The sequence below is a fragment of the Hippopotamus amphibius genome, chromosome 6 (assembly GCF_030028045.1).
Source record: "Hippopotamus amphibius kiboko isolate mHipAmp2 chromosome 6, mHipAmp2.hap2, whole genome shotgun sequence".
Classification (NCBI taxonomy): Eukaryota; Metazoa; Chordata; class Mammalia; order Artiodactyla; family Hippopotamidae; genus Hippopotamus; species Hippopotamus amphibius.
This window is the reverse complement of record NC_080191.1, coordinates 62218382-62270463: the sequence shown is the minus strand read 5'-3', so window position 1 is coordinate 62270463 and position 52082 is coordinate 62218382. Positions and strand designations below refer to the sequence as shown.

The 52082-nt window shown below is 45.3% G+C and overlaps 1 protein-coding gene across 1 annotated transcript; it reads right to left on the bottom strand.

The window, feature by feature from the left end:
• Nucleotides 1-18657: 18657 nt before the first annotated feature.
• On the bottom strand, nt 18658-51440 carry SLC22A1 (solute carrier family 22 member 1). The gene is made up of 11 exons (XM_057739128.1): nt 50925-51440; nt 45633-45736; nt 37134-37288; nt 34131-34299; nt 32847-32961; nt 32483-32589; nt 29693-29907; nt 25414-25522; nt 22378-22490; nt 21156-21255; nt 18658-18855 (listed from the first exon to the last, which is right to left on the bottom strand). The coding sequence occupies exons 1-11, from the start codon at nt 51333-51335 to the stop codon at nt 18747-18749; spliced, it is 1707 nt and encodes a 568-aa protein (XP_057595111.1). The 5' UTR covers nt 51336-51440; the 3' UTR covers nt 18658-18746.
• Between the last annotated feature and the right edge of the window lie 642 nt (nt 51441-52082).

The window sequence follows — 52082 nt, the reverse complement described above, 5'->3', positions numbered from 1 at the left end:
TGTGCCTCACGGCCCAAAAACCAAAACATAAAATGGAAGCAATATTGTAACAAATTCAATAAACACTTTAAAAATGGTCCACATCAAAAAAAAATCTTAAAAGAAAATTTAAAAAAAGACGAGTATAGCAATGATACATATCCAGTAACTATCTAAGAAAACAAACACACTAGAAATTAACACCACATGCTTGGCAGCCCAGGGACACTTTACAAAGGGGCAAACGTCCAGGAGCAGGTCTAGAGGTCCTGAGGCTGGCAGTACCTTGGAGCACCACACAGTAATTTTTGCCCATGAAACAACCAGAAATCATAAAAACAGGTTCAAGTATTTCAAGTACTCTTTCAGAAAGCAAGAAAAAATAGAAGGCATTTTAGAAACACTTTCATCCAAAATGCTTAGAAGAAAAATAGTTAAGTTTGCAGGTAGGGGTAATTTTTAATTTTCTTCTTCATAATTTTGGCATTTGCTCGATTTTCTGTAATGCATATATTTTAGAAAACATATTTGTTAGGCAGTATTTGGTGCCTACAAAAGTACTTATGTGATAGATGGGTCACCAATAAAGGTTTCCTTCCCGAACCCATTCCTGCTCAAGCCCCCATCACACCAAAGGTAACAACTATTCCAGATTTTGTCTCTCTCATTTCCTTGCTTTTAATGTTTATCATACACACACACACACACTCTCTCTCTCTCTCTCTCTCTCTCTCTCTCTCTCTCTCGCATGCGCACACACATATGCATCCTGTTTAAAAAAAAAAACAAAATTCCACCGAGTAACTTTTAAAGATCTAATTGGCTTTATTGAACAGTTCTTGCCTCGGGCAGAATCCCATGTATCATGTGGAGCGGGAGCTCCAAAGGCAGACAGAAAGGGAAGGTTTCTAAATGCAGGACGAGGAAGTCAGAAACAGGAAACAGGATTATTTCAGATCAGATCATCTTCCTTTGGGGAAAAAGGGGTCTTCTTAGGTGGGCCACCTCACCTTCCTTTGGGGGATGGAGGGGGCCATGTGACCAGAAAATTCCTGACTGACAGGTTAAGGCTGTATTTCTGGGGGAGTTTGAAGCTTCAGTTAAGTTAGGTATTAAGCCCTGGTTTGGTGGCCTGACCTAGCAAAAGTGACTCCATTTTGAGCCTGTCATCTTCTTTTAACAATCTCGACTTTCCTTCTTTTTTTTTTTAATATATATTTTTTAAGTTGTATTGAAGTATAGTTGATTTCAGTCTCTACTTTCTTTTCATCTTTGTTTTACATTTCATTACTTTCTGCTTTTATCTTTTTCTTCATTTTTCTTACTTTGGGATTATTCTGTGGTTCTTTTTCTAATTCCCTATTCCAAATAACCATTTAGATTCTGAGCCTCAACCCTCATAAATGACTAGGATGTTGGCTGATTCTTGTCTGGGAGGCTGCTCCCACCTGGAAAGCATTCCCCACATCCCTATGTCCTGTGCCCCCCGTGTCCCATGACCCCTGGCTGGGACCCTCCTACTCAGCACGTAACCAGGAGACAGTCCCAAAGTTCCACCCTCTCTCACAGGCTCTGTTTAGGCCCCTTATCAGCATGGGTTGGTACAAAATGCACAAAAATGTTTTCCCACAGCCGACAATGTGGGTTGCTTTTTTCTCTGAGCCATGCTAAATTGGGAGGCCAGGAAAACATCCATTCCTGGGTTTTCAAAAGAGAGCAGCTACGGGTGCTTTTAGGAAACTCCTCCAAAACCAAGCCTGGCTGTCTCCGATTTTCCTAATAGGAAATGACTGCCCAGGGTCAGACACTGTCACATCATTATCTCAGCTCAAACACATTTTAAAATAACGGTTTTCTCTGTTCTAAGGGCAAGAGAATGCTGTTCAATGTGAAGTGTGGCAGGGATAGTAATTAACTTAATGAGAGGACAAAGGGAAACTCTGAAGAGGAGATTCCCCTTCCCTTCTTTTAAGCGGATCCAGAGAACTCAGACCAAGTTCAACCAGCGAGCGATTCTTTCTAAAGCATCTCAGAGAAGAAGGGATTGATCACGGGTCCCTAGTGAAAAGAAGTCCCATTAAACCCATCAAACAGGGGTCTCCAACAGATCAAACTAGCTAAGTTGTTGCACTGGGGTGAATAGACAGTGGAAGGTGAAGAGGGAAGACAGTGTCAGAGAGAAGTGAGGAAGGCCTGAGAGAGAGAGGGAGGGAGAGGCTTCACTTGACTTTACTGCTCTTACTTTTTGTCTGCAAATGCATTCAAGCTGAGGCATAGACAGGAGTAGTTTAAGAGCTAGGAGAGAGAGTTTTCCATTTACTAGCTATGCGATGTGCATTTTTAAAAATTAGGGTACAGTTGCTTTACAAGGTTGTGTTGGTTTCTGCTGTACAATGAAGTGAATCAGCTATATATATACATATATCCCTTCCCTCTTGGGCCTCCCTCCCACCCCAGCCCCCATCGCATCCATCTAGGTCAGCACAGAGCACCAAGCTGAGCTCCCTGCGCTATACAGCAGGTTCCCACTAGGTATCTGCTTTACACATGGCAGTGCACAGACATCAGTCCCAAGCCCCCAAATCCATAGCCCCCTTCCCCTCCGCCCCCACATTCACACATCTCTTCCCTATGTCTGTGCCTCTATTCCCGCCCTGCAAATAGGTTCATCTATACCATTTTTTCTGGATTCCACATACATGGTTAATATACGATATTCATTTAAAGACTTTTGATGCATGTATCAAATTGTCCTTCAGAATGTGTTACAAATTAATTCCACCAACACACCTCGGGAGAGTGTGCTTTTCTACATCCTCATCCTCACACACAGTTTCTCTCTTGCTTAATCACTCTTTCTCTCACTCCCACACACCCACCAACCACTGACACACACAGTTCTGCCAAGTTGATCCGCCAAAGGTCACACCTCGTGGCTGTGAGCAGTGAGGTTGAACATGTTCTCAAGTTTCTTAGCAATTTTCTTTTTACTGTAATGTGACTATTTTTGTCCTGTGCCCATTTTCCTTCTGGGATCTTCCACATTTCCTTTTTCATAGGTAAGAGCCTTTTATATATTAAGAATATTCACCTGTTGATTGGCATGGAATCCTCAATTTGTGTGTTGATCATTGGCCTTTTAGTTTCTTATCCGGGATTTTCCATACATACAAGTTTTTAAAAAATTTCAGTGGACAAATCCATGTGTGTTTTCCTTTATGGTTTCTTGATTGGTATTACATTTAGAAGGTCTTGCCTAAACCAAACTTATATAAATGTTGACCTATATCATCTTCTAGTATTTTAAATGGTTTTACTTTCCACTTTTCGATAATTCAACCAGAATGTATTTTATGTAAATTGGAGGGTATTATTGGAATTCCCCCACCATCCAAGGGTGTTCAGGGCTGTCTCCATGCTTGCGGGGTAACTTTGGTGTGATTAAATTAGAAGGTCTTTTTTCTTGAGCCAGTAATTTTGGATCTCACCATATATCTGCCTTATGGAAGGGGCTCCCTGCCCCCACTTCCTCTTCGCACACTCCTGCTTCCCCCAGATTCCATTCTGGAGCAAAGCACTCCTCTGCTTTCTGTGGAACTCAGATGAAGCCTGAAGCGTAGGGGCAAAGCAAAAGGAAGTTTACTATCGAATACGCTACACATGCATGTTGCATCTGGGCATCTGCTTTCCTTGACTTTTATCTTTCTCTCATGGTGCTCATTGTCGCCGCTTTTCTCCTGGTTCTAGCAGACTTTCTCAAGCTTGTCTCCTAACTCACTAATTCGGTTTTCTGTAGTACTTAATCTGCTCTTTGTTGCCTCTGTTGCTGTTCAGGATTTTTTTCTTCTAAAAGGACTGCAGTAAGTCCCCTACATATGAACGAGTTCCGTGCTGAGAGCACATCTGTAAATTCAATTTTTTCGTTAAGTCCAACAAAGTTAGCCTAGGTACCCAAGTAACACAATCGGCTGGATAGTACGGTACTGTAATAGGTTTATAATACTTTTCACACAAATAATACATAAAAAACAAACATGAAAAATAAACATGTTTAATCTTACAGTATAGTACCTTGAAAAGTACAGTGGTATAGTACAACAGCTGACATACAGGGGCCAGCATGGAGTGAACAGACAAGAACAGTTACTATGGAGAAGGGAGAGAAGGTGGGAGGTGGTAGAGCTGAAGGATGGTCGGCAATGGGAGATGGAGGGCGAGCTGCAATGTCACTCAAGCCTGATGCACGTTAGCATCTTTGAAAGTTTGCAACTTGTAAGGGGTTTACTGTGTATCTTATTAATTTTTTTTCCCCTTTTCATGACTTCATTATCTTCTAGAAACTGGGAGAGGACATGAATTAGAGATTGTCTTGAATTTTCTTCTTTTTAGTGGAGGGAACTCTTTTGAACGCTTAAATCTTTCTAATGTTTGGTTATGTTTTCTCTGCTCATTATTATTTTATCTGAATATAAAATCTGCATTTTTTCCCCCCAGAATTAGTAGCCAAGATAGTTTTGTGGAGTGTGTTTTTTGTTATTAAATGGAAAGTTCACCACCATAGTCACACACACAAAATGTGTGGGTCATTCTTCAAAGTTTGGGGGTACAGACAAGCGGATATTAGAACAGTTTAAATTTGCTGCAAAATGGTTTGCCCCGCATCTCCAGCCAGACTGGGCTTTGATTCTGTTGCTCGCAATAAGATGGAAATGTCCTGGTGTCAAGAGTTTGATGTTGGTTAAAGGATTCCACCCACCCATTTTTTCTGATTAATTGTGACACCTTAGCAGTATCTCAATATTACCTGAGTTGCTTTCAGCCTTATGCATGGGGATTGGAAAATTACAAGAGCAGATGTGAGACCCGAAGCTGTTATTCCCTCTAGAGGCAGACAAATAAAATGTGCCCATGGCCTAGAGTTGAAATTTGGAAATTGTGGGGCCATTCCACTCCAGCAATTGAAAGTTAAGAAGGCAGAAGTTGTAGCTTGATAAAGAAATTCACTCACAGCCTCCCGGAGGTTTAATGTCAACAAATCTTACTGGACAAGAACAGTAAACTAAAACACAATTCTCTGTCTAAATAGATTTGGCCAGAGGTGTTATAACCAGGAGGCAGAAAAGAACATCAAATAAAAGAGTTTACATGTATTTTTAATCCTTCCTCAGTAGAGAGAAGGGATATACACTTTTCAGGAACCAAGGTATAAATGTATACATATTCTCTATTCAAGAAAAAAAGAGGAGGAAAAGATGGCGGCGAAGTAGAGAGACGTGGAGTGCATCCCTCCCCACAGATGCATTGGGAATGCACGGAAGGACGCAGTCATTCTCACAGAGAACCAGCTGAACACCAGCAGACGGCCTCGGACACCGGATGGGACTGCGGGGAGCCCGACATAGCCGGTAGGGAGGCATCTACGAGGGCTCAAAGAGGGTGAAGCGGCGGAGCTGTGGCAGACGGGAGGGAGTGAGAAACATTCGGAGGGTCCGCAGCGCAGCTCAGCGTTCCCGGACCGAGACATCGATCCGCGGCTGAACGGAGGGTCCAGGAGCGGGAGCGTGGGAGCAGGAGAGCTGGTTCAGTGTGGGAAACATTGTTGCCGGTAGGGTGACGGACCGAGAGGACAGGAGGGAGGAGGCCCGCGGAGAGGAGTGCCCGTTCCTGAGAGCTGCCCGGCCATGATGGCGGCTGGAGGCTGCAGGCTCACTGGCGGCTGGGAGGAGCCACGCGCATAGCCTCTCTCTCTCTTTCCGCGCCTCTGCAACAGGCAGTGGAGAGACTCCCTGCGAGCCACCTAAGGCGCTCAGGGATAACAAGTACCCTCAGGCACTCGGGTGGGGCTAGATTAAAACCCCTTGCAACGCCAGCAGCAGGGAGGCTGCCGAGAGAAAAAAAAAAAGAAAAGAAAAGAAAAAAACCCCCGAGAGAGGCCCAACTCTAAGACTTTCTGTTTACGCCTGAGCCACCGGCGCCCTCTGCAACAGGCACCTCCAAGCCTGACTGAGACATCAGTGCGCCACTGCTCACTCCCTCCCAGGAGAAGGAGCCACTGTTGTACCCTCTCCCTCCCCACACACCGACGCTTACAGACGAACAATAAAGGAACCTCTGCTGGTCACAGAATAACGCAAAAAAACCCAAGGACAAGCAACCCCAAAAGTTTGGACAACCATGAGGAAACAAAGAAACACCATGCAGGCAAAGGAGCAAGAAAAAAACCCACAAGACCAAATAAATGAGGAGGAAATAGGAAAAATGCCTGAAAAAGAATTTAGAGTAATGATAGTAAAAATGATACAAAATCTCGATAACAAAATAGAGAAAGTACAAGAAACAGTTCATAAGAACTCAGAAAAACAAACAGCAATGGATAACAAAATAACTGAAATTAAAAATACTCTAGATGCTATAACCAGCAGAATGACTGAGGCAGAAGAACGAATAAGTGAGTTGGAAGATAGAATGGGGGAAATAACTGCCACAGAGCAGGAAAAAGAAAAAATAATAAAAAGATTAGAAGACAGTCTCAGAGACCTCACTGATAACATTAAGCATACCAACATTCGAATTATAGGCATCCCAGAAGAAGAAGAAAACAAGAAAGGGTCTGAGAAAATATTTGAAGAGGTTATAGTGGAAAACTTCCCCAACATGGGAAAGGAAATAATTCACCAAGTCCAAGAAGCACAGAGAGTCCCATACAGAATAAACCCAAGGAGAAATACACCGAGACACATATTAATCAAACTAACGACAACTAAACACAAAGAAAAAATATTAAAAGCAGCAAGAGAAAAGCAACAAACAACATATAAGGGAAAACCCATCAGGATAACAGCTGACCTTTCCACAGAAACTCTGCAGGCCAGAAGGGAATGGCAGGATATCATAAAAGTCCTGAAAGAGAGAAACCTACAGCCAAGAATCCTCTACCCAGCAAGAATCTCATTCAGATTTGAGGGAGAAATCAAAAGCTTTCCAGACAAGCAAAAGTTAAGAGAATTCAGCACCACCAAACCAGCCTTACAACAAGTGCTAAAGGAACTTCTCTAAGTAGGAAACACAAGAAAAGGAAAACACCTACAAATACAAACTCAAAACAATTAAGAAAATGGTCATTGGAACACACATGTCAATAATCACCTTAAATGTAAATGGATTAAATGCTCCAACCAAAAGACACAGACTGGCTGAATGGATACAAAAACAAGACCCTTCTATATGCTGCCTACAAGAAACCCACTTCAGACCAAGGGATACATATAGACTGAAAGTAAAGGGATGGAAAAAGATATTCCATGCAAATGGAAGTCAAAAGAAAGCTGGAGTAGCAATACTCATATCAGACAAATTAGACTTGAAAGTAAAGACTATTAAAAGAGACAAGGAAGGACACTACATAATGATCAAGGGATCCATCCAAGAACATATCACAATGGTAAATATCTATGCCCCCAATATAGGAGCACCTCAATACATAAGGCAAATGCTAACAGCTATAAAAGGGGACATCGACAGGAACACAATAATAGTGGGAGACTTGAACACCCCACTTACATCAATGGACAGATCATCCAAACAGAAAATAAATAAAGACACACAAGCTTTAAATGACACATTAGACCATCTCGACTTAATTGATATTTATAGGACATTCCATCCAAAAACAACAGAATACACGTTCTTCTCAAGTGCACACGGAACATTTTCCAGGATAGATCACATCTTGGGTCACAAATCAAACCTCAGCAAATTCAAGAAAATTGAAATCATATCAAGCATCTTCTCAGACCACAACGCCATGAGACTAGATATCAATTACAGGAAAAAAACTGCAAAAAAGACAAACACATGGAGGCTAAACAATTCACTCTTAAACAACCAAGGAATCACTAAAGAAATCAAAGAGGAAATCAAAAAATATCTAGAAACAAATGACAACGAAAACACAACAACCCAAAACCTATGGGATGCAGCAAAAGCAGTTCTAAGGGGGAAGTTTATAGCAATACAGTCCTACCTTAAGAAACAAGAAAATGATCGAATAAACAACCTAACTTTACACCTAAAACAACTAGAGAAAGAAGAACAAAGAAACCCTAAAGTGAGCAGAAGAAAAGAAATCATAAAGATCAGAGCAGAAATAAATGAAAAAGAAAGGAAAGAAACCATAGCAAAAATAAATAAAATTAAAAGCTGGTTCTTCGAGAAGATTAACAAAATTGATAAACCATTAGCCAGACTCATCAAGAAAAAAAGGGAGAAGATGCAAATCAACAGAATTAGAAATGAAAAAGGAGAAGTAACAACGGACACCTCAGAAATACAAAAGATCATGAGAGACTACTACAAGCAACTATATGCCAATCAATTGGATAACCTGGAAGAAATGGATACATTCTTAGAAAAATACAATCTTCCAAGACTGAACCAGGAAGAAATAGAAACCATGAACAGACCAATCACAAGTACGGAAATTGAGGCAGTGATTAAAAATCTCCCAACACACAAAAGCCCAGGACCAGATGGGTTCACAGGCGAATTCTATCAAACATTTCGAGAAGAGTTAACACCTATCCTTCTCAAACTCTTCCAAAATATTGCAGAAGGCGGAGCACTCCCAAACTCATTCTACGAGGCTACCATCACCCTGATACCAAAACCAGGCAAAGATGTCACAAAAAAAGAAAACTATAGACCAATATCACTGATGAATATAGATGCAAAAATCCTCAACAAAATACTAGCTAACAGACTGCAACAGCACATTAAAAAAATCATACACCATGATCAAGTGGGGTTTATCCCTGGGATGCAAGGATTCTTCAATATATGCAAATCAATCAATGTGATACATCATATCAACAAATTGAAGGATAAAAACCATATGATCATTTCAATAGATGCAGAAAAAGCTTTTGACAAAGTTCAACATCCATTTATGATAAAAGCTCTCCAGAAAATGGGCATAGAAGGAAATTACCTCAACATAATAAAAGCCATATATGAAAAACCAAAAGCCAACATTGTTCTCAATGGAGAAAAACTGGAAGAATTCCCCCTAAAAACAGGAACAAGACAAGGGTGTCCACTCTCACCACTATTATTCAACATAGTTTTGGAAGTTTTAGCCACAGCAATCAGAGAAGAAAAAGAAATAAAAGGAATCCAAATTGGAAAAGAAGAAGTAAAATTGTCACTCTTTGCAGATGACATGATATTATATATAGAAAACCCTAAAGACTCTACCAGAAAACTGCTAGCACTAATTGATGAGTTTAGTAAAGTAGCAGGATACAAAATTAATGCACAGAAATCTCTTGCATTCCTATACACGAACAACGGAAGAGCAGAAAGAGAAATTAAGGAAACTCTCCCATTCACCATTGCAACAAAAAGAATAAAATACCTAGGAATAAACCTGCCTAAGGAGGCAAAAGATCTGTATGCAGAAAACTTTAAGACATTGATGAAAGAAATCAAAGACGACACAAACAGATGGAGAGACATACCATGTTCCTGGATTGGAAGAATCAACATCGTGAAAATGTCTGTACTACACAAAGCAATTTACAGATTCAATGCAATCCCTATCAAATTACCAATGGCATTTTTCACAGAACTAGAGCAAGAAATCTTACGATTTGTATGGAAACGCAAAAGACCCCGAATAGCCAAAGCAATCTTGAGAAGGAAAAATGGAGTTGGTGGAATCAGGCTTCCTGACTTCAAACTATACTACAAGGCCATAGTGATCAAGACAGTATGGTACTGGCACAAAAATAGAAAGGAAGATCAATGGAATAGAATAGAGAACTCAGAAGTAAGCCCAAACACATATGGGCACCTTATCTTTGACAAAGGAGGCAAGAATATACAATGGAAAAAAGACAGCCTCTTCCATAAGTGGTGCTGGGAGAACTGGGCAGCAACATGCAAAAGAATGAAATTAGAACACTTCCTAACACCATACACAAAAGTAAACTCCAAATGGATTAAAGACCTACATGTAAGGCCAGACACTATAAAACTCCTCGAGGAAAACATAGGCAGAACACTCTATGACATCCATCAAAGCGCCATCCTTTTTGACCCTCCTCCTAGAATCATGGAAAGAAAATCAAGAATAAATGAATGGGACCTCATGAAACTTAAAAGCTTTTGCACAGCAAAAGAAACCATAAACAAGACTAAAAGGCAACCCTCAGAGTGGGAAAAAATAATTGCCTATGAAACAACGGACAAAGGATTAACCTCCAAAATATACAAGCAGCTCATGAAGCTTAATACCAAAAAAGCAAATAACCCAATCCACAAATGGGCAGAAGACCTAAATAGACATTTCTCCAAAGAAGACATACAGATGGCCAACACACACATGAAAAGATGCTCAACATCACTCATCATCAGAGAAATGCAAGTCAAAGCCACAATGAGGTATCACCTCACACCAGTCAGAATGGCCATCAGTCACAAAGTCTGGAAACAACAAATGTTGGAGAGGGTGTGGAGAAAAAGGAACTCTCCTGCACTGTTGGTGGGACTGTAAATTGGTACAGCCACTATGGAAAACAATTTGGAGGTTCCTTAAAAAACTACAAATAGAACTACCATATGATCCAGTAATCCCACTACTGGGCATATACCCAAAGAAAACCATAATCCCAAAAGAAACTTGTACCATAATGTTTATTGCAGCACTATTTACAATAGCCAGGACATGGAAGCAACCTAAATGCCCATCAACAAATGAATGGATACAGAAGATGTGGCATATATATACCATGGAATATTACTCAGCTATAAAAAGGGATGAGATGGAGCTATATGTAATGAGGTGGATAGAACTACAGTCTGTCATACAGAGTGAAGTAAGTTAGAAAGAGAAGGACAAATATTGTATGCTAACTCACATATACGGAATCTAAAAATGGTACTGTTGGACTCAGTGACCAGAACAAGGATGCAGATACAGAGAATGGACTGGAGAACTTGAGGTATGGGAGGGGGCGGGGGGTGAAGGGGAAACTGAGACGAAGCGAGAGAGTAACACAGACATATATATACTACCAACTGTAAAATAGTCAGTGGGAAGTTGTTGTATAACAAAGGGAGTCCAACTCGAGGATGGAAGATGCCTTTGAGGACTGGGGCAGGGAGGGTGGGGGGGGCTTGGGGGGGGCGTCAAGGAAGGGAGGGAAGATGGGGATATGTGTATAAAAACGGATGATTGAACCTGGTGTACCCCCCAAATAATAAATAAAGAAAGAAAGAAAGAAAAAAAAATTCAAAAAAAATAAATAAATAAATAAATAAAACTCAATTCCATTAGGGTGAAAAAAAAAAAAAAAAAAAAGAAAGAAAAAAAGAAAACATTTTTACAGAATTACTTAAACTAAACTAGCCCTGGGAGGTGGGGGTGGAAATCCATTCAATTCTTTCTGCATCCAGTTGTTCTGTGTGACTTCACTTCCTTCTGAAATTACTTGGATTGTTGGTTTATTGCTTTTGTCTGTCTCCCCAACTAGAATTTAAGTTCTGTAAGAGCAAGAGATTTTGTCTGCCTTCTTTTCTAACTGGATCCCCAGTACCTAAACTGTCTGGCACATAACAGATGGTTAGTTAATGACTGCTAAGTGAGTTAATGGTGGATGGTTGGACTGATGGACTGATCAATGGATGGAAGAAGCTAAGAGACTTCTTGAGACCTAGTGTCCCTTGATCTTGGGCCTTATTTATCCAAGATGAAATAAAAGTGTGGGGATGTGGGTGAGAGAGATCTGGTTGTGCAGCCCGACAATAATGATTATGGGGTAATGACTCCATTCCTAGGCAAGAGCATTTTTCACTGTTCCCATTGGGAGTTACATGGGTCATTAATTCACTAACTGTATTTCTTTGGTGTTGATTTTTTTGTTATTACCAAGTGCACCATTTTTCTTTAACTTACCATTAATTAGCATCTCTGCATCCTTCTATGCAGTGGTTCTCACACACACATTAACAGAAACTATGCTACTTTGGCTAAATTAACCAGGGTTCTTGCACTAAACATTAGAATTATCCAGCCTTTTCTCACATATAGGGGTGGTCCAATATTGCACAACTGTCCTTTAGAGCAAAGCCAGAACAGAACAAGATTTCAAGCGCCACTGTGTGTCTCCCATGAGCCTTTGGGGTGAGATGGAAATCCATCCTTCTTGTTCGAGAGCAGCCTTTGGTCTGGGACCTGGGACACCAGTGGTCAGATGCAGTGGGTTGTGCCTCCAGCTTTGAACAATCACAACCGTGTCACGAGCAGCTGGTCCACAGGGACTGTACTGGAAAAGGAAAAATCTTCAAGAAACTCCCAATTAAATGACAGTGAGTCATCAGTTTTATTTCCCAAATCCCCAGACAATGTTTCTCCATGCCCTTGAAATGGATCATAGGTTTTTGTTTCATTTGGTTTTATTGGAGTATAGTTGACTTACAATGTTGTGTTAGTTTCAGGTGTACAGCAAAGTGAATCGGTTATATATATACATATATCCACTCTTTTTTAGGTTCTTTTCCGACATAGGCCATTACAGAATGTTGAATAGAGTTCCCTGTGCTATACAGTAGGTCCTTATTCATTATATATTTTAGTCATAGGCTTTTCACCTTATTCTGCCCCCTCCCCTATTAGCCTTTTGGTTAATTGTAATTAGTGGATAATCATCAAGTGATTCCCTCAAATTTTCTAAAAAAAGGAAGAGGAATACATATTGTTCTAAGTGCACGTGTCTGATTGTTATTTTCCGATTCAATCATCAAGGCAACTATTTGGACTTCCTGAAGGTGGGCTTTACCATGTCTCACTGGGCTGTGGCCTCTTCACTGTCTTCGCCCTCCATGACCACGTCCACAGGAGCAGGAGGAAGTGGGGAGAGCCTGTGCCTGCAAAAATTTCAGATGCTGGTCTGGGATTTCAGTGTCACTTGAAGGTTTGACTCTAATTACTGTTAGAGTGTGAAATAAGGTAGGTAGGGATAATCTCATAATTGTATCATTTTGAAATATTATTTTTGGACTACCCTGGTGGTGCAGTGATTGAGAATCTGCCTGTCAAGCCAAGGGACATGGGTTCGATCCCTGGTCCAGGATGATCCCACATGCCGCAGAGCAGCTAAGCCCATGGGCCACAACCACTGAGCCTGTGCTCTAGAGCCCATGAGCCACAACTATTGAGCCCACGTGCCACAACTACTGAAGCCCACGTGCCTAGAGCCCGTGCTCCACAGCAAGAGAAGCCACCACAATGAGAAGCTCGTGCACCACAATGAAGAGTAGCCCCGCGCACTGCAAATAGCGAAATCCCGTGTGCAGCAACGAAGCCCCAATGCAGCCAAGAAAGAAAGAAAGAAAGAAAGAAAGAAGAAAGAAAGAGAAAAAAAAAAGAAAGAAAGAAAGAAAGAAAGAAAGAAAGAAAGAAAGAAAGAAAGAAAGAGAAAGAAAAAAGATTATTCTTATTTTTTTCGTCTTTGAAGGTGATAACTCCATGACTGTTTCTGCCCAACATACAACTTCATGGCTTGCTGGGCAGCTGGGCCCATGGCAGCAGCTACCAGTTGGCATCGTGAGTTGTGGCTGGGGCGATGCCCGTGGGCCTCTGTGGCCCCTCTCCATCTGCCAGCCCTCTGTCCCCGCTCAGGTCATCTCTTCCTATGTGGACCAAGCAGGTCTACATTCTCTTCTCTGCTCCTAACCTACTGCCTTCAACTTGGATTGAGTCCCTGAAAGATCTGACCTTGGTTTCCAGGTCAGTTTAATCCTGGATGGCCCACATATTTTAATTTAAGATGGTCAAACTGTAGACATTATATATTTTAAGCATGCTTTTTCCTTCTACATCTGTTTCTTATTCATGATTGTTAACCTTGGAGTTAATCTAACCTTGAATAGCAATTTCATATTAGTTGTGTTGAACAGTTAACAGAATGCCTTATAAACTTTATTGGAAACTCATGTGTGCTTTTTTCTTGGCACAATTCCTATTATTTGTTCCTTTTAAGTATTATCATGGACTTGTGACTCCTTTTATAGTCTCAGCTTGTTCCAATGGACTCTAATTACTGTTTTTATGGTGTTGAAATTGTCCCTGCTGGGCCAGTATGAACCCTCCATACAGGCATCTTTGTCTTTTTAACATGACCTTAGTCATCTCTGACAGTCTTTGCTCTTTGGCAAAAACGTTTTGCCCCACTTTTGAATTTTGACTTTTTCTTGTCTCTAGGCCTAGCCACAGCAACTCTTCTTGAGATCTTAATTTCTTTTAAGCAAATTATGTGTGGGAGGCTAAAATCGGAGCACCTGGAGTGCACGTGAGATGTTCCCAAGGGCTCTGACAGCAGGCAGGGCAGAGGCAGAATTAATCATGGGTGAAATTACAAATACTTTCAAGGCACTTGGCCAAAAGTTCAAATTTGGACTGAGACTGAGATTAGGCCACAAAAGCATGCCGCACACAGGTCAACTACCAAACGTTTAAAGAGCACTTTTTTATTTTTTATTTTTTTAAAGTATTTATTTATTTATTTATTTATTTATTTATTTATTTATTTATTTATTTATTTATTTTGCCTGTGCTGGCTCTTAGTTATGGCACAGGGGATCTTTGTTGCAGCATGCAGTCTTCCTAGTTGCATCAGGCGTGCAGGATCTGGTTCCCCAACCAGGGATCGAACCCAGGCCCCCTGCAGAGGGAGTGCAGAGTCTTACCCACTGGACCACCAGGGAAGTCCCTAAAAAGCACTTTTTTTAATGAAGAGCAATTCTAGATTTTATTGCTAATATTAATGTCTGGGACTAGGATAGCAGAGCAGATAAAAACCAAACATTCTTTGAACAGTTCGAGGGAGGTCTGGACCTTCAGGCTGAACAGTAAATTGCAGGAGGTAGATTACGAGCACCAGTGTCTGGAGTTACAGGGGACGGCAATATTTGGAGAAGAAGTCGCAGAGATGGAGGACAAAGGGTGGGTAGACTGAAATCTCGACCCAGAAAGGGGAGGACCTTTTTAATACAATCAGAGTGTCCTCAAGGCATAAATGGACACTGAGAAGGTTTCTCTAAACTAGGGTAAACACATGACCAAGCATGATCCTCTAAATAGTCCAGACCCTCCCTCCAGGACTAGATGGAAACAGAACTAGCATCTGACTTGAAGAGGGTAGAAGACGGGCCCATGCATCACCAAGTTCTGTTCTCCAGCTCTTAAAATACTCCATTATACCCTCCTGGAAACAGCAGAGAATCCATCTGACATCACCAGCCAGGGTGTGTGTGAAAAGTAGGCAGTACGTTTCTTTTGGACCACTTGCAACTCTGATCCCTTCTGTTCTCAGGCCATTGGGGGGAACACAGTGGAAGGGTGTTGTGGTTGGGCTGAGAGGATGCACGTGACAGGCCTCACCCAGTCATTGTCATAGGCGAGCGGAGCCAGCCGAAGGACACCTGTCCATCTTCTGTGTCCTGGCTTCCCTCTCGGCAAGTTAAGGAGGTTGTGGGTGGGGCATGGGGGGCTTGCCCGCTCAGATGCGTGCCTCATTCCCAGGTCTTCGTTCTAGCTTCCTTCCCTTCTTCTAAAGATCCCCTTTGTCCCTCCATTTTTAATCTAGAAGGCAGCTTTGAACTTTGAGTTTTACAGATGACAGATTAGCCATCTCTTTATTTTCTTATCTTCTTTCCAACCCAGCTTTCATTCCCAAAAGGACCTAGGGAGGCATATTCACCAAACAAAAGGCCACTTGGTCCCTGGGATCTACTATGTCACTCCCCAAAGGGACAGCAGCCTTGGGGACAGGGAGAGTTCCCCTCCCTCCACATTCCTCAAGGGACAGGAGGGCAGAGCACGTTTGCTTGCATTTGAGGGGTAAGTATAGTACCTAGTGGGAAGGGAGTTACTTAAGACAGAGCAAAATTTTTAACTGAGATGCTTGGGAAATGTACCTATTTAGAAAGTTCATATGCAGTCCTGTATGTCTGGGATGATTTTATATGTAATGTAACATGCAATGTGGAATGTAAAAGGGGGGTGGGGGACAAAATGAATTCATAAGATGAGACAAATAGAATTTGGTTCAGCAAGAAAAATGTTTAGCACACAAAATGCTTGAAAGAGCAAAGACAGATCATGTACTGCTTGGACATTCTGACAGCGCCTGGGCTGTTGCCAAGCCACCAACTAGCACCGGGGTAGGCATCCCCGAACTTCTTGAATATGAGAAAGAAAGAATCTTTTGGAGATTTCTGTTACAGGCAAATTTAACCCAGACTAATGCACCCTCTGGGAGCTCCAGTGACATCTCAAAACATCAGACGTTGAACCTTCACCTGCAGGGAGGAGGCAGAGGTGGGGTGGACAATAGGACACATTGCCCTTAGCAACCAGGTGCAGGGACTGAGCTGGTCGGATGGTTCAGTTCTTTCTCCAGCTGGAGCCCAGCGGGTCCCCTGTAGGATGCAGATGCAGGAATCAGGTGGCATGGAGGCTGGGAAGAGGCCATAAAATCAGTAGATGGTAGAGGAGGTGTGAGAGTCACATCCAGCTCATTCCAGGGTCGGGTGCCCTGTGTGACACAAGGCCGCCACTTTCAGGGCACAGCAGGCCCCAGGGAGTGAGACTGAGAGGGAGCATTTCCTGCCCTGCGGTCACCTGCCCTCTGCAGGCACACGCCCGCCCTCCTGTCCCCACTCCAGGGCTCCTATCTGGCAGGTGGCCCTGTCCCCACTGCTTGTCTTCCTCCATCTCAGTGGCTGGCTTTCAAGACCTGAAGTGAGAAATCTTTAAAGGTGGGGTTCCAGGCACTGAAGGAAATTCTGGGGCAGGATCGGGGAGGAGATTTTCGAGCCCCTCAAGTCCCCCGAACCTTACTCACAAGGCTGGCCGTGCTGCTCCTCCACGTCTAACAATATGACCTAAACGGCCTCACAAAGGCTTCATTCCTACTGAGAATCCCCACGTGGGCGCTGTTCCCAGCACACCCCGTAGCTGCCTTCGGGTCCTTCTGAGAGTCCAAGATGACAGACGCATACAGCAGGCACGCGGCCCGCGTTTGCCGAGCGAACAGGACTTCACAGCTGCCGGGACCCCAGGCTGCCACGCCCTTTCCACAAGCTTCTTCTGAGGCCTGAGTCACACATCCCGGGCTTTCGCAGTATGCACCTGCCATCTGTGCCCTCCACCCTCCTCTGTGCGGATTGACTTTGGTTCCGTCGTAGCCACACAGGGAAGGCAGGAAGGGAGGGGGCCCGACGTCATCTCTTGTCACACAGGCGCTGCTCCTGGGTCCACAGACACGCACTCCACTGTTCAGACTGTGCGCACTGTGATTCAAACCCTCGTGCTTTTCAAGTAAAGCCTGGCCTGCTTCTGCTCCGGAACCACGCGTCTCGTTTGTCCAGACATGTCTTCTGAGCAGAAAGGCAGAGGTTTGTCTGTTGTTTCTAACGATGACCCCCTCTGTCTAAAGGCTTCCTCAGAAGTTTTGCCCAAGGATTCTAAGATTAGGGAGGGCATTTTTAAGACACGTTTGAAAAACCGATTCAAAGCCTGCAATTTACATATTTGTTACCAGTGAAGGGTGTAATTGCCATGGTCAGACAGACAGGAGACAGGGTCAGGGCTTTGCTTAGGAGAAGCTGAAATGAAGCACTAGGGTCCAGATATGTTTTTGTTTTAGTTATTTAGTTATTTATCATTTTTTAATTGAAGTATAGTTGATTTTTCATTTTTGTTTTGTTTGGCTTTTGCCAGGGTCATGGTTTCAGGTTTCCAAGCAGCCCATGTCCATTCTCAAAGGAAGGTGAGATGGCACCCAGGTTGAAATCCTAAGATTTCCCGAAGCCATCCCCCAGCTTAGCCAAACTGGCCAGAAAGTGTTTCTAATACGACCACGTGTCTTTGATAGCACCTCTGATTCACATTAGAACATTTTTTCCCCCAATGTACTCTGAAGGGTGCCCATTAGGTCATCTCTGTGGTTTGTCTCACAAAGAAATTTTAAAATAAAGCTTTTGTGTACTCTAGTAAGGAAATCACTTCTTGAACCAGTTACTGCTAACTCACAGTAAACTGAACTCCTCTTTTTGCCACATTTACTGTGATATTCCATAGTTGGCGTGAGTTCACCTTCTAGAATCACCAACAAGAACTAAAAGCAAGAGTGAAATAGAATAAAGTACTCTTGGAATGTAGGTGGCAGAAACATTTTCCCTAAAAAGTCTCAGAGGACTCCTGATCTTTGAATGAGGAGCATATTTTATGCCATCACACATGTGTAAGCAGGACTGGGGTAGAATTTGCTGGAAGAGTCACCGTATTTAAAAACCAAGTGCCCTCCAAGAAATCTATATGTTGACATACATTTGTCAACATAGGTACCTACAAATACAAAGACATTTTCTTTCAGAGAGTGAATAAAACAATACTTATTCTAGGCAACCAGTTACAGAGGCCTCTTTTATAGCAGTATTTAAATTCTATTAGACTTTCCAAATAATTTATATAATTAAGTACCCGGTAACCACCAACAACTCTCACTGGAAAGGATAAGTAGATAAAAGGTAGCCAGGGCTTTGAGAGACTTAATTAAAGAAAGAAAAGAAGAGAAGAAAAAAGAAAAAAGAAAAGAAAAGAAAGCACATTTAGTGTTCTTTAGAATTCATGTTGATTTGGGGGCAGGTAAGTGGGAGGAAGAGTCCGGGGCTTCTGAGCGTTTCTTCAGATGATAACTCTGTCCTCATCTCTGCCACCCAGTCCCCAGCGAAGCATCTCTCTCAAGTGCCTGTGAGTTGAGTTCTGATGTTTGGACCTGAAGGTAAATCTTGTTTTCTTTGGGCTTTGCTTTCCTGTAGCAACCAAAAAAAATTTTAAGTTAAAATACATAATGGCTTCATTAAGAAACTGCTGCAAAGTTTTACCCTGGGAATAAGTCTCAAAAGAAAAGGTGAGAACAAGAATAGCAAGTGATGAAGAAGAGAAGGGTTAGCAGAGACCAACAGTGGCTGGTTCTGGCTCTCTGCCTGTTTTGCTATGGCCTGTGCGTTAAGAAGAGCTTCTTACATTTTTAAATAATTATTAAAAATCAAAGTTAAAATATTATTTCTTGACTTGAAAATTAGATGAAACTAATAAATTTCATCCCGTAAATAAAACTGCTGGAACTCAGTCACGCTCATTTGTTTGTGTACTGTCTGTGGCTGCTTTCTGCTGAAAAGATGGAACTGAGGATGGTGACTCTGTGGCCTCAAAGCCAGAAATATTTACTCCCTGGCACTTTACAGAGTTTGCCGACCCTTCATGTAGAACATCTATTGTGTTGCTGCCTCACTCCATCATCTGACAGTCAACGTTCCATTTTGAAGCTGGGGGCTTTGGGGATACCTGTCATTACTTCCTTCATCTGTAGACTGGATATGAGAATGGGTATGCTAACAGCAGTAGCTGCCCTGTAACATTTTGAGAGGATGGGGTGAGAAGGCACCTGAAACTCAGTGAAGCACACCGTGAGCCCTTCACTAGCTAAGCTACGGCTCCTCCCATTCCCTGACCTTGCTTCCTGGAAAGTAGGTGTCATTGAAATGATCCATTTATGGAATTAGCATAGTGGAGAAGACAGAGAATGAAATAAGGGATGGTTATACATCCCTTGTATAACCAATAATGTGAAGGGCATTATTAAGAACAGAGGATGTACAGGGAGGTGTGGGACTCAGAGCAGAAGCCCCTGGCCTCCCCTGGGAGGCAGGGCAGGAATGGCTATGACCAGGGAGTGAAGGGAGAAACACAACATCTTAAAAGATGACAAAGTGCCTATTAACAAATTACAATGAAACATGTCAAAATCAGGTAGTCAACCTTAGCTATACACGTCTACCACTTGGGACCAAAAAGAAGCATATTGTCAGCAACTACAAAATGTGTTCACAGTTAAAAATAGGGTGTTAGGGGACGTCCCCGGTGGTCCAGTGGTTAAGATTCCACACTTCCACGGCAGGGGCACAGGTTCCATCCCTGGTCAGGGAACTAAGACCCCAAAGACCGCGTGGCCAAAAACAAACAAACAAACAAACAAAACAAACAAAAATAATAAAATAGGGTGTTTGTCCCTTATCAGTACTGAGAAATGCAGAATTTCTCCAAGTGCGGTGCACAGAGGTCCTGAATGGGCATCATCATCAGGAGCACAAGCTCGTGGGATCCCCCATTCATTTACCAAGTCAGAAACTTAGAAGGCCCAGGAATCTGCATGTCAGCAAGCTCCTTTTGTGATTCTTCTGCATACTCAGTCTGAGAGTCAATGAGGAAATCACACCATATGCAAGAAGCATGGAGAGAATCTAAGATGCATTGAACACCCACTGTCTGCCAGACAATGGATTAGTCGCTGTCATCTACTCTATCTCATTGAATTTTCACAACAACTCTCTCAACTAAGTATTATTGTGGCTATTTTTCAGGCAAGGAAAGGAAATGTATAGGGTTCAGTGACATTCCCAAAGTCACATGGCCAAGTAGGTGACCACCCCTGGGCTGAACCCAGACCTTAGTGACTCCACAGAGTCTAGTCTCTCCACTTCCCAGGGACACATGTGTCTTTACTGTGGAATCCAGAGAACCGAGCCTGTAACGACCACATCATCAAACGCTTTGTCTTTCTTCCTTTCCCTTTTTATGGCTTTAAGAGTAGGACCTGGGACTCCATTGAAGTACTTGTCCCCAACACAGGAGTGAAGGTTTTAAGTCATTCTCTGTGAAGAAAGTCAGTAAGGAATCTGAACCAACAATCGCTAAAAAAACAGAAGATTGATTTAAAAACAGCTCCCAGCTCAGAGCTACTCACTCGGGGCGTGATCTGGGGATCTTGGTGCTCTGTATGGGCAGCATCACAGACAAATCTTTCCATCTCAGAATTTAGACCAGAGGACCGTCAACCAAAAACGCACATTCGTCCTCCCCCTGCTTTCCTTTTTAAACCAATGGTCATTGTGTTGTGTTTCTCTCTGTAGCAGCTCTGGGGATAATAAAAGGCTGTACAATACCTGTAAAGCTCTCCTAAACCTTTAAGAGAGAGGAAACGGAGAGTGTTCATGATGCGGGAGGGCAGATCTAACATGCACCCCATGGTTCCCCAGGGCCCAGGGCTCACCTCCGCAGGTTCTCTGCGTCCTCGATGGTCTCTGGCAAAGCGACCCCCTTGGTCTCTGGAAGAAGTAGCGCCATTCCCCCAGCAACCAGCCCCAAAGCCGCTTCAAATGAGACAGGGTTCACATGCAGCCATTAGAGCATGGTCAATACCATTTAGAGGTGATGACAGCTAGCTAAAGAGATGCCTAGGTAACACATGGGTGAGGGTCATTTTTAAAAAGTCGGGAACATCTAGAAAATTAAAGCAATAGTATGACTGGGGAAATGGCAGAGTAAGAAAAGGGAATACTGCCTTCGTTCTACTTCCACATACATATAAAGTTCTATAGTAACTGATGTTTAAGTATTAGGGGGATTTATTGATTCAGGTACCTCAAGAACAATATGAAACTCAATTCTGACTAGTTACTATGCATAGTATTTATGTATAGTAACTATAATCTGTATAATAGCAACTATAATATATATTATATATAAAACAATATATTATATAATAATATGGTGTATTATGTAATATTTAGTTTACATATAACTGTAATGTTTATGTACACTATAATATGTGGATTATAGTTACTATATACTATGTTACTATACATGTATATGAGACGGCGCCTAGGTGATGTGTATGTGGGCAGTGTGGGCCTCTCTCCCCCCTCACCCTCCCTTGTGGGTTCACCTGAGCCCAGGCAGGGCAATTCTCTGCACATGGGCAGCCGTTTTACCCCCCACCAAGTGGTAGGTTTGGGGAGAGGTGGAAGAGACCCCTCCTTCTCTAATTCAACATAATCAGTACCAAAGCTGGTACTAAACTTTGACTCCCCTTTGCCCCTTGTGTCTATTCTTAATTATTAAGATCTGGAAGCAGAAGAGGGGTGATAATTTAGCATCTTCAGACCTCTAGCCATTACATGTTAAATGCACAAAAACGGAGAGTCAAATTCACAAGAAAGCAGGAGGCTATGTCAAAAGTTCTCTCTAATTCTATACTGTAGAATGAACTACTGGACTCCAGAGCCCTAGGGTATAAATCTCTGACCCGCCTTCTAGGAACTACATCTTTTCTTGCCCGTGAAGCAAGACAGAGACCAGGAGACAATGAAAGAGCAGGTACCATCCTTCTCTTCTATATATTTGCCGGGGGATATTGTTCGCTCATCAAATAGTTATTGAGTATCCACACTGGGGTGCAAAGAAGGAATAATAAACGTTTCATGAAGCCTTACCAAACAAAATGAGCGGCAAGCCATGCCAAACCTCCATCAGCCTGAAGACCAGGAAGGGGGTGATGATCCCGCCCAAATCACACAGGGAGGAGCACACCATCACTCCAAGGTTCCTGATAAAACGCAGAGAATAAAAAAGATGACACTTCAGTGAATCAATTTTCCAAAAGATAAACTTGTTCTAAAGCAAACACACCACCCATTCCCCAACCTCCAGGAAGGAGAGAGGGGTTGGAGATGGAGTTAATCACTGATGATTGAATCAATCTCACGTAGATAAAGTGCTGACAGGGTGGCACACCCCAGCTCCAAAAGGACAGAAGCTCCTGTGCTCAGGGTACTTCCACACCTTGCTCTGTGTACCTCTTCATCTGGCTGTCTGTTTATATCCTTTTTAATAAACCAGTAACTGTAAGTAAGTGCTTCCTTCCCTGAGGTCTGTGAGCCATTATAGCAAATTATTGCACTCAAGGAGGGGGTCCTGGGAACCTGGTTTATAGCCAGTGGTCAGAAGTATAGGGGGACTATGTGGGGCTTGCAACTGGCATCTGAAGTGGGGGCAGACTTGTGGGACTAAGCCCTTAACCTGTGGGGTTTGCACGAATTCCAGGTAGTTAATATCAGAATTGGATTGTAACAATTGTTTGGAGATTTGGAGAATTGGTTGGTGTAGTTGGTTTTTTCTTTCACACAGAGATAAAGAGAGGCTATTAAGAAATAGAGGATAAGGACTTCCCTGGTGGCACAGTGGTTACGAATCCGCCTGCCAATGCAGGGGACAAGGGTTCAAGCCCTGGTCCAGGAAGATCCCACATGCCACGGAGCAACTAAGCCCATGAGACACAACTACTGAGCCTGCGCTCTAGAGCCCGTGAACCACAACTATTGAGCCTACGTGCCACAACTACTGAAGCCCATGAACCTAGAGCCCGTGTTCCCCAACAAGAGAAGCCACCACAATGAGAAGCCTGCACACCGCAATGAAGAGTAGCTCCCGCTCGCACCCTCCACAAACTTCGCAAGGAAGAGTAGCCCTCAGCGCAACTAGAGAAAGCATGCATGCAGCAACGAAGACCCAATGCAGCCAATAAATAAATAAATAAATAATAAAAAAATAAAAACAAAAAATAAACTGTCTTCTAAGATACAGAGTAATAAGCATATGCAAAGACACTCAAAGTTATTAGTAATTAGGACAATGTAAACAAAGTCACAAAATACCACCATCTCCAAGAATGACTTAAACATTTTTTTAAAAGCTGACGACACCAAGGATGAATGAAGTTGTAGAGCAACCAGCTCTCTCCCACACAGCTGGTGGAATAGACAATGGTGTGGCCACTTTGAAAAACATTTTGACAGTTTCACATAAATTTAAACACACATCTGCCGTATGACCCAGTCCTAAGATTTTACCCAAGAGAAATGAAGACATATGTCCACTCAAAGACCCGTACATGAATGTTTGTTGGCAGCGATATTGTAATCATCCCAAACTGTAAAGAGTCCAAACCTCCATGAACTGGGAAATGAACAAACACATCATGGTACATCTTCCACTCACGGGAGCACTACTCAGCAATAAGAAGGAACGAAGCATTGATACACGCCATAGCATGGATGGGTCCCGTGATGCCAAATGAAAGAAGCCGAACACAAAAGCCTACACCCCAGGTTATTTCATTTACGTAACATTCTGGAAAAGGCAAAACCATATGGAGAGAAATCAGATCAGTGGTTTCCAGGTGCTGGAGCTGGGACAGGGAGAAGATGGACCACAAAGGGATAGGAGGAAGCATTTGGAAGTGATGGAAATGTCTCTGTATTACATTGATTGTGGTGGTGGTGAAACGAATATAATCAAAAGTCATCAAACTGTACCTTTCAGGGTGAATTTTGCTCTAAGAGAATTCTACTTCGATAAACCTGACGTTAAACAAGGAGTCTTCTAGACCTGTTGCTGTGTTTAGAGAGTATTGTGTCATTGCCAGGAAAGCGTCAGCTTCAAGGTCAGGAAGAAGTGGGTTCTTGGTTGCCAAGGGGGAGGTGGGTGGGAGAGGGATGGGTTGAGAGTTTGGAGTTAGCAGATGCAAACTGTTATATAGAGAATGGATAAACAACAAGGTCCTACTGTATAGCACAGGGAATTATATTCAATATCCTGTGATAAACCATAATAGAAAGGAATATGAAAAAGAATGTGTGTATATATATATATATATATATATATAATATATAAAACTGAATCACTGTGCTGTACAGCAGAAATTAACCCAACATTGTAAATCAACTATACTTCAAAAGAAGAAAGAAAGAAAGGGAGGAAGGGAGGAAGGATGTGAGGGAGGGGGGGAGGAAGAGAGAGAGTGGAGAGAGAAAGAGAAAGAAAGGAAGGAAGGAGGGAAGGAAGGAAGGAGGGAAGGAAGGAAGGAGGGAAGGAAGGAAGGAGGGAAGGAAGGAAGGGGGAAAGAAAGAAGGAAGGAAGCAGGTTCTTGCCCTGGCCCTGCCACTTTCTAGTTCTGTGACTCTGGGAAGGTCTCTTTCCCTTTGTAAATCTCAGCTTCCTCGTGTGTAAAATGGGGACGACAATGATTCTATAGGCTGACCTGCATCCCATGTATGGCGATGCTCTGTATGTCACTGTACAAATATGAACTGCTCTTAAATAAGTTATGTCCAGAGGTGTCAGTGGAGCTGTGGAAATTTAGACAACTGTTCAGCACTAAGGGCAGGGTTGAACCTCAGCCTGCCATGCCCTGTGCAGGGCTCTCTCCTCTGTGCCAGATGTCTTTTCTCTTGTGCTTGCCCTGCGGACAGGGCACAATGCAACCCTTAGACCATTGAACCTGTCCCATTCACTTTCTCTACCAAATTAGGTGAGGGTGCTGCCTTTGATGCCTGGTCCTCATCTCAATGTCAAACCATCCACCCTTGGGCATAAAAATGAAAGATGAAAGACGGTCCTTTCCTCTTCATGGTGGTCCCTTCCTCACTGAGCCTGGCTGGTCCACCCCGCCCCCACCACCGTGCACTCACCTGATGAAGGTAGGGAACAGCTCAGCATTCACCAGGCACACCATCTGGAACACAATGGTGATTCCCATTCGGCCAACGCAAGCTACCACAATAGTCAGCCAGTGAAGATCTGGAGAGGAAACACGCAGGGCACAGAGCGCAAGTGAGGGCTGTGCCCACGGAGCTGCCAGGAGAAATCGCCTTATCTGACCCTCCCATTTGTGGAGAAGTAAACTGAGTCTTGAAATATTTGGGGACTTGATGACACATGAGGGAAAGCTCTGCTGTGCAGAAGAAAGAATGTGTTTTTTGAATCTCAGCTCTGCTTCCCATCAGTGGTGTGACCTGGCAAATGATTTGTTTCTTCATGCCTCAGTCTCCTTGGCTGTAAAATGGGAATAATTGAATCCAACTTACAGGTTGTTGTGAGATGTAGAGATAACACATGTCAAACGTGCATCATGACCACTCCACAGGTGTTGGCTTTTTAATTACTGTGCCATAGTGTCCACGAGGGCACGGTGCCTGAAACATGATAGGTCCTCAACAACGTGGTTCCCTCGGGCAGAAGTCCTCGAGCTGGTAGACCAGATTTCTCATCTTCTATCTAGTGCTTATTCCCCAACACAGTTTTTAACCAAAACATCTTTCATAATAGTCTGAAAGAGTGAGTATGAGGGCAGTGAACCCTCGTCTCCTCCCAGCAGACTGCTCTGGGTTCTTGATTACCTGGAGGTACAGGAAGCCCTCTCCTTCCTGGAAAGTCGTCACAGCATAGGCAACATAACCCGCTTCACCTGGACATTAGGTGTTTACCCAAACACTAAACTGTCAGTGGCTCCTGAGACAGGCCAGCTCACTAACAAAGCCTCTGGGGTCACACACAGTGTGTCATCTTGACCCCTGTCCCCATGAGCCGGCTACTCATGGAAGATGCTCCCTTCACTCGGCCAGCGTGAGGCTCCCAGGACAGCAGACTCTGTGGCCACAGGACTGAGCTCGCCAGGGGCCAGCACAATCTCTCCGGGTCTCAGCTGCCAGAGAACCCAAGCCGGGCCTTTAGTTAAGGACCACACCTCCCAGCTCCCAAAAGATAAAAGACGAGGGAGTTCACTCAGACACCTGGGGTGGTGGGGGCTTGGTCACAAATTCTGCAGTCTTTGATGGGTTTGGAGAGAAGCTCTACTGGACATGCATAGCATCCCTGCCCTCAGAGAACCACCCTGGCTCCTCCAGGCCCCAGGCCACTCTCCTCAGCAGTCAGAAGTCTGGGTTAGAACTGCAGTCCTGTTGAGTGGCTGCCCTGAGCAGAGCCACCAGTGGTTTCCTGCCACGCTTGGGATAAAATCCATGCTGGTATCTCCTGCTAACTCCTGTCCTCACTCTGGCTGTCCTCACCCCTACTAGCCCAGTCCAGTCACGAGGGTCCAGCTCTTTCCATCCTCAGGGTCCTAGCATTTGCCGTTTCCCTGCCTGGAAAGCTCCTTCTCCAGATGTTTACAGGGCTCATCTCCCCTTCATTCAGGTCTCCTAAGGTCACCCTTGACCACCATACAAACAATTAACATCTCATCCCTCTTCCTCCCTCTCTTTTCCCTCTAGAAGTTAAAAGCTCCATTAAGCTGAAACTTCCTCTGCTTTGCTCACAGCTGACATCCTAGGGCCGAGATGCCTCCTACATCAAGTACATAGAAGGTTCTTGAAGTAGTTTCTGAAGCAGGGGATGAAGGCTTATCATCTAATGTGATGAAGACTAAGTGGAGAGGGTGGGAGCTGGGAGGAGGGTCCTGGGGGATGCAGGACAGAGGGGGTGATGTCTCAGCTTCCTCCAGGTGATAATCAAACCTCAGGCTTCCTCACAGCACTCCACACTGTTACCAAAAACAAAATAATACAAAACAACAAAAAAACTGCCCATTCATTCCATTTAACCAGGATTCTAGAAAAAGGGAGATAGGGAGAAAATGGGTAAAATCGATTTTCGATGCACTCTGCCTCTTTCCCTGCCTTCTCTGTTCTCTCTCCACAAAAAGAGGGAGAAGCAAACTTGAGTTATCTTTTTCCACCTCTTTAAATTTTCAGCCTGATCTGCAGAGCCTGGTTCTTGAGAATACAGATTTTACAGGATGTTTCCCATAATATCCTGCCCTAAAAGCTGCGAAAACAACTCATTGAACCAACAAGTGCAGAGTACAAGCAATAAAAATTGAGAAAATAGCAAATCCGTCTTTGTATGTTTTTAACATTTCCAAAAGTAACAAATGAGAAAGGCCATTTATTTACTCAGGTTAAACTGCCTAAATGATTCTGGTTTGGCTTATCTTGGATTGCTAAGAATTTTGGACTAAAGCACATGGGTACCAAAATGGCTGGTGTTAGAAAGACTAACAATACCAAGTGTTGGTGAGGATGCAGGGCCACTACAAAGCTCACGCATCACGGTGGGAGTGCAAATTGGTCCAGGCATTTTGGAAAGCTGTCTGGCTGTATCTACTAAAACTAACATATGCCCCTCCTCTACCCAGCAAGGGAAATGGGTGTCTATGAAAAGATGTACCAGACTGTTCACTGCAGCCTTAATCCCAATAGGCAGACACTGGAGGCCATACAAGAGTCAATCAACAGTGGTGTGGATACATAGTGGGGTATTCATACAATGGGATGCTGCATGATAATGAAAAAGCAGTACAAACTACACCCTCATGTGACAACGTGGATGAAACTTGCAGACATAACGATGAGTGAATGAAGTGAGGCAATACAAAGAGTACATGTGGTATGGTTCCATTTGTATGTTCAAGAACAGTCAACATTAGGGACTTCCCTGGTGGCACAGTGGTAAGAATCCACCTGCCAATGCAGGGGACATGGGTTCAAACCCCGGTCCAGGAAGATCCCACATGCTGTGGAGCAACTAAGCCTGTGTGTCACAACTACTGAGCCTGTGCTCTAGAGCCTGCAAGCCACAACTATTAAGCCCATGTGCCACAACTACTGAAGCCCACACGCCTAGACCCCTGCTCCGCAACAAGAGAAGCCACTGCAATAAGAAGCCTCAGCACTGCAATGAAGAGTAGCCCCCATTCACTGCAACTAGAAAAAGCCTGCGCACAGCAATGAAGACCCAATGCAGCCAATTAATTAATTATTTAATTATTTAAAAATTAAAAAAAAAGAACAGTAATTTAAAAAAAAGAACAGTCAACATTAATCTGCAGTGACAGAGACCAAAGTAGAGATGACCTGGGCCGGGGTGCTGAACAGTGATGGTCAAGGAGGTGAGGAAACCTTCCAAGGCATTGAAAATGTTCTTTGTGTAGGTCGTGGTGCCCTGGCATAAGACATGTAAAAACTCCTTGGCTTACTGTGGAAAACAGTTTGGAGGTTCCTTAAAACACTAAAAATAGAACTACCACATGACCCAGTAATACCACTACTGGGCATATACCCAGAGAAAACCATAATCCAAAAAGAAACATGTACCATAATGTTCACTGCAGCACTATTTACAATAGCCTGGACATGGAAGCAACCTACATGCCCATCAACAGATGAATGGATAAAGAAGATGTGGCACATATATACAATCGAATATTACTCAGCCATAAAAAGGAATGAAATGGAGCTATATGTAATGAGGTGGGTAGACCTAGAGTCTGTCATACAGAGTGAAGTAAGCCAGAAAGAGAAAAACAAATACTGTATGCTAACTCTTATATATGGAATCTAAAAAAATGGTACTGATGAACCCAGTGACAGGGCAAGAATAAAGATGCAGATGCAGAGAATGGGCTGGAGGACATGGGGTTGGGGGGCGGGGGGGGGCAAAGGGGAAGCTGGGACGAAGTGAGAGAGTAGCATAGACATACATACACTACCAACTGTAAAATAGATAGATAGTGGGAAGTTGCTGTATAAAAAAAGGGAGATCAACTCAATGATGGGTGATGCCTTAGAGGACCAGGACAGGGAGGGTGGGAGGGAAAGGTGGGAGGGAGGGGATATGGGGATATATGTATAAATACAGCTGATTCACTTTGGTGTGCCTTATAAGCTGGTACAAGAGTGTAAAGCAATTATATTCCAATAAAGAGCTTAAAAAAGAAAAAAAACTCATTGGTTTGAACACTTGCAATGGGCTCATTGTACATATGTTATACCTCAATTTAAATTTTTTAAAAAATAATTCTAGACCCAGGTAACACCTTGCCTTTGTTCCTGTTCCAGAGGCTTATGAAAGAATTCACATACTATTCCCACAATTCAACGACCTGGAAGATGAGGAAAGAGGATCACTCACCATGTGAGATAAAGATCATGAGGAAGCAGGCTGCCCCCGCCCCCAGATTGGACCCTGCCAGCGGGTAGAGGCGGCCGAAGCGGTCGATGGTGACGAGGATGATGAAGGCTGCGGGGAATTCGACCAGAGCAGAGTAGAAGAAGTCCAGATAGAGGTTCCCGCCGGTGGCGCCCATGTGCATGATAAGGCCTTGGTAGAGCACAGAGCTGGTGAACCTGGGCAGGGAGGAGAGGCCAGGTCAAAGGCAAGCTCCTCAGAAGAGGTGAGATTTAAGATTCTGGCCAGGAGGATAAAGGACCCTGTGAGCTGGGTGTAGAATGTTCTAGAGCAATATGAAAAAGGGGGGGGGGGGGTCAAAATCAAGAAAGGTGCCCTGGAGGGGCCCTCGATGAGATGCTCCTTTCACGATTTATGTGAGAGTGTGACTTACAGGATAGGTCCATGTTTCTGAGAGATGGCAAAGGACGGTCGCTACCACTTACTGTGCACCTAGGTGCTGGCCCTGCTCTGAGCACTGCACGTGCCCTACGGCATCGGATGCCTCCAAGGGGAAGGGCAGGAGAAGGCAGTGGCAAGTGAGCAGTTGCAGGAATCAGAAAGCTGTGTGAGCTGTGTGGTCTTAGTAATTAACTAACCTCTGTGCCTCAATTCCTTCAGCTGTGAATTTGGTTTGTCTTGAGAATTCACCGAGGTAATGGACAAAAAGTGCTCAGTTGCTGGCACATAGCGGGCACTTGGTGAAGAGGAGATTTTATTGCTGCCACTGTTGTCTTTCCAAGGGCAAGGATCCAGAGCACAACGGGGTGGAGAAGTCGGCCACGTCTTTCCAACTCCACAGTGGTCCTCCCGCCACACATCATAACATCCTTAATGAGCGTTATTCCCTTACTCTCTTTACCCCACATCCCACTGCACGACCCCTTCATCCAGATTCGAGGAAAGAACAGTGACATTACAGAAAATGGCACAGACCGATGGGGACCAGCTCAGTCACTCCAACTCGGGGAAATTTAGAGAGTCCTGTGTGTCACTTTGGGGCAAATAATACAATTCTGGAATTTTGAACGATTCTATTGGTACAGTTGCTCCTCACTACCCACGGGGGATTGGTTCCAGGACCCCCCAGGATACCAAAACCCAAGGATGCTCAAGACTCTCACATAAATTAGCATAGTATTTGCATAGAACCTATGCACATCGTCCCATATACTTGAAATCATCTCTAGATAACGTATAATACCTAATATTATGTAAATACTATGTAAATCCTTGCCAGCATGTAGCTAATTCAAGTTTTGCTTTGGGACACTTTCTGGAGTTTTTTCAGATATTTTTGATCTGCAGTAGGTTGAATCCCCAGATGAGGAAGCTGCAGGTATGGAGGGTCGACTGTATTTACACTGTGAGAAGAGATTTAGGTGGCTAAGAAGTTACTTTCTTATAGAAATGCCAATTGCCCATCAGCTCCAAAACTGAGATCACAGCAGATGTTTCTCATTACCAAACGCCCTGGTTTTATAAAGCTTCACCCAGAGAAGCCTGGGATGCTTTTGTTTCTAGTCCTAAATTATTGCTGGTTGAACCAAAGGGCCAAGAATACAAGAAGGAAGATACTGGCTGCAACTTCAGTGAGTTAAGATGAGCCGGGGAGCGGCCCTCCATGCTGGTTACCTTAGCCAGTTAAAGAGACTGATCCAAGAAAAAGGGATGTAGAACCCTGATTTTTCTGTCCAACCCCCCCCCCCCCCAAAAAAAACAAACAAAAAACTCCCAAACCAAAAACAGTTAACCCATTTGCAGGGCTGCCATCTTTTGGCAGAATCCACAAATTGCATGTACACATTAATATACAAAGAGCAATTTGTGGTTGTTAGGCATAAGCCCTTACACATACTATCTCATTAATTCTTCCAACATGCCTGTGAGTAGGTGCTATCATTACCTCCACTGGCTGGTAAGGAAAGTGAGTCACAGAGATTACGAAGCTTCCTGAGGGTCACACAGCCAGGAAGTGATGGGTACCCCTCCCGAGCTGCTGAGGTGAATGGGGGACAGTAGGAGAAAAAGTCCAGGGGCCAGATGGCATGAGGCCTTGTGGGAAGGGTTCTGGTTTCCTTCTCAGTGGATCAGGAAGCCAGTGAGGCTGTGGACGAGGCGGTGACCCGGTCCATGACCTTTGTCCATGCTTTGTGAGCAGCGCCTGAGGGGACAGGAGTGCGGGCAGACCACCAGCGAGGAGGCGACTGCAGCCACACAGACGAGAGATTACGACACTCCAACAGGGACCTAAGAGTTCAGGGGACAAGAAACGACAGCTTCCAAGTATATTTTCAAGACAGAGCAGAATTTGCCGAAGGACTGCGTGGAGGGGCGTAGGAGAGCAGAGGAGACAAAACGGCCACGTTGGCAGGAGTGTTAGGGGATGGACACGGGCTGCAGAGTGGTTCAGGAGGGGAGTAAACCTTCCCATCTGCAGCGGCCCCGCCTCCACACCCAAGAGCCGTTGCTGAGTCGAATACTGAGAATCAAGAGAAATGCACCAGGCACCTGGGGGGTTTGCAAAGGCTCCCGGGCCCAGCTTGAGGCGGGACACAGGACTCTGGGGCCAGCCCAGAGACACGGTGACCAGGTGCCAGGAGAGGGCTAGGTGAGCCTGGCGTCTAAAGAACTTGGGATGGATTTTGTGCAACAGTGCTTATTCATTCAACCTCCAGCAAATATTTATCGAGGGTGCCAAGTGCCGCCTCTTAGCTGGAACCCTGGGGACAGGGCGTCAGAAAGGCCCCTTACCACAGGTACATCAGGATGAAGGTGTGCCTCCTCAGGTGCGGCGTGCGGAACAGGTCTGCGAACGAGGGGCTCAGCTTTTCGGTGACATCCTCCTCTAGAGACAGCATCTAGGAGGGAGTCAGGGCATCAGCGCCCAAGCGGTGGTGAGCAGGAAACGCTGTCCAAGCCCCCTTCCCCCCCTTCCCCTCCCCAACCCCGAGGTCAGCCACCACAAGGCGGCCCGCCACACCCATCACATGGCTGCCCGCCAACCCAGTTATCACCAGTGCCCTCTTGCTTCCCAAGGCAGCCCCGCAGGCATGTTCCCAGTCACAAGCACCACCCCCAGCTCAGGGACGGGAGAAACCCCTTGCTGGTGTGCCACCTTCAGATCAGCAGGAGATGATTTCCCATTCTTTTGGGCTATGTGGTCCATTATCTTCACTGCCTGAGTGTTTCTCTTTTGCGATAACAGCCATCGGGGAGACTCGGGCACACACCTGTGGACACAGATCATCAGCCCTTGGCATTTTCCCCAGAGCGCGTGATGTTAAGTCCTGATAAGAGCGATGCAGCTGCTCAGAGCAGCCCACCCTCCTCACGCTGGGGCTGTAATTTCGCAAGCATCCGCCGGACGAGGACCTGGGGCCCACGTGTGCTGGCCCAGACAGCCCGCACGGGAGCTCTGTGGGTCGCTCACACTCTGATTGCCACCTGCTAAGATTTACAGACCAGAAGCGAACCATCGATCCCTGTGTGGCCCTCATCCAGTGGGGCAGGGGGTCCCATTCTCTCCCGGAAGCCAGCAGCCCTTCTCCCCGCTGGGAAATTTCTCACACGTAATAGATGTCCCCCACACTCCATCCCTTGCAATATAGCAGATGCCTCCATGGAAGACGGGGACTGTTGAACAAGTTTCAAAATATTTCCAAAACAAAATAAATTGCAGTCACTTTAACATCAGATAGACACCATGGTGTCTGCCAAACAGGACAAGGATGTTATAAACTCAAAGGTGGGGAATCTCTGGAGTAAGGTCAGCTGAGAACACACAGGTATAATGTCACCCCGCCTGGACATCGGGACGCAGCCAGGGGGTCCCATCGCTGGAGGGCCCCTTGTTTCACACTGACCGAAAGGGAGCGGGCTCTTCCTGAACAGGAGTGTACTTAGAGCCATGGTTTTGAGAAACTGGATGGACTCCGTGCCTCCCACAGATAAGATCTGCCCTCAGCAAAACGGTGACAAAGCTGCATGGACACAATAGTTCTCTCCACCCCCATGCACCCCCACCCTCCGCTTCCCTCTCCTACAGTAAAAGCTCATCTTAGTTGCTTATCCCTTCTGACCCTTCCAAGGGCTGACAGCCCGATAAGATTAACAACTCACGTGAACTGGTTTTGTTCATGAGGGTTTCATGTGCACACTCTCCAGAGATCATTTCATTCCTGCATTCACTCACTCCACAAAGAGCAAATGCCTACTATGTGACTAGTGGACTTCTGTCTGACCCGTAGCACTTGTCGGCGTGCCGCCAGCCTCTCCCTGCGGAATGAGGGCTCGCCTGTGACAGTCACCCCAAATGGCACAGGTGGCTGTAAGCCCCCAGGCCTGCGGGTAGCGCCGCCCTGGCCGTTGGGAAGACGGGGTCCCTGCAAGGACACAGTACCAGTAGCAGAGCAGGAGGAGGAAGGTGGGCAGAGAGACGGCCAGCTGGAGCCAGCGCCAGTGAGGAAGGGCGTAGGCCAGTCCGGAGAGCAGCACGAGCCCCACAGTGAAGGCCGCCTGGTAGAGGATCGCCACCGTTCTTCTGTAGCCCAAGCCCACAAATTCTGTGACTGAAACAGGAGAAATGTCACTGGTGGGCTCCACCGAGGAGAGAAGCCAGGTCGGCGCGCCCCCAGCCGCCTCCATGCGCCTCCGAGGCTCCTTCCCCCAAAGCCCTTCCTCCCTCCTCCCCAAAATGCCCAGCTCTATTGTCCCGGCTCTTCTCTAGCCTCCCCCCCCGCCCCTTCTTTTTTTAAATAAATAAATAAATAAATTTATTTAAAAAAAACACAGATAAAGATCAATTATATGTTTTAAAATAATCATGTAGGATGGGGGTAGGTGGGAATGTATCATTACATTTTGTATCATTTGTAACTGTCCCTTTTTAAACCCCCCATTTGCAGTTCTCTTTGCACACAGCAGGATTCAGTCTACAGGGGTCTCTTCCCTGGAGCCTCCCTCCCATCAGCTCCAGGCTGAGCTGGACTATTTTTCAGGACCCCAGGAGTGCTTGTTAATTTCACCAACATCTTTGCATGCCCTCCAGGGACCTGGCCCTGTCATGGGTGTTCGGATGTATCGTGAGCTCAGTTGGCAGAGACCTGCCCTCCTAATCTCACATTCTCGTGAGAGATGGTGGGCGACACACACACTTGAGTACATCACACCCAGGTCACAACGCGATGCAGCTGTGCGGGAAGAAAAGGTAAACGGCAGAAGGGGACTCAGGAGAGTCCAGGGCAGAGGGGTTGCAGATTTTCAGAGAGCAGTGGGGTGGAGCTCATGGAAGAAATTTGAGCCAAAACCTACAGGAGGTGAGGGAGTGAGCGGAACACCAAAGGGGGAAGTCAGTTCCAGGCACAGGGAACAGCATTGCAGTAGCCCCTCTGGGTGAGGACTGGTCAGTAGGGCAGTGCACCCTCCTGGGGGGGGCCTCATAGGCTTGCCGAGAACATTGGCTTCTACTGCTGGAAACGCAGAGCTGCTGTGGCACAGGGGTGACACGATGCCACATCTGCTAAAGGCTCACTGTGCTGCTGTCTGGAGGTGCCACAGGGATGTGAGGCGATGGTGGTGACTGGGACCCAGTGGAAGCAGCACAGGAGTGAAATGGGTGAGGTCTCAGAGGTATTTTGAAAGTAAAGCCGGACAGCAGGGCTGGGGAGGGGGGCACAGGTGGACCAGGCTTGGGGATGGGGGAGGAAAATGTCCTGGGTCCTGCCACGTTGAGGGGTCGGGAAAAGAGGAGGAGCCAATAAAGCAGCCTGAGCGGGAGCCACGTGGGCAGGACCAGGGAGTATGTGACCCGCAAGCAAGCGGGGCAGCCGTGGGAAGAACGGAAGCCAGGGGTAGCTCTCCCTCCATCACAGATGAATAGCATTTCCGGTCTGTCTCCCTTTCTCTCTAGCCTTTGAGCTCCCTGAAGGAGGACAGGTGCCTTATCTATCTTGGCACCCCCAACCCTGCCCCGATGCCTGCCACAGGGCGGCAGCCACGCTGCAGGAAGGCGTATGGGGCATCGCTCTAGGCTACACCTGGGGCACATCATCGACCTCGCAGCATTGCCATCCCCACTGGGAGAATCCTGAGGCACAGGGAGATTATGGAACTTGCCCAAGACCACACAGCTGGTCAGTGTTGGGTGCAGATTTGACCTCAAATTAATCCTCTTCACCGTGTGCCAAGTAGTGACTGTTGAGTATATAAATGGCTGGGCTGTCAGTAAATATGTGCTGAACTCACTAAACTTAACCAGTGTGTTCATGGTTTCTCGAGGGAGGAACATGGTTTTTCTTGGCTCTAGTGAACTATTTCTCAGAATGCCAAGCCACAGGACATCATTTTCAGAGATGGCAAGACATGGCAAAAATGTGGATTAGTCTCACTGCCGTCCAGTGCGCCCATGCATGGCTGAGGGATGCGCAGAAGGCTCTTACACCACTTTCTTCTAAGGAAGTATATTTCATTTTCTACTGTTAGCCTTCATGGCAATTTTGAAAGTAAAAATATTATATGAAATTACATCGCTTTACATGTCCATTTTTTTCAATCATGTTTTTCTCTTCTTTTATTTCCTCTTATGTCTTCTCTCCTTTCTCTTGAGAGTCCTTCAAACCAGGTGAGTTTGTTGTATTTCTTTTTTTTTTTTTTTTACTTTTTTTTTTTTACTGTCTGCATTGGGTCTTTGTTGCTGCATGCTGGCTTTCTGTAGCTGTGGAGAGCGGAGGCCACTCTTCATTGCAATGCACAGGCTTCTTACTGCTGTGGCTTCTCTTGTTGCAGAGCACAGACTCTAGGTGTGTGGGCTTCAGTAGTTGCTGTGCTGTAGAGGCTGTGGCTCGCAGGCTCTAGGGCACAGGCTCAGCAGTTGTGGCACACGGGCTTAATTGGTCCCCAGCATGTGGGATCTTCCCAGACCAGGGCTTGAAACTGTCTCCCCTGCATCGGCAGGTGGATTCTTAACCACTGCGCCACCAGGGAAGCCCTTGTTGTATTTCTTTTGAAAGACACTGGTTGTTTCATATTTAAAACATTAAAATACTTTCCAACTTGTCTCCCCTTCCTGCACACCCCCCACTGCTGTAAACACATCACATGTGATCTTTTCCCAAACAGATTAGTTGATATGGAAACCTTGATCTATTTAAGGAGTTATTTAAGTATCCCTCTCAAACAAAAAGAGAGGGGGAGGGGCGGGAAAGGAGGCCATCCTGACAGCATGCCCAGCCCATCACACAGACAACAAAAACAGCTGCACTGAACACACATTCTCTAGAGCCTGCAAACATCCTCTTTCCCCCAAAAAACCACCTGCACATTTGGCTTCATCCCATTCTACCCCACTATCTGACTTCCACGGCTTCTTAAAGTGCATGGAAACCTCAGGCCAGCAGATGCTTACTCAAGGTGTAGCCAGCTGCCCAGCTGCCCTTGCTGACCAGCCCCTGCAGCAGGCGGAAGAGCAGCAGGGACGTGTAGTCTGGAGCGACGGCCGTCAGGACGCCCAAGGTGGCACTGATGAGGGTCGTGGCCAAAAGGCATACTTTACGGCCAAACCTTCAGAGGCAAGCAGACAGTGAGGTGAGGCAAGTATTGAGTATTCACAAGCACGATGGGACAACTAGGGTCTCTACTGGGAGACAAGACAGTTTTTCTGAGGGACCATGCCATCTGTCAAACATCACTGCCCCTCCTCAAAGCCTGACCTGGTCCATCCTCAGTGAACAGCAACCAGTGGCTCTTGCAAGGTTAACTGAGTCACTCTAAAGAGGATCCTGATCACTCTCAGCAATATGCCACCTCAGCCAAGGACGAGTGGCCTCCCTCAGTGACTCTCTTAGCTCTCAGACTCATCCCCTCTCGTTATCTTTGTATTTAACAGACTGTATTACTATTAACAGATTTAACAGGCTGCACCAGAAACCAGGCTTTTCCCTCACATAGTTAATCTTATCAATGGTCATAATACAGCCTCTTCAATAAGTGGTGCTGGGGAAATTGGACAGCAACGTGTAAAAAAATGAAATTAGAACACTTCCTAACACCATACACAAAAATAAACTCAAAATGGATTAAAGACCTACATGTAAGGCCAGACACTATAAAACTCCTAGAGGAAAACATACGCAGAACACTCTATGACATACATCAAAGCAAGATCCTTTTTGACCCACCTCCCAGACTAATGGAAATAAAATCAAGAATAAACAAATGGGACCTAATGAAACTGAAAAGCTCTTGCATAGCAAAAGAAACCATAAACAAGACAAGAAGACAACCCTCAGAATGGGAGAAAATACTTGCCAACGAAGCAACCGACAAAGGATTAATCTTCAAAATATATAAGCAGCTCATGCAGCTTAACACCAAAGCAGCAAATAACCCAAACTCCAAATGGGAGGAAGACCTAAATAGACATTTCTCCAAAGAAGACATGCAGATGGCTAACAAACACATGAAAAGATACTCAACGTCATTAATCATTAGAGAAATGCAAGTCAAAGCCACAATGAGGTATCACCTCACACCAGTCAGAATGGCCATCATCAAAAAATCTAGAAACAATAAATATTGGAGAGGGTGCAGAGAAAAGGGAACCCTCCTGCACTGTTGGTGGGAATATAAGTTGGTACAGCCACTAAGGAAAACAGTTTGGAGGTTCCTTAAAAAACTAAAAATAGAACTACCCTATGATCCAGTAATCCCACTACTGGGCATATACCCAGAGAAAACCATAATCCAAAAAGGAACACATATCATAATGTTCATTGCAGCACTGTTTACAATCGCCAGGACATGGAAGCAACCTAAATGCCCATCAACAGATGAATGGATAAAGAAGATGTGGCACATATATACAATCGAATATTACTCAGCCATAAAAAGGAATGAAATGGAGCTATATGTAATGAGGTGGGTAGACCTAGAGACTGTCATACAGAACAAAGTAAGCTAGAAAGAGAAAAACAAATACTGTATGCTAACTCATATATATGGAATCTAAAACAATGGTACTGATGAACCCAGTGACAGGGCAAGAATAAAGATGCAGATGCAGAGAACAGACTGGAGGGCATGGGATTGTTGAGGGATGGGGCAAAGGGAAAGCTGGGACGAAGTGAGAGAGTAGCATAGACATATATACACCATCAACTGTAAAATAGAGAGCTAGTGGGAAGTTGCTGTATAACAAAGGGAGATCAACTCCATGATGGGTGATGCCTTAGAGGGCCAGAACAGGGAGTGTGGGAGGGAGTCATGGGAGGGAGGGGATATGGGGATATATGTATAAATACAGCTGATTCACTTTGATGTACCTTATAAGCTGGTACAAGAGTGTAAAGCAATTATATTCCAATAAAGAGCTTAAAAAAAAAAGAATAATCATCATCTCTGCTTAAGAAGGTTGTTGTAAGAGCAAGATTTGATAAGATGTGAAAACAAGCTTTTAAACTGTACTATCTAAAAACTTTAATAAAAATTTTACATGATGTTAAAAAAATTAACTAAAATAAAAAATAAAGGCTTTGGTGGGAAAAAATGGTCATAATAGTTTTTCTGGGAAAATCTTCAGTTCTAACAGTATAAATATTGAAAGGTGTTCTTCCTTTCCTTTTTTGTGAATGAAATGGGCAAATCATTTGCTAAAGCATCATCCCAGAATTGTGCTTTATTGACTCGATCTTTTAAATCTTATGCCTCATTCTCTGGCAGTAAGGCAATGAAGCAAGGGACCAACCTCATACGTGGTTACATTGAGCTTGCCCACACCCAGGATCTCTCCCCCGGCCCAGCAAGCCCTTTGCATTTCTCTGTCATCCTCCTTCCTGGCTTCCAGCATGTCTGCTTCATTTATCTACTCCATGTCTTCCTGCCTCAAGCTTCTAAACACAGAAACTTCTTGTCAGAAGCCCACATCTTCTTACTCAAGAATGTTCAGATATAATAGTGCCAGAATCCATTTTCTCCTGTGTCTCCTCCCAAAGGCAGCCTCACCCACTGCACTTGGGTCCAGCCCTTGACTGAGTGCCTTTAGTTCCTTTCTCCCTCCATGATATTGTCCTCACCATCCTGGATCCTTCACCTCTCCACTTTCCCATTTCCAGCTGTCCTTCACAGCCAACTTGTTTTAAAGAGTTGTTCACACAATGACCCAAAACCTATGGGATGCAGCAAAAGATATTCTGAGAGAAGTTCATAGTGATACAAGCCTACCTTAGGAAGCAACAAAAATCTCAAATAAACAAGCTAACCTTACACCTAAAGCAACTAGAGAAAGAAGAATGAACAAAACTCAAGTAGAAGGAAAGAAATCATAAAAATCAGAGAAGAAATAAGTGAAATAGAGACTAAAAAAGCAATGGAAAATATCAGTGAAACTAAGACCTGGTTCTATGAAAAGATAAACAAAATTGATAAACCTTTAGCCAGACTCATCAGAAAAAAAGATAGGGGCTTCCTAGGTGGCACAGTGGTTGAGAATCCACCTGCCAATGCAAGGGACACGCGTTCAGTCCCTGGTCCAGGAAGTTCCCACATGCCGCGGAGCAACTAAGCCCGTGCGCCACAGCTATTGAGCCTGCGCTTTAGAGTCCATGAGCCACAACTATTGAGCCCATGTGCTGCAACTACTGAAGCCTGCATGCCTAGAGCCCATGCTCCGCAACAAGAGAAGCCACAGCAATGAGGAGCCCGTGCACCACAACAAAGAGTAGCCCCGACTCAGCACAACTAAAGAGAAAGCCCGTGTACAGCAAAAAAGACCCAGCACAGCCAATAAAATAAATAAATAAATAAATAAATTTATAAAAAAGGAAAAAAGAAAAAAGATAGAGGTATCAAATCAATAAAATCAGAAGTTACAGCTGACACCACAGAAATACAAAGGATCACAAGAGATTACTATGAATAATTATACACCAATAAAATGAACAACTAGAAGAAATGGATAAATTCCTAGAAATATACAATCTCCCAAGACTGAATCAGGAAGAAATAGAAAATATGAACAGACCAATTGTCAGTAATGAAATGGACTCAGTAATAAAAAAAAAAAAAAAACTCCCAACAAAGAAAAGCCCAGGACCAGACAGCTTCTCAGGTGAATTCTGAATTCTACCAAACATTTAAAAAAGAGTTAACACCAAGCCGCGCCGCTCCCGGCCCGCAGGGCGGAGCCGCCTGCCGTGCGCTCCTGCCCACCCAGCGCCGCCCGCCAGAGCAGGGCCGAGGCCCGCCCTCGGCCGAGCAGGGAGCCCCGCAGCGACGTGGACTAGGGTGTATGTTGAATTTGATGATCTCCAGTGAGATAAACGAGAGTGGGTTAAAGTTTATGAAGATTTTTCAGCCGTCTTGGTGGAATACCACTTAATCTGGGCCAGAAGGAACAACCCTAGCCAGACTCAGGGATCGAAGAGCAAACAGATTCAGTGGCCTGCATTGACTTTCAAGCCCCTGGTTGAAAAAAGTATACCCAGTTCAATCACTGCAGTAGAATTCCTTGTAGATAAAAAATTGGATTTTTAAACCGAAGATAGTGCCTTTCAGCCCTACCAGAGTGTCACATGGTCAGCCCTTGAAGAAAGTAGAGAAGCAACGAAACTATTCTATATTTGTCTCCCTGTTTGGACCCTCCGCTCCTCTGGTTTGTTTTTGTTTTGTTTGTTTGTTTTTGTTTTGTTTGTTTGTTTGTTTTAATGAGTACCTGTTTTCCTTAGGAGACAATGTAAATGAGATTGTTAAATTAGCTTATCATGGAGAAAATACTCAGTTTTCAATCTTAACTTCAGATATGTGAAGCATATGATTAATGTTGGAACATTGTCTTTAGAAAATTTCTTCTTTTTCAATGTGTGTTCCTATTTTTACCCCGCTGTGGAGTCCAGAAAAGTGGATAGTACCAACCTCTGTATATGAGTATAATTCTCATTGACCCAAAGGAGTAAATCTTATCTTTCAAACTGGGTAATTTTTCTACACTAAAATCAAGTACATTATTATATTTGGAGAGCTAAACATGGTGCAAGAATGTATCAAGGAAATTGACTTACTTGTCAAAGCCTTAAAAAAATGGCTTAAAATATTTTTTCTTAATAATGAAAAGGGTTTGGTAATTGATGTATTTTCCTTTGCTTTTGAATATGCAGCCATTTATGGAAATACAGTTCGCAGTCAGTTTACCAGTGAATTGCACTGCATTGCATTGATTAGAAATTTTTGATCTTGCTTTGTACTAGTAATTTATTTGTTCTTTTAAATCATGGGTAGGCAAACAATGATCACAGGCCAAATCAAACCTGTCTCCTGTTTTTTATAAGGCCTTATTTTCTTTTGATAAAATTTATTGATTGATAAAAAAAAAAGTTACCACCTATCCTTCTCAAACTATTCCAAAAAATTGAAGAGGAAAGAATGCTTCCAAGCTCATCCTAACAGGCCAGCATCACCCTGATACTGAAACCAGACAAAGACATCAGAAGAAAAAAAAAAAAAAAGGAAATTACAGGCCAATGTCACTGATGAACATAGTTGCAAAAGTTCTCAACAAAATATTAGTAAAGCAAATACAACAACACATTAAAAAAAATCAAACACCATGATCAAGCAGGATTTATCTCAGGGATGCAAGGATGGTTCCAGATCTGCAAATCAATCAATGTGATACCCACATTAACAAACAGAAGAATAAAAAACATATGATCATCTTGATAGATGCAGAAAAAGCTTTTGACAAAATTCAACCTCCATTTATGATGGAGAATTCTCCAGAAAGTGGGCATAGAGAGAACATAACTCAACATAATAAAGGCCATATATATGACAAGTCCACAGCTAACATCATATTTAATGGCTAAAAGCTGAAAGCATTTCCTCTAAGATCAAGAGCAAGACAAGGATGCCCACTCTCACCACTTTTATTCAACATGGTATTGGAAGTCCTAGCCACAGCAATCAGGAAAAAAAAAAAAGAAAGAAAGAAAGAAAGGAAAAGAAAAGAAAGGAAAGAAAAGAAAAGAAATCCAAATTGGAAAGGAAGAAGTAAAACAGTCACTGTTTGCAGAGAGTATGATACTATATGTAGAAAATCCTAAAGATGCCACCAAAAAAACTATTAGACCTAATAAATGAATTCAGCAAAGTTGCAGGATACAAAATTAATATACAGAAATCTGTTGCATTTTTATACAATAATAACAAACTATCAGAAAGAGAAAATAAGAAAATAATGCCATTTACAACTGCATCAAAAAGAATAAAATACCTAGGAATGAATTTAACCAAGGAGGTGAAAGATGTGTACTCAGAAAACTATAAGACATTGATGAAAAGAATGGAAGACAACACACACAAAAACTGAAAGATATACTGTGCTCATGGATTGGAAGAATTAATACTGTTAAAGTGACTGCACTACTCAAGGCAATCTAAAGATTCAATACAACCCCTATCAAAATACCAATGACATTTTCCACATAACTAGAACAAATAATTCTAAAATTTGTATAGAAACACAAAAGACCACAAATAGCCAAAACAATCTTGAGAAAGAAGAACAAAGCTAGGGGTATCATGTGCCCTGATTTCAAACTATACTACAAAGCTACAGTAATCAAAACAGTATGGTACCAGCACAAAAACAGGCACATGATCAGTGAAACAGAATAGAAAGCTCAGAAACCAGCCCACACTTATATGTCAATTGATCTACAAAAAAAGGGGGCAAGAATATACAATGAGGAAAAGACAGACTTTTCAACAAATGATGTGGGAAAACTGGACAGCTACATGCAAAAGAATCGAACTGGACCATTTTCTCACACTATATACAAAAATAAACTCAAAATGAATTCAAGACTTAAATGTAAGACGTGAAACCACAGAACTCCTAGAAGAAAACATAAGCAGTATGCTCTTTGACATCAGTCTTAGCAATATTTTTTGGATATGTCTCCTCAGGCAAGGAAAACAAAAGTGAAAACAAACAAATGAGACTATATCAAACTAAAAAGATTTTGCACAGCAAAGAAAACTATCAACAAGATGAAAAGGCTGTCTACAGAATGGGAGAAGATATTTGCAAATGATATATCTGATAAGAGGTTAATATCCAAAATATAAAAAGAGCTCATACAACTCAACATCAAAAAAACAACCAGATTTAAAAATGGTCAGAGGAGGGACTTCCCTGGTGCCGCAGTGGTTAAGAATCCACCAGTCAACGCAGGGGCTATGGGTACAAGGCCTGGGCTGGGAAGATCCCACATGCCATGGAGCAGCTAAGTCCGTGCACCACAAGTACTGAGCCTGTGCTCTAGAGCCAGCAAGCCACAATTTTTGAAGCCTGTGCGCCTAGAGCCTGTGCTCTGCAACAAGAGAAGCCACTGCAATGAGAAGCCCATGCACCACAACAAAGAGTAACCCCCACTTGCCATAGCTAGAGAAAACCTGTGTGCAACAACAAATACCCATTGCAGGCAAAAATTAATTAATTAATTTTAAAAAATGGTCAGAGGACCTGAAAAGACATTGTTCCAAAGAAGATATACAGATGGCCAACAAACACATGAAAAGATGCTCAACATGACAAATCATCAGGGAAATACAAATCAAAACTACAATGAGATAACACCTCACACCTGTTAGAATGGCTATTATCAAAAGGGCAATAAATAACAAGTGTTGATGGGGATGTGGAGTAAAGGGAATCTTAGTACGCCGTTGGTGGGAATGGAAATTGATGCAGCCATTATAGAAAACAGTATGGAGTTTCTTCAAAAAATTAAAAATGGAACCACCATGCAATCCAGCAATTCCACACTTGAGTATCTTTCCAAAGAACACAAAAACACTAATTCAAAAAGATATCAGAGCCACTATGTTTATTGCAGCATTATTTACAATAGCCAATATATGGAAGTAACCTACATATCCATCTATAGTTGAATAAATAATGATGTTGTGCAATATTACTCAGCCATAAAAAAGAATGAATTTGTGACAACATAGATGGACATAGAGGGTATTATGCTAAGTGAAAGTAGTCAGACATTTAATTTTAGTCATAAATGACAATTATGTACTCCTGAAAATAAATAAATAAATAAATACTAAAAATATTCTAACCTATAGTGATTGAACAATTCACTGTAACTTCTTCCCACATGTAAAGATGAAATTAACACACTTTAAGGAAATACTGGGGGGGGCGGGGGAGGGAGGAGAGTTGTCCACACACAAAAATCCACTCTCTCATCTCTCACTTATCTTCAACCTTCCACTGACTCTGTCCTTGCCCACCAACTTCTACATGTTGAGATTCTCTCCATACACCCTCTTTTTGCTTATCTCAGCATGGTTTATAAGCTTTAAATACCAATTACAGGTGACAAATCCCAAATATTTAACTCTATCTCAAACCTTACATATCCAACTGCCTTCTTGGCATCTCTCCTCTGTCTCCCAGGCTACTCTGAACACATCTCCAATCTTATCACTGCCAAGACTGAACTCTTGCTTGCTCCACCCACTTCACCCTGAAAAACTGCAACAAAGGCTGTTCCTAAGTCACTCTGTCCCATCTCAAAAAATGGCCCTGCGCACCCCCGCCTGTCTAGGAGAAGCATAAACTTTGGCTTTGTCCCCCTTGCTCTCAGCCCAGGACCCCAGCTATACACTCTGCATGCAGTTTCTACTTCTGAAATCCATCTTAAATCCCCACCTTCCTCCGTCCTGCCGCCCCACGAAGTCAAGCACTCGCTACCGTGTCCTGTCTCCCTCAACTTCTGCAAAGATTCCCACGGGCCACATTCTCCCACCACTGTGCCCTGAAGTCCCTTCTCCTCACGGTGTTGTTGCTGTGTTGATGCTGTGTTGATACTGTGTTGAATCGGCCTTTACGTACCTGTCTGCTATGTAGCCGACGCCCAGAGAGCCCAGGAAGAAGCCCACGTTCACACAGGACTGAAAGAGGTCCACCTTCCAAGAGTCATCGCACACCAGGTTAAACTGCGGGTCACAGCACAGTTGGAGGGGCCGAAAACACAAGACCGTTCATAAGTCAAATGACGCCTTCCGTCCTCCCTCTGGACAACGTAAACGCATTACACAAAATGTGGGATCCCTGGGCGCCTCACCTCCTTTTCTCTTACCATATTTTCATGAGACAAGTGCAAGTTTTCTGGTGAGTCTCAGTCAATGTCATTATTTGCCTAATGTCTTTATCTTGGGTTTACCCTCAATGTACATTAATTAAACAGGCTGTTGTCAAGTGCCACTGACAGCTATCAAGCGATAGCACAGCCGAGAGGTGAGGTTTCTAAAGAAAATACAGCAAAGTAATTATCCAAAGACAGAAATGTGGTCAAGTAAATGTTTTCCAAAATTGGTCAAATTCTTAAGTGCATGTTAATTATATGTTTAATTATGTAAATTCTACTGATAAATATGTAAATTTGCCACGACTGATGGAACTGTAAGTGTCAGAATTGCTGAGCAAAGACACAGAGGCCAGGAGGCGGGGGCTTCTTGGGAGCAGCCCGCGTGCTGCACAGTGTGCGGAGGCAGGGGGAACGGGGAGGAGAGGGCCCGGGGTGGCAGGAGACGCAGGGCATCCCATGTGCCAAGAGTCGGGGAGGGATTCGGGGGAAAGACCGAGGCAAAGGCAGGAGCAGGTCAGCCTGGGGAAGGACATTGTTTTGTGCGGGGTTCAGGGGACGTCCCTCCCTGCCTGGCATACACGTGGCGATACCAACACACCTGGGCACGCGGGGAGGCCCGAGTGTGGGAACATCACCACTTAGAGCTCAGAGGGGCAGAAGGCAGGACGGCGCCCCAGGGACATGAGAGGGGCTGGGGGGCGGCAGCTGGGGCCCTTGCCTCCCCACTCCTGGCACAGCCCCCGCTGGGTGGTGTCCAGGGACACCTTGGATTTGTGGCTCAGCCCCACCAGGTGACACTACAGAATGTGACGCAGGGCTGTCACTTAGCACCTTTGGGCCTCAGTCTCCCAGTCTGACACATGTGTGGGGTGCCTGTCCTGTCACTGTCACAGAACTACTGCGGGCACTTTGGGGAGAAATCACGTGCAAATGGTTTAGCAGATAATAAACCATTGAACTTTCTAAATGGAGGCTTTATTACCCACCACCTTTAAAAATCTAACGTTGCCCTAATGAGCCACGCCCTTTGTCCCTGTCCCGGGGGCTGATCGTGAGCACTTTTAAAAATAAAATATAGGTAAAACTCCTTGCTAGCACTTGACCTTCAGAAACTAGTAATGAGCTCGCGCTCCCATCCGTCTCATGCCTAGACCCTGCTGTCTGCTGCCATGAGTAGCTCAGCTCTGGGAGGCAGGATGAGACACAAGTCAGTCCCACTCTCTGCCAGTCCAGGTGTTTATTCCCTTTAAAATTCATCTGAAAGCACACCTTCCGCAGGGAGCTTCTCCTGCAGATCTTTGGCATTCTTGCTGACCGTGGCCCTGTAGGCAGAACAAGGGGCAGGTCACTCCGGGGTGTCATCTAGCTGTCCCAGGTCTGCATCTCCAACTGCCTCTTCATAGCTTCCACCCATGTCGCTCAAGACGACATTCTGTGTGTACTAGAGTTCACCAAAGCCACAGGGCACTGGTTTGGGGCCGTTTGTTCCACTCTTTGCAATCTGCATCTTTGTAAGATGTCCCTGCCACCCTTGCTGAAATGCCCGGGGTGCCATCCTGCCCCCGGGATGTGCAGAAACCAGAGTGTCCACGGAGCTCATCTTGAGGAAGGGGCTTCCCGTCTTCCCTGAGAACTCCGCCTCCCCCTGAGAACTCTGCCCGCAGCTACATTGAGGGTCTCTGTCTGGAGGCACCTGCAAGGCTTGTAAACCTGCCTGCCCTTGTGCTTCCAAACCCAGCCGCTGCCCCCAGGCACTTTTGTACTACCAGGAAGACAAGCCCGGCCCCCAGGGAAAGCCTGGGGCTGCACAGAGGAGCAGGCAAGGGTCTCCTAGGCTGGGTCACCATCTCTGCTGGGATTTCAACAGGGATTTCACCCAGGCCAGGCCGTGTGGTGGGACACAGCCTGTAGAACAGCACAGCATTCGCCAAGCTCGCCCGGGCATAGGATCGCCCAGCGTCTTCCTTAGAATACAGGTTCCCATGGGCCCTGTGTCTGCAGATCATGGATCAGAATCCAGGTGAACTCCGGGATCATGTGACTTTGGAAACAGCACATTCCTGCCCCGAATGGACCCGACCCCTGTCTCCAGGACAAGGACGCAGGGAGCCGGGTGTTCAAACAGGTCACCTCAATGTCCTCCCTCAAGCCAGTTCCAATGTCCAAGGCAAGGCCAAGTTAAAGATTATTTCTGCAAAAATGAATAACGAAGGTGAATTCCCCCCCAAATAAGCTTCAGCTTAGGATGAGGAGAGGCAGCAAAGGGGGTTTTGAAGCAGTCGGAAGGGAAAGTTATGGGGGAGCCTGATCCTCCCAGGAGAAAGTGTTCTCCTGCTCCTGACCTCGAGGCCCCTGCGTCTTGTGGCCCTTCATCACCTCCAGCTGGGTCCCACCGGCCCTCACACTCAGCAGGGCCACAGATGAGCTCTGCCCTACAGCCCCTCCTCCTCACTCTCCCAGGCCTCCCCAACGCTGCATCGAGGGGCATCTGGAAGCCCACAGTCGGGCAGTCGGTTCTGTGTCCCCTCCTCCCAGTCTGCTGCCCTGCCCAGGCCACCACCAGGCCAGCCTCCTCCACCTGCACAAACTGCTACTTCCCTGTGCCAGCCTCAGTTTTCAGGAGCTCAGTTCCCCTGCCTCCCCAGCTAGAACCCTCTGGCAAATTTGGCCCCTCCTCCCCAGGCCTGTGTCTTTTAAACCGGTCCTTCCTTTCATTCATGTGACAACCATGTTGGTTGATAGTCCTGCCAGGGCTCATGTCTCTGCCTCCTCAAGCTCTCCCCACCTCTGGAGAAGCCCCCATCCCCATCCCCACCAGCCCCTGGACCATCTCCAAGGTCCAGCAAGGTCTCCCTCCTCTGTCTGACCAGCAAGCTCCCCTGTTTGGCACGAAAGCAAGGTTGCCAGCTTTAGAGAAAAAAAAAAAAAAAAAGAATACAGTGTGCCCTGTGGAACTGGAATTTCAGATAAACAACACTTTTTTTTAATATAAGTCTTTCCCCTGCCGTATTTGATTCCCAGGCTCGGTTATCAATATCAAATGTTATGCGATGTCTGGGACTTAAATATCCTAAAAAATTGTTCGTTGTTTATCTGAAATTCAAATTTAATGGGCATCCTGTGTGTTATCTGGTGACCTGATGTAAGGACTCAGTGCTCTGGCCCGAAGGTGAGCTGTCACCACTGTCCTCTCCCAGGACTCCTCTACCAGACCCTGGATTCCGATCAATTTAACAACTCGTTGCTCCCCGAATGTGGGACCTGCTCCCTCTCCCCTGAGCTTTGACTCACGGTCCCCCACCCACTCTTTTCCCTCCCCTTGCTGCTCAAAATACCACCTGAGGCTCCATTCAAATGCCAGCTCCTGAGGACCTACGGTATAGCACAAGAAACTATACTCAATAATTTGCAATAACCCAAAAGGGAAAAGAATCTAAAGAAAAAGATACGTACATATGTAAACTGAGTCACTTTGCCATACACCTGAAACTAACGCAACATTGTAAATCAACTATACTTCAATTAAAAAAAATGCCACCTCCTTCTGGAAGACCCCCATGCTCAGCTCAGGAGCTAAGATCCCCCTCCTTACAGCCCACGGGCCCCTCCGCATCTCCCACACATGGTCTGGGAAGCTGGTCTTATTCTCACCACGGCCGTCCATCCCTCACTCCCTGGAGACTGCAAACTCCTTAAACCTCTTAGCTTTCTTCTCTGCCTCCCACCTGGCATCACGCCCACTGCCAAAACAGAGGAGAAGCTCAGAACGCATTTACTGAATGAACAGATGGAGGAGTGAATGGATGAATTCTTGCACCTGATCCTTTCCGAGGAGAGTGTACCCCAGCCGCGGAGAACAATACTTCCCCCCATCCTGGTCTGTTTCTAGATTCTCAGAGAGAAAAGTGGACAGTTCAGTATCCTTGGGAAGCGAGCCTTCTAATCGGACATCCATCTTTGGAGGATGCCTTGGAGATCAGATGTTCGTGCAACAGCACCCACACCTGCTCCCGCCTTGGGGGAAACTCGCTGCTCTGGCCCCGTCCCCGAGATAGCCAGCTGGCGAGGCCAGAGGAGCGGACACGGCACTTTCCTCCAACAACAGCCCAGTCGTGTTGATGCTGAGACCACTCAGTTCCCTTGTTCCAGGTAAGCAGCCCCCTTGCTGAAACCAAGCTTTGCTAACAGACAGACTCTGCATATTTCAGGCCTGTGGCTTCACCGAGTGACCTTGAGGCCAGTTTCCAAGTGCCCACGTTTGTCACAGTACAATATTTTCCAAAGGATCCATGAAGGACACAAAATCTGATGGCTTTTTACTAAAATATTCTCAAAGCAAATGGTCAGATAACACATTAAACTATCCAGGCAACGCCTTTGCCACCATGCCGCTCTCCCGTGGGCCGTCAGCAGGGCGCCCAACGTAGCTCGGTTTGTCTGGTCAGCACGTTCATGCTGAGCCCTGTGAAGGCAGGTCATTCTCATCGCTGGTTTACTGATGAGAAAACTAAGGCGCAGAGAGGCTGAGTAACCTACTCAGTAATGCTCAGCCAATCCAGGGCGTGGCTGGGATTCAGTCTGACTCCAGGGCGGTTATCACACCACCTCAGAGGCCAGTGTTTAGCTGTCACGTGTCCGTGGCTCTTGAATGGAGGCAAGGGGCTTCACAGTTCTGAGAGTGGGGAAGCTAGAACCCAGCGGAATCCTGCAGGCCCCTGGAGAGGCCCGTGGGGCAGAGAGAGGAGGAACCCCAGGCTGCCCAGAGACCTGCGTGCAAACAATCCAGTTCAGCCTGGCTCAGGGTGGCCTCTCTGACCCTCAGTTTCCTCCTCTAACGCGTAGAGTCTGCGGAGGATTAAACAAAGGAAGAGTCCCGAGCAGCCCGGGTGGAGCCTGATGATGCTAGAGGTCAGTGAGCACAGCCTCTCTCCCTCTTTCCTGACGTGAAACTGAACCTTGTAGGATTCCTCATGCCTTTCCTCCCTGCCCCTGAAACCCATCCCCACCCCCACCCCCAGGGTGGGGCCTGCTTGTACCTCGGTCACGATGGAGGAGCCAGGGGTGTCGTACACCCAGCCGTGCTGACAGGGGCCCAGCGGCAGGGGGCTGCTGTTGGCGGCCAGGCCGGCCAGAGGATCGACGCAGCCGAGGGCGCTCTGGTTCCAGTCCACCTCGTAGCGGCGGCACTGGCGGGGGAAGGCCTGGCCCTCGGGCCCCGGGCCCGGCACCGTGTAGTTGAGCTCCTCAGCCAGGCTCCAGCCGCATCGCCGGCTCAGCTCGGCCACCCCGGGGCTCCGGCAGCGGTGGTCGGGGGTGAAGGCCAGGAAGACGATGCCCACGTAGATGGGGGCAAAGGCGGCTGAGATCAGGCATAGGATCAGGAAGGCTTGCTTCTGGAACCATCCAAACTCCCCAACCTGCTCCAGAGCGTCATCCATGGTGAGCATGACTGAGCCACCACCCTCATCCCTTTGACCAGACCGCTTCGGCCGCACAGCCCAGGGTCAGTGTCTCGTGTGGGTTTCTCTGCAATGGGCTGGTCTGAAATCAAATTGCTGTCTAAGCATGACACCCCTGGAAGCCAACCAATTAGAAATAATCTTTCACCCCGTGGTGCCGTTTTCAGGCAAAGGCAGGAGCATGACTGGCCAGATTGTTTGCGGGGCCAGGGAGCAAGATCCCCGGGCTGAGGGCCTAATTCTGCTGCGTTGGAGCTCACAGAGCGAGAGGAGAGAGCAAGGGCGCTGTAAACCTCCCCAAAGTCTCATTTGGGTTCTTCCAAAGGGATTATCTACTTTAAAACTTTTTACCATCCAGATAAACCAAAGACAGCACCCTGGCCACCAGGCACAGCTACAGGACCTACGACTCGCGCTTGGCTTCTGAAGCAGGGTGGAGTGAGGGTGATGGGAGAGCCAAGCCCTCCAAATGGAACCATTTCCCTACATCCTTGTCACAACGTAGGAGGACCTCGTTCTCCAGGACCCATGTGGGACTTCAGCCAGTGTCACTACCTCCGCAGGCAGGGTCCCTGCTACTGGACTCTGAAGCACCCTGAATCCCTGGGAAAGTGGGCCAAGGGGGCCACCTGGGCACAGACCCCCATGGGCCTGGGCCAGAGACGCTGATAGAAGACATCAAAGGGCCGCAGGCAGAAAACACCTCCCCTATCCCCCTGCTTCAGCCTGGGGAGG

Excerpts from the sequence above, each read along its gene's own strand:
- SLC22A1 (XM_057739128.1), bottom strand. The coding sequence starts at position 51,335 with ATGCTCACCATGGATGACGCTCTGGAGCAGGTTGGGGAGTTTGGATGG. Across the intron at positions 32,590-32,846 it reads CATCTCCTGCTGATCTGAAG|ATGCTGTCTCTAGAGGAGGA; the intron begins GTGGCACACCAG and ends ACTCCCTCCTAG. Across the intron at positions 25,523-29,692 it reads CATGATCTTTATCTCACATG|ATCTTCACTGGCTGACTATT; the intron begins GTGAGTGATCCT and ends TTTCCTCTCCAG.